Here is a 65,681-nt window from a genome sequence, read left to right on the forward strand (position 1 = left end):
AACACAAAATCAGTCAGATGAGATGGAGGGAAGAGGAAAGGAGGGAGGAACAGAGACGGGGGGATGGAAAGAGGGGGAGGGGGTAGTGGGAGGACGGGGGGGGGGGGGTGGGAGCTAGAGGGAGAAGGAAAGAGAAGAGGGGCAGTCAGCCAGCCAGCAGCCTCAGCATGCTTTAACGGAAGCTTGTCTGTCTCTCCTAACAAACTAGCCCTATCCCTCCCCCCTCTCAACAATCAGGCTAGCCCTATCCCTCCCCCCTCTCAACAATCAGGCTAGCCCTATCCCTCCCCCCTCTCAACAATCAGGCTAGCCCTATCCCTCCCCCCTCTCAACAATCAGGCTAGCCCTATCCCTCCCCCCTCTCAACAATCAGGCTAGCCCTATCCCTCCCCCCTCTCAACAATCAGGCTAGCCCTATCCCTCCCCCCTCTCAACAATCAGGCTAGCCCTATCCCTCCCCCCTCTCAACAATCAGGCTAGCCCTATCCCTCCCTCTCTACACAGAGAGGTGCGGGGGGGGACCAGTGAAGGGGAAAAGATTTTTTGAAAAGGAGCCCGAGTCATTGTTTTGGACTGGATGACTACGGCCCTGAAATAACGTGGCAGAGCCCTGCGTCGTTGCCTGAGCAATACGGTGACTGAGACGTAGCGAGACAGGGACTTAGCGAGACAGAGACGTAGGGAGACAGGGACGTAGGGAGACAGGGACGTAGGGAGACAGGGACGTAGGGAGACAGGGACGTAGCGAGACAGGGACGTAGGGAGACAGGGACGTAGCGAGACAGGGACGTAGGGAGACAGGGACGTAGCGAGACAGGGACGTAGGGAGACAGGGACGTAGGGAGACAGGGACGTAGGGAGACAGGGACGTAGCGAGACAGGGACGTAGCGAGACAGGGACGTAGCGAGACAGGGACTTAGCGAGACAGAGACGTAGGGAGACAGGGACGTAGGGAGACAGGGACGTAGGGAGACAGGGACGTAGCGAGACAGGGACGTAGGGAGACAGGGACGTAGCGAGACAGGGACGTAGCGAGACAGGGACGTAGGGAGACAGGGACGTAGCGAGACAGGGACGTAGGGAGACAGGGACGTAGGGAGACAGGGACGTAGGGAGACAGGGACGTAGCGAGACAGGGACGTAGCGAGACAGGGACGTAGCGAGACAGGGACGTAGCGAGACAGGGACGTAGGGAGACAGGGACGTAGGGAGACAGGGACGTAGGGAGACAGGGACGTAGCGAGACAGGGACGTAGCGAGACAGGGACGTAGCGAGACAGGGACGTAGGGAGACAGGGACGTAGCGAGACAGGGACGTAGCTAGACAGGGACGTAGGGAGACAGGGACGTAGCGAGACAGGGACAGTAAAGAGAAGGAATGTAGACAAGACACCTTTAGGTGACATATGGTTTGGCATCAATCGTTCATTCTGGATACAAGTAGAATAAATACAATCTGAGCAGCACCACAGAACAGGTTGTTGCCGCTGTCCAATCAGATTTGCATGTACCATGCGATCATAGGCTGTATCCCAAACGGCACCCTATTCCCTATGGGCTCTGGTCAAAAGTAGTGCACTATACAGGGAACAGGGTGCCATTCACAACGCAACCATAGTCATGTATGATGAACAGAGAGAAAGGCATGAGATGAGATTGAAGGTTGGAGGATAGCTATGAAGAACCCCCTAGGTCGCTTCCCTCTTCCCTGGTGAGAGACGGACAATAAGTGATACGCTTCACTACGGCTGGTCCCATTACAGACACGAGGACCATTCAGGAGCACCACTTAGAAGGTAATACGGAGCCATCACACATCACGCAGTGCACATTGATTCAATCAGTCAAGCCTCGTGAAGGGTAATATCTATGGTGATCCAGTTGACAGTAGCTAGCACTGGGGTACAGGAGGCAACAGGAGCTCTGGGGTACAGGAGGCAACAGGAGCTCTGGGGTACAGGAGGCAACAGGAGCACTGGGGTACAGGAGGCAACAGGAGCTCTGGGGTACAGGAGGCAACAGGAGCTCTGGGGTACAGGAGGCAACAGGAGCTCTGGGGTACAGGAGGCAACAGGAGCTCTGGGGTACAGGAGGCAACAGGAGCTCTGGGGTACAGGAGGCAACAGGAGCTCTGGGGTACAGGAGGCAACAGGAGCACTGGGGTACAGGAGGCAACAGGAGCACTGGGGTACAGGAGGCAACAGGAGCTCTGGGGTACAGGAGGGCAGTGGCTCTAGTTCTTTCATTATTCTGCCTTCATCACCATCATATTTCTTACTCTCTTGCCATGTAGCTTATCAATTGAATGGAAATCCATAAAATTCATAGGTTGATCCAGTGACAGCCTAGCTAGCACCAAGGAACAGGAGGCGTGGGAGGACGGTGGCTAACTGTTGCTGTGGATGCAGAGCCAGACCCGTGGGAGGACTGGTGGCTAACTGTTGCTGTGGATGCAGAGCCAGACGCAGGACTGAGTGACGTAGACTCCAGCCAAACATTAGGCTTCACTACACAGTGACTGCAGCAAGCATAAAGGCTACCATGGAAACTAAAAACTAAATATCCCAAACTGGGGGTGAGATTGGCTGATTTCTATCAGGAAGTAAAGAGGAAGCAAACCATCGACGTGTCCAAGACATGATCTGTCTGGTTGGAGCAGTGAGGAGGGGGCCCACACCAGTCATCGAACTCCATTTGTAACAGCGAAAGGAGGACTGTTATCCAAGGCCAATTTGTAACTAAGGATCTTTTTGCCATTGTAATCCTTGAACGGGCCACCTAAGCGTTTTATTTTTTGTCGGGTCACCCGTCCAAAAAGTATAAAACATTTTACATTAAATTGTTGGGTTGGAAAAACGCTTTAAGTGTAAACATAAACGACTAAATCCAGATAAATTATGTAGAGAAGATAATGGACCTATATATATATATATATATATATATATATATATATATATATATATATATAAATACATATACATACTGCTCAAAAAAATAAAGTGAACACTAAAATAACACATCCAAGATCTGAATGAATGAAATAATCTTATTAAATACTTTTTTCTTTACATAGTTGAATGTGCTGACAACAAAAGCACACAAAAATTATCAATGGAAATCAAATTTATCAACCCATGGAGGTCTGGATTTGGAGTCACCCTCAAAATTAAAGTGGAAAACCACACTACAGGCTGATCCAACTTTGATGTAATGTCCTTAAAACTAGTCAAAATGAGGCTCAGTAGTGTGTGTGGCCTCCACGTAACTGTTTGACCTCCCTACAACGCCTGGGCATGCTCCTGATGAGGTGGCGGATGGTCTCCTGAGGGATCTCCTCCCAGACCTGGACTAAAGCATCCGCCAACTCCTGGACAGTCTGTGGTGCGTTGGTGGATGGAGCGAGACATGATGTCCCAGATGTGCTCAACTGGATTCAGGTCTGGGGAACGGGCAGGCCAGTCCATAGCATCAATGCCTTCCTCTTGCAGGAACTGCTGACACACTCCAGCCACATGAGGTCTAGCATTGTCTTGCATTAGGAGGAACACAGGGCCAACCGCACCAGCATATGGTCTCACAAGGGGTCTGAGGATCTCACCTCGGTACCTAATGGCAGTCAGGCTACCTCTGGCGAGCACATGGAGGGCTGTGCGGCCCCCCAAAGAAATGCCACCCCACACCATGACTTCATGCTGGAGGATGTTGCAGGCAGCAGAATGTTCTCCACGGCGTCTCCAGACTCTGTCACGTCTGTCACATGTGCTCAGTGTGAACCTGCTTTCATCTGTGAAGAGCACAGGGTGCCAGTAGCGAATTTGCCAATCTTGGCGAATTTGGAATCTTGGTGTTCTCTGGCAAATGCCAAAACGTCCTGCACGGTGTTGGGCTGTAAGCACAACCCCCACCTGTGGACGTCGGGCCCTCATACCACCCTCATGGAGTCTGTTTCTGACCGTTTGAGCAGACACATGCACATTTGTGGCCTGCTGGAGGTCATTTTGCAGGGCTCTGGCAGTGCTCCTCCTGCTCTTCCTTGCACAAAGGCGGAGGTAGCAGTCCTGCTGCTGGGTTGTTGCCCTCCTACGGCCTCCTCCACGTCTCCTGATGTACTGGCCTGTCTCCTGGTAGCGCCTCCATGCTCTGGACACTACGCTGACAGACACAGCAAACCTTCTTGCCACAGCTCGCATTGATGTGCCATCCTGGATGAGCTGCACTACCTGAGCCACTTGTGTGGGTTGTAGACTCCGTCTCATGCTACCACTAGAGTGAAAGCACCGCCAGCATTCAAAAGTGACCAAAACATCAGCCAGGAAGCATAGGAACTGAGAAGTGGTCTGTAGTCACCACATGCAAAACCACTCCTTTATTGGGGGTGTCTTGCTAATTGCCTATAATTTCCACCTGTTGTCTATTCCATTTGCACAACAGCATGTGAAATGTATTGTCAATCAGTGTTGCTTCCTAAGTGGACAGTTTGATTTCAAGGAAGTGTGATTGACTTGGAGTTACATTGTGTTGTTTAAGTGTTCCCTTAATTTTTTTGAGCAGTGTATATATACAGAGGGGAGAACAAGTATTTGATACACTGCTGATTTTGCAGATTTTCCTACGTACAAAGCATGTAGAGGTCTGTAATTTTTATCATAGGTACACTTCAACTGTGAGAAAAGGAATCTAAAACAAAAATCCAGAAAATCACATTGTATGATTTAAGTAATTAATTTGCATTTTATTGCATGACATAAGTATTTGATCACCTACCAACCAGTAAGAATTCCGGCTCTCACAGACCTGTTAGTTTTTCTTTAAGAAGCCATCCTGTTCTCCACTCATTACCTGTATTAACTGCACCTGTTTGAACTCGTTACCTGTATAAAAGACCTGTCCACACACTCAATCAAACAGACTCCAACCTCTCCACAATGGCCAAGACCAGAGAGCTGTGTAAGGACATCAGGGATAAAATTGTAGACCTGCACAAGGCTGGGATGGGCTACAGGACAATAGGCAAGCAGCTTGGTGAGAAGGCAACAACTGTTGGCGCAATTATTAGAAAATGGAAGAAGTTCAAGATGACGGTCAATCACCCTCGGTCTGGGGCTCCATGCAAGATCTCACCTCGTGGGGCATCAATGATCATGAGGAAGGTGATGGATCAGCCTAGAACTACACGGCAGGACCTGGTCAATGACCGGAAGAGAGCTGGGACCACAGTCTCAAAGAAAACCATTAGTAACACGCTACGCCGTCATGGATTAAAATCCTGCAGCGCACGCAAGGTCCCCCTGCTCAAGCCAGCGCATGTCCAGGCCCATCTGAAGTTTGCCAATGACCATCTGGATGATCCAGAGGAGGAATGGGAGAAGGTCATGTGGTCTGATGAGACAATAATATAGCTTTTTGGTCTAAACTCCACTTGCCGTGTTTGGAGGAAGAAGGATGAGTACAACCCCAAGAACACCATCCCAACCGTGAAGCATGGAGGTGGAAACATAATTCTTTGGGGATGCTTTTCTGCAAAGGGGACAGGACGACTGCACCGTATTGAGGGGAGGATGGATGGGGCCAAGTATCGCGAGATCTTGGCCAACAACCTCCTTCCCTCAGTAAGAGCATTGAAGATGGGTCGTGGCTGGGTCTTCCAGCATGACAACGACCCGAAACACACAGCCAGGGCAACTAAGGAGTGGCTCCGTAAGAAGCATCTCAAGGTCCTGGAGTGGCCTAGCCAGTCTCCAGACCTGAACCCAATAGAACATCTTTGGAGGGAGCTGAAAGTCCGTATTGCCCAGCGACAGCCCCGAAACCTGAAGGATCTGGAGAAGGTCTGAATGGAGGAGTGGGCCAAAATCCCTGCTGCAGTGTGTGCAAACCTGATCAAGACCTACAGGAAACATATGATCTCTGTAATTGCAAACAAAGGTTTCTGTACCAAATATTAAGTTCTGCTTTTCTGATGTATCAAATACTTATGTCATGCAATAAAATGCAAATTAATTACTTAAAAATCATACAATGTGATTTTCTGGATTTTTGTTTTAGATTCCGTCTCTCACAGTTGAAGTGTACCTATGATAAAAAATTACAGACCTCTACATGCTTTGTAAGTAGGAAAACCTGCAAAATCGGCAGTGTATCAAATACTTGTTCTCCCCACTGTATGTATGTATGTATATATATATATATATATATATATATATATATATATATATATATATATATATATATATATATATATGTATATGTATATGTATATGTATATATGTATATATATATATATATATATATATATATATATATATATAGACTGAACAATGGTGATGGTGGCGCCTGAATGGCACAACAATGGGCCTCAGCATCTCGTCACGGTATCTCTGTGCATTCAAAATGCCATCGATAAAATTAAATTGTGTTCAATGTCCGTAACTTATGCCTGTCCATTCCATAACCCCACCGCCACCATGGGGCACTCTGTTCACAACGTTGACATCAGCAAACCGCTCGCCCACACGACGCCGTACACGCTGTCTGCGGTTGTGAACACGGTTGGACTTCCTGCCACATTCTCTAAAACGACATTGGAGCCGGCTTCATACAATTCTCTGGCAACAGTTCTGGTGGACATTCCTGCAGTCTGCGGCATTGTGTTGTGTGACAAAACTGCACATTTTAGAGTGGCCTTTTATTGTCCCCAGCACAATGTGCACCTGTGTAACGATCATGCCGTTAAATCAGCTTCCAATTGCATGCTCCTTCAAAACTGGAACATTTCTGGGATCTTTAATTTCAGCTCATGAAACATGGGACAAACACTTTACATGTTGCGTTTATTTGTGTTCAGTGTATTTTTTAAATAATATAAATCAGAACTAACAATCACTTAAATAAAAGCAGTCAGGGAGAATAAAACATGTAATTTGTTATGTCTGAGAAAAAAGAACACTGCATTGTCGATGGCAAAATGCAAAGAATTGCAGGTAATTGGCTTTAAAACTGCAACATCCGCGCTCATTGCCACAACCCCTGCCACGCCCCCTACAACACCCCCCTGCCACGCCCCCCTGCCACGCCCACCTGCCACCTAAGCCCCTTTTTGAGCCAGGAAAAACCCTGGTAACAAGGAGGGAAAATGGTTCAGATGTTAAAACGCTCCAAAGCCGGAGCAGCAACAAACACCAGAGAAATAGGACAAGTTGAAGATGGTAGATCGCTGATTAGAAATAAGACATTACTGCAGCAATACAACCGCTGGCAGATGGTAAGAAATAAGACATTACTGCAGCAATACAACCTATGGCTGATGGTAAGAAATAAGACATTACTGCAGCAATACAACCGCTGGCAGATGGTAAGAAATAAGACATTACTGCAGCAATACAACCGCTGGCAGATGGTAAGAAATAAGACATTACTGCAGCAATACAACCGCTGGCAGATGGTAAGAAATAAGACATTACTGCAGCAATACAACCGCTGGCAGATGGTAAGAAATAAGACATTACTGCAGCAATACAACCGCTGGCAGATGGTAAGAAATAAGACATTACTGCAGCAATACAACCTATGGCTGATGGTAATAAATAAGACATTACTGCAGCATAGGACAAAAACATCTATTCCACTGTTCAATTACAGGGAGGAGGAGGGGAGAGGGAGAGAGAAGGAGGGGGGAGAAAGTGAATGGAAATAGAACAGATTAAGAGAGAGGCCGTGTCAGAGCGAGACCGAGACATAGCCTGAATCTCAAACCAAACACTTGGCCCCTAAAGAGCTCTCCACAGTGATTTCACAGTCACTGTGTAGAGTCTTTAAGCCCTTTATCGAGTGGCCACTTTCTGTTGTGTTCGATAGTGATCACTCAAGCCTGCAAGTGTTTTAGCCACAATTTATATTGAGACTATGCACACTTAACATCCCAACTGCCACTTACCAATATTCCAAAATACATTCACGTGCGTTGTCTCCCGCGACAACTCTTATAGAATGACACGCTCGCTACGAAGCACGGGCAACGGGGGCAGACACATACTCCGATAGACAGTGATAAAGCTGTAAAAACGACTACTCCTGCACAAAATATGTGGAAGTACACTGAGTACACTAATGTTTGGACATTTAAAAGTGAATGTGAACAAGAGAGAGATTGTGCAAATGAACAGTACTGGCTTTGGAGCAGCATGGTTACACACCGTCTGTGTGGAGTCTGGAGTCACTAGGGCAACGGGCCTGGCTGCTCTGCTCAGAGAAGAGGAGGGAGGAGAAGACGGGCCGAGAACGGAGAGAAGAGGAGGGAGGAGCAGACGGGCCTGGCTGCTCTGCTCGGAGAAGAGGAGGGAGGAGAAGACGGGCCTGGCTGCTCTGCTCGGAGAAGAGGAGGGAGGAGAAGACGGGCCTGGCTGCTCTGCTCGGAGAAGAGGAGGGAGGAGAAGACGGGCCTGGCTGCTCTGCTCGGAGAAGAGGAGGGAGGAGAAGACGGGCCTGGCTGCTCTGCTCGGAGAAGAGGAGGGAGGAGAAGACGGGCCTGGCTGCTCTGCTCGGAGAAGAGGAGGGAGGAGAAGACGGGCCTGGCTGCTCTGCTCGGAGAAGAGGAGGGAGGAGAAGACGGGCCTGGCTGCTCTGCTCGGAGAAGAGGGGCCTGGCTGCTCTGCTCGGAGAAGAGGAGGGAGGAGAAGACGGGCCTGGCTGCTCTGCTCGGAGAAGAGGAGGGAGGAGAAGACGGGCCTGGCTGCTCTGCTCGGAGAAGAGGAGGGAGGAGAAGACGGGCCTGGCTGCTCTGCTCGGAGAAGAGGAGGGAGGAGAAGACGGGCCTGGCTGCTCTGCTCGGAGAAGAGGAGGGAGGAGCAGACGGGCCGAGAACGGAGAAAAGGGCGGCAGGTAGCTTAGTGGGTAAGAGCGTTGTGCCAGTAACCGAAAGGTCGCTGGTTCTAATCTCCGAGCCGACTAGGTGAAATATCTGTCAATGTGCCCTTAAGCAAGGCACTTAACCCTAATTGCTCCTGTAAGTCGCTCTGGATAAGAGCTTCTGCTAAATGACTAAAATGAAAATGTAAAAAAGCGCAAGGAAATCAAAAGACGGCAGAGGTACAGATAACTCATCCAAAGGGCTTTGACTTCTTAGTGTAGCCAGCCTACTTTGCGCTTCTTAGTCACCTTTTCATGTTGTTTAATAAAATACTTTTCATTCAATACTTCAAAACATTTACATTACATTTACGTCATTTAGCAGACGCTCTTATCCAGAGCGACTTACAAATAGCCAGTGGGACAACCACTTTACAATGTTTTTTTTTGGGGGGGGGGGGGGGTAGAAGGATTACTTTATCCTATCCCAGGTATTCCTTAAAGAAAACCAAAAATGGTAGGTCCAAGTAGTGACTAAACTAGATGTGTGCTGGTTAAATGGTGATTTTAATGAATGGAGCCAATTAGGAGCCTTTTTATTTTTTTGGTGAGCGAGGAGCATTTTTTTTCGGTGCAGTTGGAGAACACGTGGCGGACCGCTCGTGAGCGAGGAGTGGGCTTTCCCGACCGCTCAACACGTGGCGGACCGCTAGTGAGCGAGGAGTGGGCTTTCCGACCGCTCAACACGTGGCGGACCGCTCGTGAGCGAGGAGTGGGCTTTCCCGACCGCTCAACACGTGGCGGACCGCTCGTGAGCGAGGAGTGGGCTTTCCGACCGCTCAACACGTGGCGGACCGCTCGTGAGCGAGGAGTGGGCTTTCCCGACCGCTCAACACGTGGCGGACCGCTCGTGAGCGAGGAGTGGGCTTTCCCGACCGCTCAACACGTGGCGGACCGCTAGTGAGCGAGGAGTGGGCTTTCCCGACCGCTCAACTCCGCTCACTTACTCTGGTCTAGACAACGCTGTTTTGTTAGACTTCAGTGCAGATTTTTACATTATCAATCAGTCTGCTTCTGGAAAAACTTGTGTTATGGCTTGACACTTTATGGCTTTGTTCTTTAATGGAAGCCTCTCCAACAAAATCCAGGTAGAATCAGGAATTCCCCAGGGCAGCTACTTTTTTCAATCTTTACTAATGACATGCCACTGGCTTTGAGTAAAGCCAGAGTGTCTATGTGTGCGGATGACTCAACACTATACACGTCACCTACTACAGCGACTGAAATGACTGTAACACTTAAAGAGCTGCAGTTAGTTTCCAAGTGGGTGGCAAGGAATAAGTTAGTCCTAAATATTTCTAAAACTAAAAGCATTGTATTTGGGACAAATCATTCACTAAACCTCAACTAAATCTTGTAATTAATAATGTGGAGACTAAACTGCTTGGAGTAACCCTGGATTGTAAACTGTCATGGTCAAAACATATTGATACAACAGTAGCTAAGATGGGGAGAAGTCTGTCCATAATAAAGCGTTGCTCTGCCTTAACAGCACTATCAACAAGGCAGGTCCTACAGGCCCTAGTTGTCACACCTGGACTACTGTTCAGTCGTGTGGTCAGGTGCCACAACGTTTCTCTCCCCCTCTGTTCTGACTCATCACACCTCTCCATATCTTCTCCTCTTCATGGACATGGCAGGTAGGTGTGTTATCTTGCTCAGACTGAGTTTGAACCCAGGTCTCCTCCCCATCCCCCTCTAACCCAGGTCTCCTCCCCATCCCCCTCTATCCCAGGTCTCCTCCCCATCCCCCTCTATCCCAGGTCTCCTCCCCCTCTATCCCAGGTCTCCTCCCCATCCCCCTCTAACCCAGGTCTCCTCCCCCTCTATCCCAGGTCTCCTCCCCATCCCCCTCTAACCCAGGTCTCCTCCCCCTCTATCCCAGGTCTCCTCCCCATCCCCCTCTAACCCAGGTCTCCTCCCCATCCCCCTCTAACCCAGGTCTCCTCCCCCTCTATCCCAGGTCTCCTCCCCATCCCCCTCTATCCCAGGTCTCCTCCCCATCCCCCTCTATCCCAGGTCTCCTCCCCATCCCCCTCTAACCCAGGTCTCCTCCCCCTCTATCCCAGGTCTCCTCCCCATCCCCCTCTAACCCAGGTCTCCTCCCCATCCCCCTCTATCCCAGGTCTCCTCCCCATCCCCCTCTATCCCAGGTCTCCTCCCCATCCCCCTCTATCCCAGGTCTCCTCCCCATCCCCCTCTATCCCAGGTCTCCTCCCCATCCCCCTCTAACCCAGGTCTCCTCCCCATCCCCCTCTATCCCAGGTCTCCTCCCCATCCCCCTCCTCCCCATCCCCCTCTAACCCAGGTCTCCTCCCCATCCCCCTCTATCCCAGGTCTCCTCCCCATCCCCCTCTAACCCAGGTCTCCTCCCCGTCCCCCTCTAACCCAGGTCTCCTCCCCGTCCCCCTCTATCCCAGGTCTCCTCCCCGTCCCCCTCTATCCCAGGTCTCCTCCCCATCCCCCTCTATCCCAGGTCTCCTCCCCATCCCCCTCTATCCCAGGTCTCCTCCCCATCCCCCTCTATCCCAGGTCTCCTCCCCATCCCCCTCTAACCCAGGTCTCCTCCCCATCCCCCTCTAACCCAGGTCTCCTCCCCCTCTATCCCAGGTCTCCTCCCCATCCCCCTCTAACCCAGGTCTCCTCCCCATCCCCCTCTAACCCAGGTCTCCTCCCCATCCCCCTCTATCCCAGGTCTCCTCCCCCTCTATCCCAGGTCTCCTCCCCATCCCCCTCTAACCCAGGTCTCCTCCCCCTCTATCCCAGGTCTCCTCCCCATCCCCCTCTAACCCAGGTCTCCTCCCCCTCTATCCCAGGTCTCCTCCCCATCCCCCTCTAACCCAGGTCTCCTCCCCATCCCTCTCTAACCCAGGTCTCCTCCCCCTCTATCCCAGGTCTCCTCCCCATCCCCCTCTAACCCAGGTCTCCTCCCCATCCCCCTCTAACCCAGGTCTCCTCCCCATCCCCCTCTAACCCAGGTCTCCTCCCCCTCTATCCCAGGTCTCCTCCCCATCCCCCTCTAACCCAGGTCTCCTCCCCATCCCCCTCTAACCCAGGTCTCCTCCCCATCCCCCTCTATCCCAGGTCTCCTCCCCATCCCCCTCTATCCCAGGTCTCCTCCCCCTCTATCCCAGGTCTCCTCCCCATCCCCCTCTATCCCAGGTCTCCTCCCCATCCCCCTCTAACCCAGGTCTCCTCCCCATCCCCCTCTATCCCAGGTCTCCTCCCCATCCCCCTCTATCCCAGGTCTCCTCCCCATCCCCCTCTAACCCAGGTCTCCTCCCCATCCCCCTCTATCCCAGGTCTCCTCCCCATCCCCCTCTATCCCAGGTCTCCTCCCCCTCTAACCCAGGTCTCCTCCCCATCCCCCTCTAACCCAGGTCTCCTCCCCTCCCCCCGCCCCCCTCTATCCCAGGTCTCCTCCCCATCCCCCTCTAACCCAGGTCTCCTCCCCCCGCCCCCCTCTATCCCAGGTCTCCTCCCCATCCCCCTCTATCCCAGGTCTCCTCCCCATCCCCCTCTAATCCAGGTCTCCTCCCCATCCCCCTCTATCCCAGGTCTCCTCCCCATCCCCCTCTAACCCAGGTCTCCTCCCCATCCCCCTCTAACCCAGGTCTCCTCCCCATCCCCCTCTAATCCAGGTCTCCTCCCCATCCCCCTCTATCCCAGGTCTCCTCCCCATCCCCCTCTAACACGGGTCTCCTCCCCATCCCCCTCTAACCCAGGTCTCCTCCCCGTCCCCCTCTATCCCAGGTCTCCTCCCCATCCCCCTCTAACACGGGTCTCCTCCCCATCCCCCTCTATCAAACTCTCCCTCTTCACAGAAAATGTCATTTTTTACACTCCTCCCCCTGTTACTCAGGCCAGTCACAGACAGACTCCTTTCCTCATCCTCCTACACAAATGCATAGAAGCATTTATCAAGCGATTAGTGAACAATAGTTTCTTAGTCTCACAATAATTTGCCTCCTGAAATCTATTAATCATTCAATAGACCTCATTATTCTCCCAGAACGATAAATCCACAATTTGTCCTAGCCTTGTAATCAATCTAGATTGGGTTAACTTAGTGGTTGCTTAGAGAAAAAACATGTCTCTGTGAAATCAACATTGTTTAGTGGATATATGCTGGCTTGCGTCTTTAGCCGGTTAGGGGGTAGAAGAGTTGAGAAAGGACTGGCTGGTAATCCAAGGGTTCTGGAAGGATGGGTCCCAGAATGCTGGTGGAGGTTGTCTGTCTAAAAAATGAGAATTGATTCCGATTCCATGGTTTTTCAGCTCACCTGTCTGCGTCAGGTATAGCATTTGTATTTATTAGAGATCCCTCAACATGTTTTGACCATGACAGTTTACAATCCAGGGTTACTGCGCACAACGTAAAACACCAAATAATGCATGCAGAGCAGAATTAGGCCGATACCCGCTAATTATCAAAATCCAGAAAATAGCCATTCAATTTTACAACCACCTAAAAGGAAGCAATTCCCAAACCTTCCATAACAAAGCCATCACCTACAGAGAGATGAACCTGGAGAAGAGTCCCCTAAGCAAGCTGGTCCTGGGGCTCTGTTCACAAACACAAACAGACACCACAGAGCCCCAGGACAGCAACACAATTAGACCCAACACAATCATTAGAAAACAAAAAGATAATGACTTGACATATTGGAAAGAATTAACAAATAAACAGAGCAAACTAGAATGATATTTGGCCCTAAACAGAGAGTACACAGTGGCAGAATACCTGACCACTGGGACTGACTTAAGGAAAGCTTTGACTATGTACAGACTCAGTGCTCAAATACCTCAGTGTGCCATCACAGCAGCAAGATGTGTGACCTGTTGCCACAAGAAAAGGGCAACCAGTGAAGAACCCATATGTTTCTTTATTTTCCCTTTTGTACTTTAACTACTGCCACATAATTATAACACTGTATATAGACATAATTACATTTGAATTGTCTATTCCTTTGGAACTTCTGAGTGTAATGTTTACTGTAAAACATTTATTTTGCTTATTTCACTTTTTTTTTAATGATCTATTTCACTTGCTTTGGCAATGTAAACATACGTTTCCCATGTCAATAAAGACCTTAAATTAAATTGAGAGATAGCGGAGAGGCAAAAGAGCAACTGTGTGTGAATGTGATGAGACTTACATTGCCTCGAGGGGAGAGATGGGTAGACGACTGGAGAGGGATAGAGAAGATGGAGAGAGAGAGAGAGAGATGAGGCACCTACCTGTCCATATAGTGGGTTAGTAGCAGAAAGGAGAGAGAGAGAGAGAGAGAGAGATGAGGCACCTACCTGTCCATATAGTGGGTTAGTAGCAGAAAGGAGAGAGAGAGAGAGAGAGAGAGAGAGAGGGGTGTGAAGAGACTTACATTGCCCATGTACTCAGACAGCAGGTCCTGCAGAGCCTGACGGACAGAGTTGCACTCGGCCACGATGCGCTCGCGCCGGTCATCACGGGTACAGGACGAGTCGGCCATGAGGGCAGCGCCACTGATGATGCTCTCCAAGCGCTCCTCCAGAGACGGGCGGAAACGCTCCTCGCTAAACGCCAGGGGGTCCACGATGATCTGCTTCTGTTGGAGGGTGGGAGAGAGTTAGAAAACAGAGAGTGCGAGGGGGCGCGAGATGGAGGGGGAGAGATATGTTTACATGTTAGGTCTTTAAGCAGACGCTCTTATCCAGAGCGACTTACAGGAGCAATTAGGGTTAAGTGCCTTGCTCAAGGGCACCGACAGATTTTTCACCTAGTTGGCTCTGGGATCAGAACCAGCGACCTTTCGGGTACTGGCACAATGCTCTTAACCACTAAGCTACCTGCCGCACGAGGGGGAGAGAGATCGATAGAGTGAGGTAGAGGAGAGACAGAGATGGATATATATAGTCAGGCAGGAGAGAGACAGAGATGGATATATATAGTCAGACAGGAGAGAGACAGAGATGGATATACAGTCAGACAGGAGAGAGACAGAGATGGATATATAGTCAGGCAGGAGAGAGACAGATTTGACAGACTGACAGGCCCTCTGTTAAACCTGCAGGGAAGTTTGACGTCTAAACTGTCATTATTTTCAAAAGACCCAGAGGCCTCACAGACCAAGACGATGGATACCTTATATAGTTAGTTAGACAGCGTCCCAAATGGCACCCTAGTCCCTAGATAGTACACTCCTTTGGACCAGGGCACATAGGGCTCTGGTCAAAAGTGGGTGCCATTTGGGACGCCATCTTAGTTTGAGGCCCAGAGGTGCAGGGTGGTAGATAGAGGAGATCAGTCTGAGCCCTGATGTGAAGCAGACAACAACAGAAAACAACTACTGTGGTGAATGAGTTGAGTTTGGTGTCCTGTCCTACCCTACCCTGGGAGGTCAGAAGCACTGCTTATTTCCTGTTCTACCTGTTAACTGCATCCACTGGGTGTCCCATGTCTAAACCCATCCCTGGTTAGAGGGGGGCTGTTGAACTGGCTTAGAGGTCCAGATTTGAATTTGAGGGATAACGTTCACATGGTGCCATTTAGGACTGTGTCTGAGGGGTTTATGGTTTGTTTCAAATCAGGGAACTGCTTTAGCTAGAAAGAGTGTTTCTGATGGGGTTTATATCTGACTGCTTTAGCTAGTGACTGATGGGATTTATATCTGACTGCTTTAGCTAGTGACTGATGGGATTTACATCTGACTGCTTTAGCTAGTGACTGATGGGATTTATATCTGACTGCTTTAGCTAGTGACTGATGGGATTTACATCTGACTGCTTTAGCTAGTGACTGATGGGATTTACATCTGACTGCTTTAGCTAGTGACTGATGGGATTTATATCTGACTGCTTTAGCTAGTGACTGATGGGATTTACATCTGACTGCTTTAGCTAGTGACTGATGGGATTTACATCTGACTGCTTTAGCTAGTGACTGATGGGATTTACATCTGACTGCTTTAGCTAGTGACTGATGGGATTTACATCTGACTGCTTTAGCTAGTGACTGATGGGATTTACATCTGACTGCTTTAGCTAGTGACTGATGGGATTTACATCTGACTGCTTTAGCTAGTGACTCAGTGACTGATGGGGTTCATCACTGGTTAAAACATTCAACTAGTCAGAAGTTAGAATTCCGGGTTTATTAGCTAGCCCACCCCCCCGCCACCCCCCCCTCCGTCACGTCTGACCTCCTCCGTTTTTGAGTGTCAATTCATCATGTCAACAAGGCTCTCTCTGGGTGTGTGTTTCGGCGGTGCTTGAAATTAGGCACCTTGGCACAGAGAGGGGGATCTGGCCTGGAATTAATGCAGAGGCGCTGTGAGCTAAAATAGAAAAAAAAAAAACTAAAACCGCATGGTCCCCAGGAAATTACTGATGAACAAGATCTGAGGTGCTGCTGCTATGATGATGCTAATAACCTGCTGGTCTTCCATCAGCGCCTCTCCTCCTCTCCATCTCACGTGTCCTCTTCATCTTTCTGTCTCTTTTTTTTTTTATACACATCCCATCTGGCTGTGCTGTGGAGAGTAATCAAGCCACTTAATCAAGCCACTGTACTTCCTAAGCCTGAGCCGTTCTGTTCTGACTGAGCTCAAACACAGCACCTCCGCACCTCCCAGCTCACCCCTCCCCCCCAGGAAGTAATCTGTTACTATAAATTATTGACTTCATGAACCTTGTTTCTTAAGCTACATATGTTAACGGGGGCTATTTTAGCACTTTTCTGGGATGCTTGACTGTTTTTATTGCTTTACTGGGAAGCTTAGCAGCAGTAGATGTGCTCATGTTATTTATGTTAGTGCAGGGTGAGCTGCACACAGTGGACTTCCTGCTAGGGCACACCGCCTCAGTGCTAACAGTATAACTCTGGTTCATAGGCACATGATTACTGCATCCAACAGCTGTGGGATCAGCAGAGGCATTCAGGGCAGTAAGAGGGACATAAATTAGGTTACTTACATTGTGTCTTCCAACGCCCCTGATGTAATGTACATTTGCTGAAGCATTATGACAACTCAGCGACACAATGGTAGGGATTAAATGAGCTGGGCTTGGGTCATTGATAAATTATTGTCTCAACACTGCCTTATCATGCTGTGAAAGGATCCAGGAACCCAAATTATTTGGGTGGATCCCATCCTCCTTATAATACGAGCTTTGTTTCCAGAAGGTATCAAAATTGTCAATGAATGTTACACCCACAGAGCTGCAATAGTCTCGTAGCCAGTTATGGAGGGCTAAAAGTCTGCTGAAACGTTCAATGCCACGATTTAGGGAGGGCAGAGGGCCAGATATTATGGGGTGTTTGTTGGTGTCAAGTAGAGACCCAATCAGTTCTTTAAAGTCATTCTTCAGCTGTTCTGAGCTGCCCTTCATAATGTCATTGAATCCCACATGAACTATGATAGACTCGATTTCCTGATGCTGGGTTTAAAATGTTTGGGAGCAGCTTATTGATGTCCTGTAGTCGTGCTCCTGGATAGCACCGTTTTTGCTCCAGGGACTGAGACATTTCTCACCATTGAACTGCCCAATACAACGGCTGGAGAAGGGAACGGCGATCTCCACCCACTCCCACCCCTCACACAATTAGTTGAGTCTGTCACAGGCCCACGAGAAACAGGATAGCGTACGCCCGCTGCTACCTGGCGATAGGTCTGGACATCCCACAGCAGGCAGTGCCTTCGGTCCACGACTTGTAAAATGGGACCAGTGCTGATTGGAACCTTCTACTTCACTACAGGATTGAGGAGGAGACACAAAGGAGACGTTTTCCTTGGCAGAACCAGAGACAGGAAAAGGAGAGGGAAAGGAGAGGGAAAGGAGAGGGGCAGGTGAATACCAAGCAGCACAGGCCATTCGGACAGATGACAAGGCGGGGAAACATCCATCAGGCCCAAACGGCATCCAGAATGAGAAAAGTTCAAATTTGCGTAGAAAGCCTTCCCAGTGGCTGAATGGAGGCCAGTCCCAGCAGCAATGTTCATCTAGTGGAAAGCCTTCCCAGAAGAGTGGAGGCTGTTATAGCAGCAAAGGGGGGGGGGGGGGACAAACTCCATATTAATGCCCATGATTTTGGAATGAGATGTTGGACGAGCAGGTGTCCAGATACTTTTGGTCATGTGGTGTACATAGCTCTGGCACTCTCTATTTTAACTCTTCTCTACATAGCGTCAGACCCAAGAGAAAAGCCTGCACCTGCTGTACGGTCTGTCCTAAATGGGACCCTTAACTTATAATGCACTACTTTAGACCGGAGCCTATAGGGATTTCCTCTCTGCATTTTAGGACAACAGTAAAATTCCTCTAGATTAAAATCCAAAATATTTAATAATCTATTGGCAAAAGGATAGGGTCGAAGCTGAGGCTTTGCCCTGTTCACGACCAAATGAACAATCTGGGATTTTGCCACCATCTGTGAAACCCTGAGATCAAATCTTACAGGTTTGTTTTGGGGGTCAGCAGCAGTAAAGGCAGCATTAATCTGATCCAATCCTGGATTACAAGGCTTCCTGGACTGAGTTCAATCAAACACACATGTCAACGGCTTTAAAGCTTTACAGGCATATTTACAAAGGGAGAGAGGGGACGAAAGAGAGCGAGGTGAAGAGAGCGAGGGGAAGAAAGTAGGGGATATGTTTTATTTTAACCCATCCCAACACCCCACTATAGTAGGGGACTAGACTTACGTCAAAGTTGTTGAGCGCGTAGGCCAGCTCCCCTCCCCCGGCAGGGTGGTTGAAGGCAGCATCATCTGAGGCGGTGGCCTGGGCAGCGTTAGAGATGCCGGAGACAGCTTGCTGAAGCTGCTTGTAGATCAGGTCCCGGTTCGCCTGGAGAACGGAATTAAACTCAATGTTATTTACAACTAAAGATAATAAATACATCAACAAGATGTGGCTTTGAAGTGCTTTGAGATTCTGTATGTAATGAAATGTGCTATTGAAGTTAACGTATTATCATTTCATCCCAAACGATAGTTCTTGAAAGCATTACATTAAAACAGTTTCAAGGACCACTTACGGGGCCATAATGGTAAAACAAACATCTAAAAGGACAAAGTTACAAAACATTACAGACCTTGTATGCGGCCACGTCCGGGTGTTGGAGGCAGGCGCGTGAGGCGGTGTAGAGCATGGGAATGTTCCTCTGGAGAACACCGCGGGCAGCCGCCATCTGATCCTTATGGTGAACATCCTTCAACTCCTACAGAGAGGGAGAGACAATGTGTATTATTACACTATCTGAAAACATTAAATTACGACAGACAGACAGGACCAGACAGGACCGGACCAGACCAGACCAGACCAGACCGGACCAGACCAGACAGGACCAGACCAGACAGGACCAGACCAGACAGGGCCAGACAGGACCAGACCAGACAGGGCCAGACAGGACCAGACCAGACAGGACCAGACCAGACAGGACCAGACCAGACAGGACCAGACCGGACCAGACAGGACCAGACCAGACAGGACCAGACCAGACCGGACCAGACAGGACCAGACCAGACAGGACCAGACCTGACCAGACCAGACAGGGCCGGACCGGACCAGACAGGACCAGACAGGACCAGACAGGACCAGACAGGACCAGACAGGACCAGACAGGACCAGACAGGACCAGACAGGACCAGACAGGACCAGACAGGACCAGACCAGACAGGACCAGACCAGACAGGGCCAGACCAGACAGGGCCAGACCAGACAGGACCAGACCAGACAGGGCCAGACCAGACAGGGCCAGACCAGACAGGGCCAGACCAGACAGGGCCAGACCAGACAGGGCCAGACCAGACAGGGCCAGACAGGACCAGACCGGACCAGACAGGACCAGACAGGACCAGAAAGAAAAGGAGCTCAGAGAGAAGAGAAGACTGAGTTGATCATTCAGATTCAAGAAAGTCACGTTACGCCCTCATGACAGAGAGCCGCTTGGCCTGAGCGACCTAGATTCTCCTCTCCGCCCGTCTGTCATTCCCCTGTGGTGATACAGCACACAGTCATAATCATACCATTCCAATAGGCCCTGCCGTACAGCTCTAAACGCACAGCTCTGTACTACTGGCTCCCAGCGTTATGGTTTTTATAGAAGAGCCAGGGAGACAGCACAGCACCGCTGCCTCCCCAATGACACCCTATTCCCCATACAGTGCACTATAGGCCCTAGTCAAAAGTGCACTATATAAGAAATAGGGTGCCGTTTAAAATGCAGCCAAGAACTAGGCAGAATAAACTTGTGGTCCTCTGTAGCTCAGCTGGTAGAGCACGGCGCTTGTTACGCCAAGGTAGTGGGTTCAATCCCCGGGACCACCCATACACAAAAAAAATTATGCACGCATGACTGTAAGTCGCTTTGGATAAAAGCGTCTGCTAAATGGCATATTATTATTATTATTATTATTATTAAACTGATGGCATAAATGAAATCAACATTGGCCCCTGCCTCACGCACAAGTGTATGGATGTACCTTCACACTGCAGGAGGAATTGAATCGCACACAGATTGGTGTATCTCAAGTTTATATTAGTCTACTAACAAAAGAAAGGTACACATTTATTTACAACAACCTGGTTGGTTTGGTGCTAAACCAACACGAGACTGGAAAGACAAAATAGGAAAATTAACATTCATGATGAATTCCCCAGGTGATATAGCGGCATCACCAGGCTGTTCGGATAGGACAAAGTGAAATATAATAATGAAGACTATGGAGATTATTCTGTAATCTGTGTGTGTGAATCCTATCCGAACAGCCTGGTGATGCCGCTATATCACCTGGGGAATTCATCATGAAACTGCACTGACGGAGACCCGTTCCCATCTCTACATAATGGATCTGGTCACCCTGTGCTGCCTGCATCCAGCCTGTATACATCCTCTGTTCTCTCACTCCCTCATCTCTGTTGAGCACCAACTAACAAGATCCTATTGAGGCATTCTAGCATGGCATTTCCATATTTCCTACTCTGAAGTGCGCGTGTGCAATAACTCAATTCGCCTTTTTTTCCACTCCTAAAACAGCACCATTTTTTAAATAACTTTGGCAAAGGGCAAAGTCTACAAAACTTAGTCCACTCTGTTCGTAACAGATTCCTATTTTTGGGGAAAATAAAACTGTATTGAGATCAAAAATGTTTCATCGATGAGAACATTTGCAGAACGTCGGCCAAAATCCACCTTGTTCCATCTTCTCCCACTGCCGGCCACCGGGCTTCCTCTCACTACCATATTTGGTAGCGAGTAGAAAGGACAAGCGGATGCTTCACATTTATACTGGAGGTGAAATATCCGTCTCATTGTTCTGTGACGTTTACGTGAGGATGCAGAAATTATTTTGTTTAGCTAGCTTGCTAGTAGCCTGTTATAATATGAATGACACTATGATAGCGTTACTGTACTTTTATAATAGCATGGGAGGGGTAAAAGTTCATTATTGATATGCTAACATTGCTTGATCATGAAGCATGTTAGCTAGCCAACAGGAGTTAGCTGTGCATCGTCACCTCATTTAATGTTGCACGGCAAGAAAATAAACCCTTTGTCTGCTTGTGGATTGTAGCATTATTCAAGAGTGTAATATGGTTTGGTTGCATTATTCAATATTGTAAAAATGTTTTAGAAGAAAAGTTGCTTGGATTGTTAAATAGCATGTGCTTAGAGGCTAGTGGGTACTGTGATATTTACGGTCAATCTGAGCTGCGGACCCAGAATGTCGCGTTGCCAGCCACACAACGAAAGGTAAGACCGTAATGTGAATTGAAAAGTAGAAATCTCTTTCGTCACTCAGGCTCTCCATCTCCCGTAGTGGAAATAGGGCCTCAGTAGCTAAGCAACCTACTAACATCCATCTCCCATGTTTCTCTCAGTCCCTCGCTACATCTCTCCACCCTCTATCTCTGTCACACCATCGCCTACCCTTCATAGCACTTCACCCCACCCCGACTGTCATCTCCCACTCCAGCCCAGACACCTCCCTTAGTACAGACATGACTGCTGTCTCCTGACAGCACCCCCCCCCCCCCCCAATCAGACAGTCCAGTACATACCTGCTGTCTCTTGGCAGCCATCATGTTGAGTTTGTCCACCTCTGGTTTCAAGGCCTTGTACTGGATGCCCAGGTCCTGCTCTGTTCCAGCGTTACGCACCTTCACCAGGTTCTCCTCCACCTGGAGGGGTTACAGAGGAACACACCTGGTTTAGATTGGAACACAGGCAGGGCTCTCCCCAAAGAATGGAAGCGGGACGCTGCGCCACCTTGTGGGTCATTTGAGAAGTTCTGAGAGACGCTGGAAAGATCAGAGGAGAAAAATCATGATCTCCTTATTTGATCATGTCAGCGGTGGGTTTTGAATGGCACAATGGGAATGTACTCCGGAGAACACTAGGTTCAATGCTCACACACGCTCAAACAGCTCCTTATATTCAGATCCTAGCTTGCATTTCACATGAAAGGGTCCGTCCCAAATGGCACCCTATCCCCTACACAGTGCACTACTTTGACCAGGGCCCACAGGTTTGTGCTCTCTAGGGCATAGGGCTCTGGTCAAATGTATTGCACTATGTACAGTATGAAAAATGTATGCACTCACTAACTGTAAGTCGCTCTGGATAAGAGCGTCTGCTAAAATGACTAAAATGTAAATGTAAATATGGAAAAAGGGTGCCATTAGGGATTAAAACTAAATCTGTGCTGGGAAGGCTGTTCTTTCCGTGAGCTGTCACAGTCAACATGCCTCCCTCCACTCAACAGTCCATTAAAAAGACCCAGTGCCTAGACTGCAGTAATATGGTAAATGATTCAATAGCTGCTAGCCCTCAATCTTTACCATAAAAAATACACTAGCTATATATCAGCATGAAATGCACATGCACACAGTACTATACCTAGTTGACCTTTGTTAATATTGGAAAGAAGGAAAAAAGGCCTCCCATGTAGAGCGGATGAACTACAGGTTAAATCAAAAATAAGAAAGTGTGGTCCTGTGTAGCTCAGCTGGTAGAGCACGGCGCTTGTAACGCCTAGGTAGTGGGTTCGATCCCCGGGACCACCCATACACAAAAATGTATGCACGCATGACTGTAAGTCGCTTTGGATAAAAGCGTCTGCTAAATGGCATATTATTATTATTATTATTATAATAAAGAGACACCTTCCTGAAATACACCACATGACCAAAAGTATGTGGACACCTGCTCATCCAATATCTCATTCCAAAATCATGGGCATTAATATGAAGTTGGTCCCCCCTTTGCTGCTATAACAGCCTCCACTCTTCTGGGAAGGCTTTCCACTAGATGTTTGAACATTGCTGCTGGGACTGGCCTCCATTCAGCCACAAGAGCATTAGTGAGGTCGGGCGCTGATTTTGGGCGATTAGGCCTGGCTCGCAGTCGGTGTTCCAATTCCTCCCAAAAGGTGTTCGATGGGGTTGAGGTCAGGGCTCTGTGCAGGCCAGTCAAGTTCTTCCACACCGATCGACAAACCATTTCTGTATGGACCTCGCTTTGTGCACGGGGGCAGGTAGCGTTTTCCTGGCATCCGCCAAATCCAGATTAGTCCGTTGGACTGCCAGATGGTGAAGCGTGATTCATCACTCCAGAGAACGTGTTTCCACTGCTCCAGAGTCCAATGGCGGCGAGCTTTACACCACTCCAGCCGACGCTTGGCATTACGCATGGTGATCTTACACCTCGATCACACCGACAGCGTCATTGCATTTTGGTACACCAAAAGTACATTCATTCCCAATGGAACGCTGTGTTTGACTTGCAGCATTGCGTTGCAGAGGCAGCTGCAGTGCGTTCAGTGTGGCTGTACACTGTATGAGTAGACGGCTTGACAGAAATGGTAGCAGAGGGTGAATGTTGAACTTTTGTTGCACACATATCCAGATGATGCGGTGTACCATTTTGCGCAATGACGCTGTAGGTGTGGGTGTGATCGTGGCATTAGGCTTGTGTGCGGCTGCTCGGCCATGGAAACCCATTTCATGAAGCTCCCGACGAACAGTTCTTATGCTGACGTTGCTTCCAGAGGCATTTTTGGAACTCGGTAGTAAGTGTTGCAACCGAGGACAGACGATCATTACGTGCTACGCGCTTCAGCACTCGGCAGACCCGTTTTGTGAGCTTGTGTGTCCTACCACCTCGCGGCTGAGCCGTTGTTGATCCTAGACGTTTCCACTTCACAATAACAGCACTTAAAGTTGACCGGGGCAGCTCTATCAGGACAGACATTTTACAAACTGACTTGTTGGAAAGGTGGCATCCTATGATGGTGCCATGTTGAAAGTCACTGAGCTCTTCAGTAAGGCCATTCTACTGCCAATGTTTGTCTATGGAGATTGCATGGCTGTGTGCTCGATTTTAAATACCTGTCAGCAACGGGTGTGGCTGAAATAGCCGAATCCACTAATTTGAAGGGGTGTCCACATACTTTTGTATATATAGTGTACCTTTAGTAATATGAAGTTACATAAACTTCCTCCTCCTGTACAGTAAATATTATAAGTCTCAAATGGCACCCTATTCCCTATATAGTGCACTACATAAACAATAGGGTGCCGTCTGGGATGCCGCCTATGAGTCTTTACTTTAGACGTGTTTGACAGGAACAACATTTATAAACATCTCTGAATGTGCAAGGTCATGTAGCTGGGTAGCAGTCAGTGTTCCTCTGCCTAGAGAGCACAGCTTGTCTGCCCTACTGCAGCGAGTATAGGCCACATGTTAACACGATGTGACAGCTAGCTTACCGACTAGACTTTCCTTTTCACAGACAGAGGGGGAGAGAGAAGGGCTGTGGTCTGTCCTAATACAGTAGCTCTAGGTAGGGCCCCTCTCATATGGGCTCTGGTCAAAAGTAGTGCACTATATAGGGAATAGGGTGCCATTTGGGGCTATTTTCTCCAGTAGCATCTCCTACAGAGCTAGTTTAGCTGCATGCTGTAGATTAGCCAGGCCTCAGGGCTAAAGGGCTGGCTGTAGATTAGCCAGGCCTCAGGGCTAAAGGGCTGGCTGTAGATTAGCCAGGTAGCTGTAGATTAGCCAGGCCTCAGGGCTAAAGGGCTGGCTGTAGATTAGCCAGGTAGCTGTAGATTAGCCAGGCCTCAGGGCTAAAGGGCTGGCTGTAGATTAGCCAGGTAGCTGTAGATTAGCCAGGCCTCAGGGCTAAAGGGCTAGCTGTAGATTAGCCAGGCCTCAGGGCTAAAGGGCTGGCTGTAGATTAGCCAGGTAGCTGTAGATTAGCCAGGCCTCAGGGCTAAAGGGCTGGCTGTAGATTAGCCAGGCCTCAGGGCTAAAGGGCTGGCTGTAGATTAGCCAGGTAGCTGTAGATTAGCCAGGCCTCAGGGCTAAAGGGCGAGCTGTAGATTAGCCAGGTAGCTGTAGATTAGCCAGGCCTCAAGGCTAAAGGGCTAGCTGTAGATTAGCCAGGCTAAAGGGCTAAAGGGCTAGCTGTAGATTAGCCAGGTAGCTGTAGATTAGCCAGGCCTCGGGGCTAAAGGGCTAGCTGTAGATTAGCCAGGCCTCAGGGCTAAAGGGCTGGCTGTAGATTAGCCAGGCCTCAGGGCTAAAGGGCTGGCTGTAGATTAGCCAGGTAGCTGTAGATTAGCCAGGCCTCAGGGCTAAAGGGCGAGCTGTAGATTAGCCAGGCCTGAGGGCTAAAGGGCGAGCTGTAGATTAGCCAGGCCTCAGGGCTAAAGGGCTGGCTGTAGATTAGCCAGGCCTGAGGCTGAGGGAGGCAGTTATGCTCTAGCTATAACTGAGGATGCCAATTTATATTACTTTTAACCACGGTTACTAGGTGTAGGTTTGCACAGTTCCCTCTCCCCAATGAAAAAAAAAAAAAAAGACCAAATAAGATTGAACTACAATGCCTGGAGTAAATGTTTAACGTCTCAGGATTCAGGAACACTGTCAATATGATATGATTCTATAATCCACCCAGAGCATGCAGGTACAGTCTCTGTACGTGCGTCCTAAATCACACCCTATTCACTATGGGCCCCTTGTCAAAAAAGTAGTGCACTGCATAGGGAATAGGGTGCCATTTGGGACTCAGCCTCTGTGTATCTGGAATGCGGAAAGATAAATAATTTCAGTCTCCTGCAGTTGGCTGGCGGGCTGGCAACACCAACATGTTGCTACAGGGTGGCCAGAGCGTGCCAGGGCTTCTCCGACTCAGGGCCTCAGATATAGCTACAGCACTGCCTCAGTCTGGATGTGTCTTAAAAACAGCACCTCATACCCTACATAGCGCACTTATTTTCAACAGGGCCCTACATAGGGAATAGGGTGCCATTCGAGATATTGGACCCTGGTCAAAAGTAGTGCACTACATTAGGGAACAGGTTGCCATTAGGGACATACACCCAGGTATCTGGAAGGCACTAACCCAGTGAAGTGGTTGGCTATAAACAGAGCCATGATAAGGTAAAGTGGAAGAACTCAATGTTAAGAGCCAGTATGGCAACGTTTTTAAAAAGAACCCCAACTAGATCACAGGGTGGGGCCGGGCCGAGCCCACGTGGCAATCCCACGGGATTGTGGAGGCTTTCTAACCTCAAGAGTAGAACGTAGTGCTTTTCTATCAAATCTCTCTTTCTGCTTAGTTTCACAGTTAATCATAGCATGTCTGTAGTGGCCTGGGCCCGTATTCCTAAAGCATCTCAGAGTAAGAGTGATGATCTAGCGGTCCATATCATCTATGATCTTAATAGGCCAAACTGATCCTAGATCTGCACCCGGCAATCCGAGACACTAAACACACAGTCATTTTCCTTTTCAACCTGCTGTCCCTGTCTGAGCTTGAAGAATGACAGATGTCGGCCATTTTAGAACCTGGCTGTAAAAAAAAAAAAAAGTGACTCCGCTTCATTGTTGACGTTGTTTGACACAATGACCTCACCGTCTGGCTGTGTCGGTGTAATTATAAAAATCAGAACAGGTTACATTAGGTAGTGATCGAAAAGGAAAAAAATATATGTCCGCGTCCCAAATGGCACCCTATTCCCCCTATAGGCCCCGGTCAAAAGCAGTGTACTACATAGAGAATAGGAAGCCATTTGGGACGAAGCCTATGATAGATAATAAACAGCAAGGTCGTCTCTGTTGTGTGTGTGTCCTCCTTGTTTAAGGTCAGGATTTAGGTTTCCTTTTACACAGCGATAAACAGCTGAAGTACCGGTGAAGAGATCAACAAACACAGAAGACCTTGTTTGAAATGTAGGCCTTTAGCGAAGACACCAGAACGGAAGTTGGAGTCAAGCAAACTATTTACCTACAAAAATTGCTGAATAAGTAGACTTGTGTTGCTTTCTTTTAAGGTTATTTATTTGTTTTTATTTTCTTCGATGCAATAAAGAATATCTAAGTTATTCATAAGCTAGTTAAATAGTTTTCCTTCAGCTAAATGGGAGTTCAGTCATATCCACAAGAGCCCCCTTGAGTCATCACTACATGACTAGCTACCTCAGAATGTGACTCAAAGCCAGAGAGATGGCGCCGAGATGCAAGTTTAGAATGATTTAGTAATTCATGACGAGTTTGCTTGTGTGTCTCACCGCCAGCGCGTGTTTCTCCCTGTGTGTCTCACCGCCAGCGCGTGTTTCTCCCTGTGTGTGTCTCACCGCCAGCGCGTGTTTCTCCCTGTGTGTCTCACCGCCAGCGCGTGTTTCTCCCTGTGTGTGTCTCACCGCCAGCGCGTGTTTCTCCCTGTGTGTGTGTCTCACCGCCAGCGCGTGTTTCTCCCTGTGTGTGTGTCTCACCGCCAGCGCGTGTTTCTCCCTGTGTGTGTCTCACCGCCAGCGCGTGTTTCTCCCTGTGTGTGTCTCACCGCCAGCGCGTGTTTCTCCCTGTGTGTCTCACCGCCAGCGCGTGTTTCTCCCTGTGTGTGTCTCACCGCCAGCGCGTGTTTCTCCCTGTGTGTGTCTCACCGCCAGCGCGTGTTTCTCCCTGTGTGTGTCTCACCGCCAGCGCGTGTTTCTCCCTGTGTGTGTCTCACCGCCAGCGCGTGTTTCTCCCTGTGTGTGTCTCACCGCCAGCGCGTGTTTCTCCCTGTGTGTGTGTCTCACCGCCAGCGCGTGTTTCTCCCTGTGTGTGTGTCTCACCGCCAGCGCGTGTTTCTCCCTGTGTGTGTGTCTCACCGCCAGCGCGTGTTTCTCCCTGTGTGTGTCTCACCGCCAGCGCGTATTTCTCCCTGTGTGTGTGTCTCACCGCCAGCGCGTGTTTCTCCCTGTGTGTGTGTCTCACCGCCAGCGCGTGTTTCTCCCTGTGTGTGTGTCTCACCGCCAGCGCGTGTTTCTCCCTGTGTGTGTGTCTCACCGCCAGCGCGTGTTTCTCCCTGTGTGTGTGTCTCACCGCCAGCGCGTGTTTCTCCCTGTGTGTGTGTCTCACCGCCAGCGCGTGTTTCTCCCTGTGTGTGTGTCTCACCGCCAGCGCGTGTTTCTCCCTGTGTGTGTCTCACCGCCAGCGCGTGTTTCTCCCTGTGTGTGTCTCACCGCCAGCGCGTGTTTCTCCCTGTGTGTGTCTCACCGCCAGCGTGTGTTTCTCCCTGTGTGTGTCTCACCGCCAGCGCGTGTTTCTCCCTGTGTGTGTGTCTCACCGCCAGCGCGTGTTTCTCCCTGTGTGTGTCTCACCGCCAGCGCGTGTTTCTCCCTGTGTGTGTCTCACCGCCAGCGCGTGTTTCTCCCTGTGTGTGTCTCACCGCCAGCGCGTGTTTCTCCCTGTGTGTGTCTCACCGCCAGCGCGTGTTTCTCCCTGTGTGTGTCTCACCGCCAGCGCGTGTTCCTCCCTGTGTGTGTCTCACCGCCAGCGCGTGTTTCTCCCTGTGTGTGTGTGTCTCACCGCCAGCGCGTGTTTCTCCCTGTGTGTGTCTCACCGCCAGCGCGTGTTCCTCCCTGTGTGTGTCTCACCGCCAGCGCGTGTTCCTCCCTGTGTGTGTCTCACCGCCAGCGCGTGTTCCTCCCTGTGTGTGTCTCACCGCCAGCGCGTGTTTCTCCCTGTGTGTGTGTGTCTCACCGCCAGCGCGTGTTCCTCCCTGTGTGTGTCTCACCGCCAGCGCGTGTTCCTCCCTGTGTGTGTCTCACCGCCAGCGCGTGTTTCTCCCTGTGTGTGTCTCACCGCCAGCGCGTGTTTCTCCCTGTGTGTGTCTCACCGCCAGCGCGTGTTTCTCCCTGTGTGTGTCTCACCGCCAGCGCGTGTTTCTCCCTGTGTGTGTGTCTCACCGCCAGCGCGTGTTTCTCCCTGTGTGTGTGTCTCACCGCCAGCGCGTGTTTCTCCCTGTGTGTGTCTCACCGCCAGCGCGTATTTCTCCCTGTGTGTGTGTCTCACCGCCAGCGCGTGTTTCTCCCTGTGTGTCTCACCACCAGCGCGTGTTTCTCCCTGTGTGTGTGTCTCACCGCCAGCGCGTGTTTCTCCCTGTGTGTGTGTCTCACCGCCAGCGCGTGTTTCTCCCTGTGTGTGTGTCTCACCGCCAGCGCGTGTTTCTCCCTGTGTGTGTGTCTCACCGCCAGCGCGTGTTTCTCCCTGTGTGTGTGTCTCACCGCCAGCGCGTGTTTCTCCCTGTGTGTGTCTCACCGCCAGCGCGTGTTTCTCCCTGTGTGTGTCTCACCGCCAGCGCGTGTTTCTCCCTGTGTGTGTCTCACCGCCAGCGCGTGTTTCTCCCTGTGTGTGTCTCACCGCCAGCGCGTGTTTCTCCCTGTGTGTGTCTCACCGCCAGCGCGTGTTTCTCCCTGTGTGTGTGTCTCACCGCCAGCGCGTGTTTCTCCCTGTGTGTGTGTCTCACCGCCAGCGCGTGTTTCTCCCTGTGTGTGTCTCACCGCCAGCGCGTGTTTCTCCCTGTGTGTGTCTCACCGCCAGCGCGTGTTTCTCCCTGTGTGTGTCTCACCGCCAGCGCGTGTTCCTCCCTGTGTGTGTCTCACCGCCAGCGCGTGTTTCTCCCTGTGTGTGTGTGTCTCACCGCCAGCGCGTGTTTCTCCCTGTGTGTGTCTCACCGCCAGCGCGTGTTCCTCCCTGTGTGTGTCTCACCGCCAGCGCGTGTTCCTCCCTGTGTGTGTCTCACCGCCAGCGCGTGTTCCTCCCTGTGTGTGTCTCACCGCCAGCGCGTGTTTCTCCCTGTGTGTGTCTCACCGCCAGCGCGTGTTTCTCCCTGTGTGTGTCTCACCGCCAGCGCGTGTTTCTCCCTGTGTGTGTCTCACCGCCAGCGCGTGTTTCTCCCTGTGTGTGTCTCACCGCCAGCGCGTGTTTCTCCCTGTGTGTGTCTCACCGCCAGCGCGTGTTTCTCCCTGTGTGTGTCTCACCGCCAGCGCGTGTTTCTCCCTGTGTGTGTCTCACCGCCAGCGCGTGTTTCTCCCTGTGTGTGTCTCACCGCCAGCGCGTGTTTCTCCCTGTGTGTGTCTCACCGCCAGCGCGTGTTCCTCCCTGTGTGTGTCTCACCGCCAGCGCGTGTTTCTCCCTGTGTGTGTGTGTCTCACCGCCAGCGCGTGTTTCTCCCTGTGTGTGTGTGTCTCACCGCCAGCGCGTGTTTCTCCCTGTGTGTGTGTGTCTCACCGCCAGCGCGTGTTTCTCCCTGTGTGTGTCTCACCGCCAGCGCGTGTTCCTCCCTGTGTGTGTCTCACCGCCAGCGCGTGTTCCTCCCTGTGTGTGTCTCACCGCCAGCGCGTGTTTCTCCCTGTGTGTGTGTGTCTCACCGCCAGCGCGTGTTTCTCCCTGTGTGTGTGTGTCTCACCGCCAGCGCGTGTTCCTCCCTGTGTGTGTCTCACCGCCAGCGCGTGTTTCTCCCTGTGTGTGTCTCACCGCCAGCGCGTGTTCCTCCCTGTGTGTGTCTCACCGCCAGCGCGTGTTTCTCCCTGTGTCTCACCGCCAGCGCGTGTTCCTCCCTGTGTGTGTGTGTGTGTGTGTGTGTGTGTGTGTGTGTGTGTGTGTGTGTGTGTGTGTGTGTGTGTGTGTGTGTCTCACCAGTTTGAGTTGCAGCAGCAGCTTGTAGACGTCAGACATGTCGGCCAGCACCAGCAGGTGAGTGACAGCAGAGAGGAGGGCCCTGGCGGCACGGACCATGTTACCCCTCTTGACCGAGGAACACGGGTCCTCCGCAAACTCTCCTGATGCCTGCTTCATGGATTCACCTGAGAGAGACAGAGGGAAAGACAGGATATTACAGTTAAGACATGTTAAAGTTCCAAATGACACCCTATATAAGGAAGCATTGTCCGAGCCAGAACAGCCCATAGGTCCTGGTGAAAAGTAGTGCACTTTAAAGGGAATAGGGTACCTACATGTTTAAGTGAAGGAGACCAGAGAGAGAGAGAGGCCATTCATTAACATGTCAACTGCAGAGAGCCTCTCAGGGCAGAGTGAAGTGAGGAAGATATTATATTGGCTCAGTGGGTTGGAGCTCAGTGTTACACAAAATACAAAACGCCACAAAGTGCTGGTCCATGTTTCTTGAACTGAATAAAAAGTTCCCCGAAATTTTCCATACGCACAAACGGCTTATTTCTCTCAAATGTTGTGCACAAAGTTACAGTTACATATTATTACCTAGCAACCTGTTCTGAAATATAACCATTTTCATAAGTTTCATATATTTTTATTGTAGAGGATGGGGCTGGGGAAGAATGAAGGATGCAGACTGTCGGGTTGATGGCCAAAGCTCTGAATGCCAGGGCTGATATCCTATAGCATTAATGTTTCATATCTATAGATCTCTGCTATCTTTATGTTTAAATGTTGCATTTGTTTACAATAACAAACAATGGAATTAAATGCCCCTATATTTTTGGGATATCATTAAGTAAAATAGTTAGTGCTAAACTCATGAGATATAAGTTATATGAGAATGAATGTGTTTTATTATAGGTCTTTAAAACACAAAGAAAGCATGCTGAAACTCTAAATTGTATCTGTAAATAACTAATTGTGTAATAATTTGCAAAACAGTTTTATGAGCTATTTATTTTTATAAATCATTTATTAAAAGTAAATGTATTAAATGTGTATAATAATAATAATAATAATAATAATAATAATAAGTACTTTATTTTGTTTTTAGTTTTTTCCCTTAGAAAATGCAGTGAAAACGGATGGAAGCATTGACCGGTGCTGCAGGTGTCTGCAAGAAGCTGGTGGGTCACTTGTCTCACAGCTACCTTCACATCAGAATGCCAAACAAGATGGGGGTCCAGCCAGAAGGTGATCTAACAGGATACCAGAGCAGCAGAAGGCTATAACTCAGGTCCTGTCTGAGGACAGGAAGACTGAGGCAGCAGGATACCAGAGCAGCAGAAGGCTATAACTCAGGTCCTGTCCGAGGACAGGAAGACTGAGGCAGCAGGATACCAGAGCAGCAGAAGGCTATAACTCAGGTCCTGTCTGAGGACAGGAAGACTGAGGCAGCAGGATACCAGAGCAGCAGAAGGCTATAACTCAGGTCCTGTCTGAGGACAGGAAGACTGAGGCAGCAGGATACCAGAGCAGCAGAAGGCTATAACTCAGGTCCTGTCTGAGGACAGGAAGACTGAGGCAGCAGGATACCAGAGCAGCAGAAGGCTAAAACTCAGGTCCTGTCCGAGGACAGGAAGACTGAGGCAGCAGGATACTAGAGCAGCAGAAGGCTATAACTCAGGTCCTGTCTGAGGACAGGAAGACTGAGGCAGCAGGATACCAGAGCAGCAGAAGGCTAAAACTCAGGTCCTGTCCGAGGACAGGAAGACTGAGGCAGCAGGATACCAGAGCAGCAGAAGGCTATAACTCAGGTCCTGTCTGAGGACAGGAAGACTGAGGCAGCAGGATACCAGAGCAGCAGAAGGCTATAATTCAGGTCCTGTCCGAGGACAGGAAGACTGAGGCAGCAGGATACCAGAGCAGCAGAAGGCTATAACTCAGGTCCTGTCCGAGGACAGGAAGACTGAGGCAGCAGGATACCAGAGCAGCAGAAGGCTATAACTCAGGTCCTGTCTGAGGACAGGAAGACTGAGGCAGCAGGATACCAGAGCAGCAGAAGGCTATAACTCAGGTCCTGTCCGAGGACAGGAAGACTGAGGCAGCAGGATACCAGAGCAGCAGAAGGCTATAACTCAGGTCCTGTCTGAGGACAGGAAGACTGAGGCAGCAGGATACCAGAGCAGCAGAAGGCTATAACTCAGGTCCTGTCTGAGGACAGGAAGACTGAGGCAGCAGGATACCAGAGCAGCAGAAGGCTATAACTCAGGTCCTGTCTGAGGACAGGAAGACTGAGGCAGCAGGATACTAGAGCAGCAGAAGGCTATAACTCAGGTCCTGTCTGAGGACAGGAAGACTGAGGCAGCAGGATACCAGAGCAGCAGAAGGCTATAACTCAGGTCCTGTCCGAGGACAGGAAGACTGAGGCAGCAGGATACCAGAGCAGCAGAAGGCTATAACTCAGGTCCTGTCTTAGGACAGGAAGACTGAGGCAGCAGGATACCAGAGCAGCAGAAGGCTATAACTCAGGTCCTGTCCGAGGACAGGAAGACTGAGGCAGCAGGATACCAGAGCAGCAGAAGGCTATAACTCAGGTCCTGTCCGAGGACAGGAAGACTGAGGCAGCAGGATACCAGAGCAGCAGAAGGCTATAACTCAGGTCCTGTCTGAGGACAGGAAGACTGAGGCAGCAGGATACCAGAGCAGCAGAAGGCTATAACTCAGGTCCTGTCTGAGGACAGGAAGACTGAGGCAGCAGGATACCAGAGCAGCAGAAGGCTATAACTCAGGTCCTGTCCGAGGACAGGAAGACTGAGGCAGCAGGATACCAGAGCAGCAGAAGGCTATAACTCAGGTCCTGTCCGAGGACAGGAAGACTGAGGCAGCAGGATACCAGAGCAGCAGAAGGCTATAACTCAGGTCCTGTCCGAGGACAGGAAGACTGAGGCAGCAGGATACTAGAGCAGCAGAAGGCTATAACTCAGGTCCTGTCTGAGGACAGGAAGACTGAGGCAGCAGGATACCAGAGCAGCAGAAGGCTATAACTCAGGTCCTGTCCGAGGACAGGAAGACTGAGGCAGCAGGATACTAGAGCAGCAGAAGGCTAAAACTCAGGTCCTGTCTGAGGACAGGAAGACTGAGGCAGCAGGATACTAGAGCAGCAGAAGGCTATAACTCAGGTCCTGTCTGAGGACAGGAAGACTGAGGCAGCAGGATACCAGAGCAGCAGAAGGCTATAACTCAGGTCCTGTCTGAGGACAGGAAGACTGAGGCAGCAGGATACCAGAGCAGCAGAAGGCTATAACTCAGGTCCTGTCCGAGGACAGGAAGACTGAGGCAGCAGGATACCAGAGCAGCAGAAGGCTATAACTCAGGTCCTGTCCGAGGACAGGAAGACTGAGGCAGCAGGATACCAGAGCAGCAGAAGGCTATAACTCAGGTCCTGTCTGAGGACAGGAAGACTGAGGCAGCAGGATACCAGAGCAGCAGAAGGCTATAACTCAGGTCCTGTCTGAGGACAGGAAGACTGAGGCAGCAGGATACCAGAGCAGCAGAAGGCTATAACTCAGGTCCTGTCTGAGGACAGGAAGACTGAGGCAGCAGGATACCAGAGCAGCAGAAGGCTATAACTCAGGTCCTGTCCGAGGACAGGAAGACTGAGGCAGCAGGATACCAGAGCAGCAGAAGGCTATAACTCAGGTCCTGTCTGAGGACAGGAAGACTGAGGCAGCAGGATACCAGAGCAGCAGAAGGCTATAACTCAGGTCCTGTCCGAGGACAGGAAGACTGAGGCAGCAGGATACCAGAGCAGCAGAAGGCTATAACTCAGGTCCTGTCTGAGGACAGGAAGACTGAGGCAGCAGGATACCAGAGCAGCAGAAGGCTATAAAACTCAGGTCCTGTCTGAGGACAGGAAGACTGAGGCAGCAGGATACCAGAGCAGCAGAAGGCTATAACTCAGGTCCTGTCCGAGGACAGGAAGACTGAGGCAGCAGGATACCAGAGCAGCAGAAGGCTATAACTCAGGTCCTGTCTGAGGACAGGAAGACTGAGGCAGCAGGATACCAGAGCAGCAGAAGGCTATAACTCAGGTCCTGTCCGAGGACAGGAAGACTGAGGCAGCAGGATACCAGAGCAGCAGAAGGCTATAACTCAGGTCCTGTCTGAGGACAGGAAGACTGAGGCAGCAGGATACCAGAGCAGCAGAAGGCTATAACTCAGGTCCTGTCTGAGGACAGGAAGACTGAGGCAGCAGGATACTAGAGCAGCAGAAGGCTATAACTCAGGTCCTGTCTGAGGACAGGAAGACTGAGGCAGCAGGATACCAGAGCAGCAGAAGGCTATAACTCAGGTCCTGTCCGAGGACAGGAAGACTGAGGCAGCAGGATACCAGAGCAGCAGAAGGCTATAACTCAGGTCCTGTCTGAGGACAGGAAGACTGAGGCAGCAGGATACCAGAGCAGCAGAAGGCTATAACTCAGGTCCTGTCTGAGGACAGGAAGACTGAGGCAGCAGGATACCAGAGCAGCAGAAGGCTATAACTCAGGTCCTGTCTTAGGACAGGAAGACTGAGGCAGCAGGATACCAGAGCAGCAGAAGGCTATAACTCAGGTCCTGTCTGAGGACAGGAAGACTGAGGCAGCAGGATACCAGAGCAGCAGAAGGCTATAACTCAGGTCCTGTCTGAGGACAGGAAGACTGAGGCAGCAGGATACCAGAGCAGCAGAAGGCTATAACTCAGGTCCTGTCCGAGGACAGGAAGACTGAGGCAGCAGGATACCAGAGCAGCAGAAGGCTATAACTCAGGTCCTGTCTGAGGACAGGAAGACTGAGGCAGCAGGATACTAGAGCAGCAGAAGGCTATAACTCAGGTCCTGTCTGAGGACAGGAAGACTGAGGCAGCAGGATACCAGAGCAGCAGAAGGCTATAACTCAGGTCCTGTCTGAGGACAGGAAGACTGAGGCAGCAGGATACCAGAGCAGCAGAAGGCTATAACTCAGGTCCTGTCCGAGGACAGGAAGACTGAGGCAGCAGGATACCAGAGCAGCAGAAGGCTATAACTCAGGTCCTGTCCGAGGACAGGAAGACTGAGGCAGCAGGATACCAGAGCAGCAGAAGGCTATAACTCAGGTCCTGTCCGAGGACAGGAAGACTGAGGCAGCAGGATACCAGAGCAGCAGAAGGCTCTAACTCAGGTCCTGTCCGAGGACAGGAAGACTGAGGCAGCAGGATACCAGAGCAGCAGAAGGCTATAACTCAGGTCCTGTCCGAGGACAGGAAGACTGAGGCAGCAGGATACCAGAGCAGCAGAAGGCTAAAACTCAGGTCCTGTCCGAGGACAGGAAGACTGAGGCAGCAGGATACCAGAGCAGCAGAAGGCTATAACTCAGGTCCTGTCTGAGGACAGGAAGACTGAGGCAGCAGGATACCAGAGCAGCAGAAGGCTATAACTCAGGTCCTGTCCGAGGACAGGAAGACTGAGGCAGCAGGATACCAGAGCAGCAGAAGGCTATAACTCAGGTCCTGTCTGAGGACAGGAAGACTGAGGCAGCAGGATACCAGAGCAGCAGAAGGCTATAACTCAGGTCCTGTCCGAGGACAGGAAGACTGAGGCAGCAGGATACTAGAGCAGCAGAAGGCTATAACTCAGGTCCTGTCTGAGGACAGGAAGACTGAGGCAGCAGGATACCAGAGCAGCAGAAGGCTATAACTCAGGTCCTGTCTGAGGACAGGAAGACACAGCATCTAATTCTAACCAGGATGTCCTGGAATCTGTCAGTTGAGTCACTGGGCCCACTGCTGGACTTCACAGATGCACTCTCAGGAGAAGACTGTGTGTCTCATATGTGAAGCCAGTTCTTCACCTCTTCAACACTTCAATGCTGCTAATAGACCACTGCGCCACTCTGGAGTAAGGCGCTGCATCGCAGTGCTAGCTGTGCCACTAGAGATCCTGGTTCGAGTCCAGGCTCTGTCGCAGCCGGCCGCGACCGGGAGACCCATGGGCGGCGCACAATTGGTCCAGAGTCGTCCAAGGTAGGGGAGGGTTTGGCCGGCAGGGATGTGGGTTCGTTTCCCACGGTGGGCCAGTATGAAAAAAATATATATATATACATGTATTCATTCACTAACTATGTCGCTCTGGATAAGAGCGTCTGCTAAATGACTAAAATGTAAAATGTAATACAAGAGGGAGACACAGACTTGACTAGCGGAGTCACTCACCACCTTCCGGAGACACAGACTTCACTAAGACCTTGAAAAACTCAGATGTTAGACTACATCAACGAGAAATATAGAGACGAAGCTACTCAGGAGCCGCTAGATGCTAGCTTCTTGTTTGGACCCCCGGTTCAAGATGGACTTGATCAGTGAAGACAACAAGCCCCAAGTCAATGGCAGAGTGGCGTCAGAAATGATGGAACGCCAGGAGGAGACGTCAAGCAGCAGCACTGAAGTGGAGCCTGAAGTTGATTTAAAACAGAGTTGCAGCAAAGGGTGATTCCTCTCTGAGCCACAAGGATGCTGTGGAAGCAGAATTAAACAACTACCTGCTAACACCTTCCTTAGACAAAGAGGAAGATCCACTTGCATGGCGGAAAACGCAGAGTAAAGCTTTCCACATCTCGCCAAGCTTGCCCGCAAGTATCTATCCATTCCCGCTACAATTTCCCCCTCAGAGAGGCTTTTCAGTACAAGTGGCAACATTGTCACTTGCCAACGGTTATGTCTCAAGCCTGTAATGGTGAATAGACTGGTATTCTTTAATTTACTGGTAGAATTTAGATTTACTATTTTATTCTATGGTTGTGAGAAAGAAATGTATTTATTTTACTAGGTAAACTCTGTTTAGAAGAAACCAGATTTTATACAGTTGAAAAGTTATCTAAAAAAATATATATATATTTTTTAATAATAATCGGCATTTGTCTAGCCATGATGATCAACACTGTTGCTAAGAAAAGTTTATTTTAAAAACAGAAGTGTGTTAAATACAAATGGTTCTGTGTTGATATTTGTCATTCATGTTAAGTTCATTGGTATTTATTAGTTAGGTTTTGTTTTTATTATTACAAATGTAAAAATGTGCTTTATAAAAACACTGTGTTTTGTTTTTGTAAACCAACTCAGGAGTATAGCTATATGTGTATAGCTGCTCTTTTTCATGTGTCTAATGGTTTAAATTAAAATATATCCGTTTCTATTTTCAAAAAGGAGGTTTGTAATTTAATTTGTAATGTAATAAAATGTTAAATGACTTTTTGATTTGATTTTGTCATTCACATGAATTCCCTATTGTGATAAAACTTCCTCCGTGGAGAATGCTCTGTTTTAACCTGGTTGGAGGGCTGAGATACAGCCTCCTGTAATCTCCTGGATCCCCTTATAGACACCACACCTCTTAATTCACAAAGGAGCCCCTATATTTTAGGGTCAGCAACATGCATTATTAATATCATAACGTGTTTAGAATCATTGACTTTAGCCTGAATTGATAGAAAAGTATTACATGAATACAATGGAACCGTGGTGAATTAAACAGTGTATTAATTCATATAATAAATTAAAACTACCCAAAATAAGTTAAGGTAAAAAGTATTTTTCAGTTTCATTTTTATTTTCCATGAAGATGCAGTTCCCTACAAAATCACCCCGATCATTCTAGAATAATTAATTATTCTCAAATAGAGCTTTTCAAGTCATCTGGTGATTTTTTTTTTTTTTTTCTCATATCGCAATATATAAAATCGCAGAAAAAAAAAATATCGCAATGTCAGTTATTTCCAATATCGTGCAACCCTAATACATATACACACACATACATATATACTTGAATCAGTGAGCTGTTTAAATCAGACCATTGGCATCAGATGTGTGCCTGCCTGCATACTTCACAACATCTTTTATAAGCAGCCAGTCACTAACTACTGCTCACTTGGGTTGTATCTGTCTGTGTCTGTTTATTCATCCATGGATAAACTGATGCGTGGCTGGCGGGCAGCGTTTCAACCATATCTACCTTTGCACAGGCGGAACATGGTACGAAGACTGAAAACTATGCTAGATTTGTTTCAGTGCATCATTTTGATACGGACACCCTAGAATGGAATTTGGCGAAGGCTTTGCGCCCTACCAATGAAGAAATATCTAGAGCAGGCGTCTGGGACAGCCTAATCTTAACTAAACCATTTAATCTAAACTATTTACCAATTGGCTTAGCTAGTCTTTGTTGGTTTTTACAGCTTTTGCTGGTATTTGGCCTTCTCCCTCTGTCCACCCTCTCAAAACTGAAATAATTACCCATGAACCTCTGCTCCTCCGCAGGCAGTGGCACACAAATGTAAGTATGCTGCAGCTAATGTCAGCCCCAGAAAAAAAAAAAATCTCACTCTCTCCCCCTGCCAGCCCAGAAGTACATTAAGAGAGAAAATGTAACTTCCTTTTAATCATCATATTCCACTCCCCTAGCCCAGGCTACTGAGTGAGTCCCAAATGGCATCCTATTCCCTATATAATGCATTACTATAGGCCCTGGTCTAAAGTAGTACACAATATAGGGTGTAGGGTGTCATTTGGGGCGTATCCACTGCAGCCCACTGCTGTACTGCAGGGCCTGATACCAGCCAAGGCCTCAGAGCAGAGCACAGTAGAGGCTGGTTGGGATCCAGGCTAAGAGTTAATTGCATTAGAAAGTCATTTCAGATGAGAAGGGCATGAGGGGGGGAGACGAGAAGAGAGGGGGGGGAGGAGAGAAGAGAGGGGGGGGAGGAGAGAAGAGAGGGGGGGGGAGGAGGAGAGAAGAGAGGGGGGGAGAAGAGAGGGAGGAGGAGAGAAGAGAGGGAGAGGAGAGGGAGAGGAGAGAAGAGAGGGAGAGGAGAGGGAGAGGAGAGGAGAGAAGAGAGGGGGGAAGAGAGGGGGGAAGAGAGGGAGAGGAGAGGGGGGAGGAGAGGAGAGAGGGGGGGAGAAGAGAGGGAGAGGAGAGAAGAGAGGGGGGAAGAGAGGGGGGAGGAGGAGAGAAGGGGGGGAGAAGAGAGGGGGGAGGAGGAGAGAAGGGGGGGAGAAGAGAGGGGGGAGGAGGAGAGAAGGGGGGGAGAAGAGAGGGGGGAGGAGGAGAGAAGGGGGGGAGAAGAGAGGGGGGAGGAGGAGAGAAGGGGGGAAGAGAGGGGGGGAGAGAAGAGGAGAGAGGGGGGGGAGAAGAGGAGAGAGGGGGGGAGAAGAGAGGGAGAGGAGAGAAGCGAGGGGGGAAGAGAGGGGGGGAAGAGAGGGGGGAGGAGGAGAGAAGGGGGGAGGAGAAGAGAAGGGGGGAGAAGAGAGGGGGGGAGAGAAGAGAGGGAGAGGAGAGGGGGGGAGAAGAGAGGGAGAGGAGAGAAGAGAGGGGGGAAGAGAGGGGGGGAGGGGAAGAGAGGGGGGGAGGAGGAGAGAAGGGGGGAGAAGAGGGGGGGGAGAAGAGAGGGGGGGAGAGAGAAGGGGGGGGGGGGGGTGGAAGAGCAGTCTGATGCAGGGTAAGTCCAAACAGACCAAGACCTAACCATACAGGCAGTGACCTCAGACACACTGCGAGCAACGTAACACAGATTCTGCCAGCGACCCAACACGCAACAGTTAAAAGGAGGTCAAATCCATGACAAAGGCTGGCTGTCTGATTCATCCAGCACAATGTTTTGTCCCACCACTAGAAAACACAGTCAACTGGGAACACAAATGAGGTTCCTAGCCTCACACTACCATCTAGACTACACAAGCAGACACTCCGTTTGCTAAATGTGCCAGGCATGTCCTGTGTGTTACAGCTGAATTAGCCTGGCCTACTATGCCCTTCATGCCAGAAAACACTGCTTTCCACACCATCAAACACTGCTTGTCAGTGGAGAGACACACAATTACATCTTAAAATCAAAGTAAACCAAAAGGGGGAGAAGACCAGTTTGTGAAATCATTCTAGTGTAATAGTCTACGTGTGTTAACGTCATCTGGTATAATATGCCATTTAATATGCCATTTAGCAGACGCTTTTATCCAAAGCGACTTACAGTCATGTGTGCATAACTTTTTACGTATGGGTGGTCCCGGGGATCGAACCCACAACCCTGGCGTTACAAGCGCCATGCTCTACTTTAATAATAGTGTGTTACGTCATCTGGTATAATAATAATAAAGCAGTGTGTTACGTCATCTGGTATAATAATAATAATAAAGCAGTGTGTTAAGTCATCTGGTATAATAATAAAAGTAGTGTGTTACGTCATCTGGTATAATAATAAAAGTAGTGTGTTACGTCATCTGGTATAATAATAAAGCAGTGTGTCGTCATCTGGTATAATGATAAAGCAGTGTGTTACGTCATCTGGTATAATAATAATAATAATAAAGCAGTGTGTTAAGTCATCTGGTATAATAATAAAGCAGTGTGTTACGTCATCTGGTATAATAATAAAGTAGTGTGTTACGTCATCTGGTATAATAATAAAGTAGTGTGTTACGTCATCTGGTATAATAATAAAGTAGTGTGTTACGTCATCTGGTATAATAATAAAGCGGTGTGTTACGTCACCTGGTATAATAATAAAGTAGTGTGTTACGTCACCTGGTATAATAATAAAGCAGTGCGTTACGTCATCTGGTATAATAATAAAGTAGTGTGTTACGTCATCTGGTATAATAATAAAGTACTGTGTTACGTCATCTGGTATAATAATAAAGTAGTGTGTTACGTCATCTGGTATAATAATAAAGTAGTGTGTTACGTCATCTGGTATAATAATAAAGTAGTGTGTTACGTCATCTGGTATAATAATAAAGTGGTGTGTTACGTCATCTGGTATAATAATAAAGTGGTGTGTTACGTCATCTGGTATAATAATAAAGTGGTGTGTTACGTCACCTGGTATAATAATAAAGCAGTGTGTTACGTCATCTGGTATAATAATAAAGTAGTGTGTTACGTCATCTGGTATAATAATAAAGCAGTGCGTTACGTCACCTGGTATAATAATAAAGCAGTGCGTTACGTCACCTGGTATAATAATAAAGTAGTGTGTTACGTCACCTGGTATAATAATAAAGCAGTGTGTTACGTCATCTGGTATAATAATAAAGTAGTGTGTTACGTCATCTGGTATAATAATAAAGCAGTGCGTTACGTCACCTGGTATAATAATAAAGCAGTGCGTTACGTCACCTGGTATAATAATAAAGCAGTGCGTTACGTCACCTGGTATAATAATAAAGCAGTGTGTGTTACGTCATCTGGTATAATAATAAAGCAGTGTGTTACGTCACCTGGTATAATGATAAAGCGGTGTGTTACGTCACCTGGTATAATAATAAAGCAGTGTGTGTTACGTCATCTGGTATAATAATAAAGCAGTGTGTTACTTCACCTGGTATAATAATAAAGCAGTGTGTTACGTCACCTGGTATAATAATAAAGCAGTGTGTTACGTCACCTGGTATAATAATAAAGCGGTGTGTTACGTCACCTGGTATAATAATAAAGCAGTGTGTGTTACGTCATCTGGTATAATAATAAAGCAGTGTGTTACGTCATCTGGTATAATAATAAAGTAGTGTGTTACGTCATCTGGTATAATAATAAAGCAGTGTGTTAGGTCACCTGGTATAATAATAAAGCAGTGTGTTACGTCACCTGGTATAATAATAAAGTAGTGTGTTACGTCATCTGGTATAATAATAAAGCAGTGTGTTACGTCACCTGGTATAATAATAAAGTAGTGTGTGTGTCAGACTTGTTTGTGCTGCTGGGCCATAACTTATGCCAGAGGGAATGTACCAACTCTTCCAGTGGTGCTTTGTCTTGTTATATAATACAGACCTCGGTCATAATATCAGTTCATATTTGATTTTATATCGTGTATGTTTTTGCTTACGTCTTTGTCGAGCAACACTTTTTCTGCAAGGTACTACTACGCAGTGCACAGATCCCCTCGCGCACTCAACTTCATCAAGATACGTCGAGTTTCCCCTTAGGCAAGCCAGCTGTATAGCCTATTGCCTGTTTCAGTTTAGGAGTCTTTAAAACAATGTCTGTTTGCAGCTTTTCATTAAATCACGCATAGCTGTTCTTTATATGGCCTAAAATAAATGTGTTCCTATGGGCAGAATATTATCTATAGGCAATAGCATACCGAATTTTGATGTTTTAATGAAAATATTACGGGCGGGGTGGGTGTGGAGCCAGAGGTCAAACTGTAGAACCCAGTTCCTACATTTGAACATAATTTTTTTCAAACAAAACTACATTTATGTACAATATTCTGCCCATAAATATTTATTTCACGTCATAACTGAATCAATTTATGTAGGCTATATACTAAATATTCTGCCCATATGAACAAATACAGTACTTGTAGCCATACAGGATTTAATGAAAATCAGTAAACACACATTTAATAAAAGACTCATGAACCCAATCACACAATATTAAAGAATGTGTATGTTTACTAACAGACTCAAACATACCGGCTACAGCTCGCTTCCCCGGTGCTTCACAGCTTTCCAGGGAAACTCGACATATTGTAGACTCACACGGACAAGAGAGATTAGTGGAGGAAGGAATGTGTGTCGGCTGCAGTGTTCGTGGTAAAATATTACGCGTTGTGGCGGTGCTTCAACGTTTTTTATAGATTGTATGGATGTCAGGGCTCCCTGGAAAACAGTGGTAATTGTTAAATGAGTGGACTATCCTGGCTAAAGACAAAAATACAGCCTGTCTCAGTTCCACACACATACAGACCCTACTTATAATATAATACAATTTAACATGCCATTTAGCAGACGCTTTTATCCAAAGCGACTTACAGTCATGCGTGCATAAATTTTTTTTTTGTGTATGGGTGGTCCCGGGGATCGAACCCACTACCCTGGCGTTACAAGCGCCGTGCTCTACCAGCTGAGCTACAGAGGACCACTTCCTACTTTGTAGGAACCGGCCCCAGACTGTGTCTCCTCAATTCCCCTCAGGACCAGCCCATAACACTAAATCTTATAAATTCATAATCTGTCTGCGAGAGCAAAGACACCAAAATGTTAGTGGCGAGGAAATTATTTATATAGGATTCTGTAAAAAATTTCACCACCTAACTGCAATAACGGCAGCTAAAAACCCAATGTTTCCCTTCTCGTTGCCCTCGTCTAGTCGTGGTCAAAAGTTTTGAGAATGACACAAGTATTGGTCTTCACAAAGTTTGCTGCTTCAGTGTTTAGATATTTTTGTCAGATGTTAATATGGTATACTGAAGTATAATTACAAGCATTCCATAAGTGTCAAAGGCTTTTATTGACAATTACATTACGTTTATGCAAAGAGTCAATATTTGCAGTGTTGACCCTTCTTTTACCAAGACCACTGCAATCCGCCCTGGCATGCTGTCAATTAACTTCTGGGCCACATCTTGACTGATGGCAGCCCATTCTTGCATAATCAATGCTTGGAGTTTGTCCGAATTTGTGGGGTTTTGTTTGTCCACCCGCCTCTTGAGGATCGACCACAAGTTCTCAAATGGGATTAAGGTCTGGGGAGTTTCCTTGCCATGGACCCAAAATGTCGAGGTTTTGTTCCCTGAGCCACTTAGTTATCACTTTTGCCTTATGGCAAGGTGCTCCATCATGCTGGAAAACGCATTGTTCGTCACCAAACTGTTCTTGGATGGTTGGGAGAAGTTGCTCTCGGAGGATGTGTTGGTACCATTCTTTATTCATGGTTGTGTTCTTAGGCAAAATTGTGAGTGAGCCCACTCCCTTGGCTGAGAAGCAACCCCACACATGAATGGTCTCAGGATGCTTTGCTGTTGGCATGACATAGGGCTGACGGTAGCGCTCACCTTGTCTTCTCCGGACAAGGTGTTTTCCGGATGCCCCAAACAATCGGAAAGGGGATTCATCAGAGAGAATGACTTTACCCCAGTCCTCAGCAGTCCAATCCCTGTACTTTTTGCAGAATATCAGTCTGTCCCTGATGTTTTTCCTGGAGAGAAGTGGCTTCCTTGCTGCCCTTCTTGACACCAGGCCATCCTCCAAAAGTCTTCGCCTCACTGTGCATGCAGATGCACTCACACCTGCCTGCTGCCATTCCTGAGCAAGCCCTGCACTGGTGGTGCCCCGATCACGCAGCTGAATCAACTTTAGGAGACGGTCCTGACGCTTGCTGGACTTTCTTGGGCGCCCTGAAGCCTTCTTCACAACAATTGAACCTCTCTCCTTGAAGTTCTTGATGATCCGATAAATGATTGATTTAGGTGCAATCTTACTAGCAGCAATATCCTTGCCTGTGAAGCCCTTTTTGTGCAAAGCAATGATGACGGCACGTGTTTGCTTGCAGGTAACCATGGTTAACAGAGGAAGAACAATGATTTCAAGCACCACCCTCCTTTTAAAGCTTCCAGTCTGTTATTCTAAATCAGCATGACAGAGTGATCTCCAGCCTTGTCCTCGTCAACACTCACCTGTGTTAACGAGAGAATCACTGACATGATGTCAGCTGGTCCTTTTGTGGCAGGACTGAAATGCAGTGGATATGTTTTTGGGCGATTCAGTTCTTTTTCATGGCAAAGAGGGACTTTGCAATTCATTGCAATTCATCTGATCACTCTTCATAACATTCTGGAGTATATGCAAATTGCCATCATCAAAACTGAGGCAGCAGACTTTGTGAAAATTTATATTTGTGTCATTCTCAAAACTTTTGACCACGACTGTACACGGTACACTACTTGCTGCCTAAAAATGTTTTTTGCTCTCAAAGGGTTTTGAAAATGTGACTCCGCAGCCCTGGATGCTGTTCCAGGAATCTGTTCATCCCCAATGGCAGCACATAACCAATCTAGTGACCAGAGCCCAGGTAAAGGTAGTGCACTATGTACTGAATGTGGTGCCATTTGGGACAGACACGGGAGAGACGAAGGGAGCGATGAAGGGAATGAGAGATGAAGATCATTCCAGCTGTGATGTTGTGAAGCATCAGTCAGAAGGTATGAATGAAGAGTAGAGCAGTAGAGTAGAGCCAGGCAGGCAGACAGTAGAGCCAGGCAGGCAGGCAGTAGAGCCAGGCAGGCAGGCAGTAGAGCCAGGCAGGCAGGCAGTAGAGCCAGGCAGGCAGGCAGTAGAGCCAGGCAGGCAGGCAGGCAGTAGAGCCAGGCAGGCAGGCAGGCAGTAGAGCCAGCCAGGCAGGCAGTAGAGCCAGGCAGGCAGGCAGTAGAGCCAGGCAGGCAGGCAGTAGAGGCAGGCAGGCAGTAGAGCCAGGCAGGCAGTAGAGCCAGGCAGGCAGCAGAGCCAGGCAGGCAGCAGAGCCAGGCAGGCAGCAGAGCCAGGCAGGCAGGCAGTAGAGCCAGGCAGGCAGGCTGAGATTGTTGTGAGATGAGAGCTGAGATGTTGTGAATGACTGAAGAACAAACAAGATGGAACCCCCCACCAAACTCTTCTAAAGCTAAAACCCACAACCGGAAAAAAAGTAGTTAACACGTGTGCAAAAACACATTTGAAATGCAAGCCTTTAACATGCATGGCATAGCAGCCCCCCCTCCCCTTCCCTCCCTCCCTCCCCCCAAACCAAACAATTATATATGCCTTTATTTTCCCCCATTTAAAAACAGCTGGTAAGCCACAGCTGGGTACAAAATGCCTTTTACATGCACGGCATGGATGGTGAAGAGAGAGGGAAGAGAGTGGCGGGGACGGCCCAGTCAATGGCAGCATTATCAGTCTGCCCACGCTCGGCAGAACAGCGTGGCATAGTCCTGACAGGCCAGCCCTGCCACCAGCTTAATTCCTGTCCAATGACAGGGTGCGTCTCAAATGGCACCCTATTCCCTATTTAGTGCACTACTTTTGACCAGAGCCCAGGTTTCTGGTCAAAAGTAGCTCACTATAAAAGGGAATAGGGTGTTATTTGGGACGTAGATAGAATCGATGGCAGGCTGAGATTCCCAGAGTCTGACAACACTGCTGGCACTACTGTCTACTGAGCAGACACCTCAGAGCACAACATCTCGCCCATGACCCGCTGAACTATACCAGTAACACACAGAGTGAGTGACGGAGTGTGTTTGTCAGAGACATTGGCTGTAGAACTCAGACAACATGTGATAAGTGCCAGCAACCTAGGGCTGTCCCCGACTAAAAACGACTCTTGGTCAAACGAGAGTAGTCTGGTTTTTCGCCCACATTTTTTACATTGTATTTTTCCATATAGACACACCATGTGTTTTTATAAAATCAACTATATGCACTGAGCTTGTCTGATGCTTCAAGCGCACTGTTTGATGAAATAATTGAGACAACAGAATTTCTTTAAATCATATGTTCTTTCAATAGCATTCGTCTCTACTCCACCGGTCTGCAAATAACTTGAAACATTGTATCAAATACCTACTGGGTCCGGCCTGAAGCTCCTGCAAGCAAACTATTAACTATTCTGGACCTTCAGTGTCCTGTGAGCTCCGGACAGACAGCTGTATTTGCACAACGGATAAGTAACCAGGTATTTTATGATGTTTTTCCGCTGGATCAGAGAATTACATTTTTACCTTTCACGCCAAGGACTGGTGGTTATCGAAAGGGAGAGAATTTGAAATATTTTTCAAATACATTGGGGAACTATTGTCATTCTCAACTGATGTAAAAACAGACTTTACTTGCTGTTTGAGGTGAAGAAAAAAAATACTTTAATAAGCTCCACAGCTCATTGGTGGTGGTGGTGCGTTAAGCCAATCAGAAATACTATCAGACATCCCCAACTGGGCACATTAATACATTTACAGGCAGGCCATGTAGCCTAGGCCTACTTCTATGTGTAATCAGGTGCGCGTCCTTACTCAAACAAAAGACAATGAATAAATTAACAAAACTCGTGAAATAAAACCAAAACCATGTTTCTCACAAGTGTAGCATAGGTTGAGAGCTCTGCAAACAACGTGTCCAATCCAACAATGAAAACGGTAAACGACAAAAAATTATATGACCGTAACCAAACATACATTGTAGATTAGAAATGCGGATTAAAAGGGTATTTAGCATAAACATAAACCACATGTAACATATGGATTTGCATTAAAATACGCATCAAAAGTCCCAATGCAAAGTTACCTCACTTGCCTATTTTTGAAGTTACTACATAAAAATGTATTCAGAATTCTGAAAAATGCCATAATCATGCCGGAAAAAACATTTGCGGGGTGTGACTTAAAATGGAGGACCTGACAAGCCAGCCTATTCCCTAGAATGTAAACTCAGACAGAAATAACTTCAATTTAAACCAAATATCTTGCAAAGTTTTGGAAATCAATAACGCCATCTAACCAATTATCAAATAATGTTAATCGTATATGCTGTTATCTTTGCCAGCCAGCTAAAGTTGGTTATTTTAGCCTGCTAGATAGCCTAGCCAGCTAACTAGCCAACTACCACAGTCAACATACACTATACTTAAAAAAAGTATGTGGACAGTCAGCTATTTTAGCCCCACCCGTTCCTGACAGGTGTATAAAATTGATAACGCAGCCATGCAATCTCCATAGACAAACATTGGCAGTAGAATGGCCTTACCGAAGAGCTCAGTGAGTTAACGTTGCACCATCATAGGATGCCACCTTTCCAACAAGTCAGTTCGTCAAATTTCTGTCCTGATAGAGCTGCCCCGGTCAACTGTAAGTGCTGTTATTGTGAAGTGGAAACGTCTAGGACAGGGGTGTCAAACTCATTTTAGCTCAGGGGCCACATGGAGGAAAATCTATTCCCAAGTGGGCCGGACCGGTAAAATAATGATATATATATATATATATATATATATAACTTAAAAACAACAACTTCAGATTGTTTTCTTTGTTTTAGTACGATCAACATAAAACAAAGCTGGAGCCTGAGGACAGTGTGTCCAAAATAGTACAAGCACAACATCACTATTAATCATAAAACCCCTCAAGTTTCTTTGAAAATTCTAAAGAAAAAGAACACAAACACACAATGCCTCAGTGATTCACAGAACTGTTTCACAGATCACAGAACTATATCAGGGGGTCATTTCTCAGGCAGAAATTTAGATAAAAAATAATGAAATCCTGTTCCCCAAACAAGTGCAAGAACCACAGAGTCAAGAATAGGTTAAATATACAAATAAAATCAATTAAAAACAATAGCACATCAACATAAAAACAAAGCTGGAGCCTGAGGACAGTGTGTCCAAAAGCACATCACTATTAATCATAAAACACCAAGTTATTTGAAAATTCTGAGGACAAAGAACACAAACACACAATGCCTCAGTGATTCACAGAAGCATATCACAGTGTCTCATGCAGCACTTTAAGTGGGGTTGCATAGTTGGACTCCTGATACCTGGCATCTTTTAGCTTTCACCAGCGCCAATATCAGGCGTCACATCCTGAGTGGCAGCCAACTTCAGGATGTGATTCAAGTGCTTGTGCGTGAGCCTTGAGTGCAGCTTTGTTTTATTTATGCTCATTACAGAGAAAACTTGCTCACAAAGATATGTGGTTCCAAACATGCACAACAGTTTTGCAGCGAGGGCTGTCAAGTTGGGGTAACCTGGCAAGAGATTCTGATAAAATGTGTCCAAGCCAGCTGCTGCAAATTTGCCCTTCAAATCCGAGTCACACCGCAAGTCTATTATTTCAAGTTGGATGCTGACGGGCAGATCAGAGGGATTCACGGTGAATGGCGAGCAAAAAACGTTGTAGTCTTTCTCCAGTTCACCAAAAATCTGAAAGCGTTGCTCAAACTCCCGTAACAGTCCTGTTATTTTATCTTTGAACCGCTTCATGTCTGCCACATGTTGGGTCGCGCACACGTTTTTCAGACAGGGGAAGTGAGCTGCATCACCACCGGCGAGTTGCGTCTCCCACAATGACAGCTTCAACTTGAAAGAACGTATGCTGTCATAATACTGCGTGACAAATTTGTTGCGACCTTGCAGCTGTTTGTTCAAGTTATTCAGGTGCTCTGTAACATCCACCATAAATGCAAGGTCCTGCATCCATTCTGCGGAATGAAATTCTAACACTGGTTTGCCCTTTTCTTCCATGAACTGTTCAATTTCTTCTCGTAAATCAAAGAAACGCCTCAGCACAGCACCTCGGCTTAACCATCTTACCTCAGTGTGGTATGGCAGGCCATAGATGTGGTCTTTCTCTCTGAGAAGGCTGTCAAACTGACGGTGATTCAGGCTTCTGGATCGGATGAAATTAACAGTTTGGATGACCACCTTCATGACGTTATCCATCTTTAATGACTTGCAACACAAAGCCTCCTGGTGCAAAATACAGTGAAAAGTCCAAAAATCACATCCTCCATTTGCAGATTGCACTCTCTATAAACTTTGTCACAACGCCTGCTTTTTTCCCGATCATTGAGGGCCCACCATCTGTAGCCAGGCTGACAGCGTGGGACCAGTCCACTCCGACCCTGTCCAGCGCGCCGACGAGTGCGGTGAAAATATCAGCTGCTGTCGTTGTATCTGTCATCGGCACCAACTCCAAACTCCTCGGTGACGGTCAATGTGTCATCAACTCCGCTGATGAAAATGGCCAGTTGTGCAACATCTGTAATGTCCGTGCTTTCATCAATTGCAACCGAAAACGCAATAAATGACTTTACTTTTTGCTTCAACTGGCTGTCCAAATCCACTGAAAGACCGGAAAACCTGTCTGCAACTGTGTTTCTTGTCAGGCTGATATTTACAAAAGCCTGGCGCTTTTCAGGGCACACAATCTCCGCTGCCTTCATCATGCATGCTTTTACAAATTCACCCTCACTAAATGGTTTTGAAGCCTCTGCGATTTCATTAGCAATGAGGTAGCTAGCTTTCACTGCAGCGTCACTGATGTCTCGGCTGTGAGTAAACACAGACTGCTGTTTCTTCAGACCCGCCAACAGTTCATTCACCTTCTCTCATCTCCGCTGTCCTTGAAAGTTGTCATATTTGTCGGCATGAAGACTCACATAGTGGCGACAAAAGGTTATATTCTTTCAGCACTGCAACATGCTGTTAACACACCAAACATACAGCTTTCCCATTCAATTCCATGAATAAATAGAAGGATGACAATTTTTCTTGGAACACTCTGCGTCCACTTTTCTCTTTTTTGACAGAGACATATTGGGGCAATGAGGGTGCCAAAGCAAAGCACATCATGTTAAAAGTAGAAGCCGTAACAAATATCGCGGGCAAAACAAAGTAGCTCATACGGACTGGCTGCACTTGCTTGACCTACTTGCTCTGCCCCGGCATAAACAGTTTGCTTGCTTAACACAATTGCTATTGCGCCATCCAGTGGACGCAATTGGAACAGCAGTTTATTTTATTGAAAAACTGCAGCACATTTTTATACTTTACAAAATCATCTCGCGGGCCGGATTAAACCCGTTTTTGCGGGCCTGATCCGGGCCGGACATTTGACACCCCTGGTCTAGGAGCTACAATGGTTCAGCAGCAAAGTGGTAGGTCACACAAGCTCACAGAACGGGATCGCCGAGTGCTGAAGCGCGCAAAGATGTTCTGTCCACGGCTGCAACACTCACTACCGAGTTCCAAACTGCCTCTGGAAGCAACGTCAGCACAAGAACTGTTCGTCGGGAGCTTCATGAAATTGATTTCCTTGGCCGAGCAGCCGCACACAAGCCTAAGATCACCATGTGCAATGCCAAGGGTCGGCTGGAGTGGTGTAAAGCTCGCCGCCATTGGGCTCTGGAAAAACGTTCTCAGGAGTGATGAATAACGCTTCACCATCTGGCAGTCCGACGGACGTATCTGTGTTTGGCGGATGCCAAGAGGACGCTACCTGCCCGAATGCAGTGCCAACTAAAGTTTGGTGGAGGAGGAATAATGGTCTGGGGCTGTTTTTCAAGGTTCGGGCTAGCCCCTTAGTTGCAAGTGAAGGGAAATCTTAACGCTACAGCATACAATGACATTCTAGACGATACTGTGCTTCCAACTTTTGGAGAAGGCCCTTTCCTGTTTCAGTATGACAAACCACAGCAGCAGAGAGAGACTAGCTATAGTTCCAGCAGCAGAGAGAGACTAGCTATAGTTCCAGCAGCAGAGAGAGACTAGCTATAGTTCCAGCAGCAGAGAGAGAGACTAGCTATAGTTCCAGCAGCAGAGAGACTGGCTATAGTTCCAGCAGCAGAGAGAGAGACTAGCTATAGTTCCAGCAGCAGAGAGAGACTAGCTATAGTTCCAGCAGCAGAGAGAGAGACTAGCTATAGTTCCAGCAGCAGAGAGAGACTAGCTATAGTTCCAGCAGCAGAGAGACTGGCTATAGTTCCAGCAGCAGAGAGAGAGACTAGCTATAGTTCCAGCAGCAGAGAGAGAAACTAGCTATAGTTCCAGCAGCAGAGAGAGATAGCTATAGTTACAGCAGCAGAGAGAGAGACTAGCTATAGTTCCAGCAGCAGAGAGAGATAGCTATAGTTACAGCAGCAGAGAGAGAGACTAGCTATAGTTCCAGCAGCAGAGAGAGACTAGCTATAGTTACAGCAGCAGAGAGGTAGACTAGCTATAGTTCCAGCAGCAGGGAGAGACTAGCTATAGTTACAGCAGCAGAGAGAGAGACTAGCTATAGTTACAGCAGCAGAGAGAGAGACTAGCTATAGTTCCAGCAGCAGAGAGAGAGACTAGCTATAGTTCCAGCAGCAGAGAGAGAGACTAGCTATAGTTACAGCAGCAGAGAGAGACTAGCTATAGTTCCAGCAGCAGAGAGGGAGACTAGCTATAGTTCCAGCAGCAGAGAGAGACTAGCTATAGTTACAGCAGCAGAGAGAGACTAGCTATAGTTACAGCAGCAGAGAGAGAGACTAGCTATAGTTCCAGCAGCAGAGAGAGACTAGCTATAGTTCCAGCAGCAGAGAGAGAGACTAGCTATAGTTCCAGCAGCAGAGAGAGACTAGCTATAGTTACAGCAGCAGAGAGGGAGACTAGCTATAGTTCCAGCAGCAGGGAGAGACTAGCTATAGTTACAGCAGCAGAGAGAGAGACTAGCTATAGTTACAGCAGCAGAGAGAGAGACTAGCTATAGTTCCAGCAGCAGAGAGAGAGACTAGCTATAGTTCCAGCAGCAGAGAGAGAGACTAGCTATAGTTACAGCAGCAGAGAGAGACTAGCTGTAGTTCCAGCAGCAGAGAGATCCACTAGCTATAGTTCCAGCAGCAGAGAGAGACTAGCTATAGTTACAGCAGCAGAGAGAGAGACTAGCTATAGTTCCAGCAGCAGAGAGAGACTAGCTATAGTTACAGCAGCAGAGAGAGACTAGCTATAGTTACAGCAGCAGAGAGAGAGACTAGCTATAGTTCCAGCAGCAGAGAGAGAGACTAGCTATAGTTCCAGCAGCAGAGAGAGAGACTAGCTATAGTTCCAGCAGCAGAGAGAGAGACTAGCTATAGTTACAGCAGCAGAGAGAGACTAGCTATAGTTCCAGCAGCAGAGAGAGACTAGCTATAGTTACAGCAGCAGAGAGAGACTAGCTATAGTTACAGCAGCAGAGAGACTAGCTATAGTTACAGCAGCAGAGAGAGAGACTAGCTATAGTTCCAGCAGCAGAGAGAGAGACTAGCTATAGTTCCAGCAGCAGAGAGAGAGACTAGCTATAGTTCCAGCAGCAGAGAGAGACTAGCTATAGTTCCAGCAGCAGAGAGACTGGCTATAGTTCCAGCAGCAGAGAGAGAGACTAGCTATAGTTCCAGCAGCAGAGAGAGAAACTAGCTATAGTTCCAGCAGCAGAGAGAGAAACTAGCTATAGTTCCAGCAGCAGAGAGAGCCACTAGCTATAGTTCCAGCAGCAGAGAGAGAGACTAGCTATAGTTACAGCAGCAGAGAGAGAGACTAGCTGTAGTTCCAGCAGCAGAGAGATCCACTAGCTATAGTTCCAGCAGCAGAGAGAGACTAGCTATAGTTCCAGCAGCAGAGAGGGAGACTAGCTATAGTTCCAGCAGCAGAGAGAGACTAGCTATAGTTCCAGCAGCAGAGAGACTAGCTATAGTTCCAGCAGCAGAGAGAGACTAGCTATAGTTCCAGCAGCAGAGAGAGACTAGCTATAGTTACAGCAGCAGAGAGAGACTAGCTATAGTTACAGCAGCAGAGAGAGAGACTAGCTATAGTTACAGCAGCAGAGAGAGACTAGCTATAGTTACAGCAGCAGAGAGAGAGACTAGCTATAGTTACAGCAGCAGAGAGAGAGACTAGCTATAGTTACAGCAGCAGAGAGAGAGACTAGCTATAGTTACAGCAGCAGAGAGAGAGACTAGCTATAGTTACAGCAGCAGAGAGAGAGACTAGCTATAGTTACAGCAGCAGAGAGAGAGACTAGCTATAGTTACAGCAGCAGAGAGAGACTAGCTATAGTTACAGCAGCAGAGAGAGAGACTAGCTATAGTTACAGCAGCAGAGAGAGACTAGCTATAGTTCCAGCAGCAGAGAGACTAGCTATAGTTCCAGCAGCAGAGAGAGACTAGCTATAGTTCCAGCAGCAGAGAGAGACTAGCTATAGTTCCAGCAGCAGAGAGAGGCTAGCTATAGTTACAGCAGCAGAGAGAGACTAGCTATAGTTCCAGCAGCAGAGAGAGAGACTAGCTATAGTTCCAGCAGCAGAGAGAGAGACTAGCTATAGTTACAGCAGCAGAGAGAGAGACTAGCTATAGTTACAGCAGCAGAGAGAGACTAGCTATAGTTACAGCAGAGAGAGACTAGCTATAGTTACAGCAGCAGAGAGAGACTAGCTATAGTTCCAGCAGCAGAGAGAGACTAGCTATAGTTCCAGCAGCAGAGAGAGACTAGCTATAGTTCCAGCAGCAGAGAGAGACTAGCTATAGTTCCAGCAGCAGAGAGAGACTAGCTATAGTTCCAGCAGCAGAGAGAGACTAGCTATAGTTCCAGCAGCAGAGAGAGACTAGCTATAGTTCCAGCAGCAGAGGCACTAGCTATAGTTCCAGCAGCAGAGAGAGACTAGCTATAGTTCCAGCAGCAGAGAGAGACTAGCTATAGTTCCAGCAGCAGAGAGAGACTAGCTATAGTTCCAGCAGCAGAGAGAGACTAGCTATAGTTCCAGCAGCAGAGAGAGACTGGCTATAGTTCCAGCAGCAGAGAGAGAGACTAGCTATAGTTCCAGCAGCAGAGAGAGACTAGCTATAGTTCCAGCAGCAGAGAGAGAGACTAGCTATAGTTACAGCAGCAGAGAGACTAGCTAGAGTTCCAGCAGCAGAGAGAGACTAGCTATAGTTACAGCAGAGAGAGACTAGCTATAGTTCCAGCAGCAGAGAGAGACTAGCTATAGTTACAGCAGCCGAGAGAGACTAGCTATAGTTACAGCAGAGAGAGACTAGCTATAGTTACAGCAGAGAGAGACTAGCTATAGTTACAGCAGCAGAGAGACTAGCTATAGTTACAGCAGCAGAGAGAGACTAGCTATAGTTACAGCAGGGGGGAGCAGATGGACTTGCTACAGTTATAGCGTGGGAGAGGGGGGTAGTAGTGGGAGGGGGAGTCAGGATTGGAAGAGAAGCGCTGAAGAGCTGCTGTCACAAGACAAATTATGATTTCATTTGATGGTAGCTTTCTGACACTGTCATCTTGGCAGGCATTACATTTAATTTTAAACAGAATCTGAGTCAGTTAGGTCCCACCAGGCAGGTGAAGAATACAGACATTTAAATACGTATGAGATCATCAGACATCTGCAGTGCTCTTCTCCTCCCTCTTTCCCTCCCTCCATCCATCCATCCATCTCTCCTTCAATGCATGAGTTCTGCTATGCTCTTTCGTCATTTCCTTGGTAACAGTCAGTGTGGGCAAACTAGAAAATAGAAACATCCCAGATAGCGGAACAGAGACTAGAAACATCCCATATAGCGGAACAGAGACTAGAAAATAGAAACATCCCAGATAGCGGAACAGAGACTAGAAACATCCCAGATAGTGGAACAGAGACTAGAAACATCCCAGATAGTGGAACAGAGACTAGAAACATCCCAGATAGCGGAACAGAGACTAGAAAATAGAAACATCCCAGATAGCGGAACAGAGACTAGAAAATAGAAACATCCCAGATAGCGGAACAGAGACTAGAAAATAGAAACATCCCAGATAGTGGAACAGAGACTAGAAACATCCCAGATAGTGGAACAGAGACTAGAAACATCCCAGATAGCGGAACAGAGACTAGAAAATAGAAACATCCCAGATAGCGGAACAGAGACTAGAAAATAGAAACATCCCAGATAGCGGAACAGAGACTAGAAAATAGAAACATCCCAGATAGCGGAACAGAGTGGAGAACAGTCACTACAAGCTGTTCACTAACAGCCGTGCCAATCCCCATTTAGCCCTGTAGTGAGCTCACTACATACCTAGGATTAGGAACCAAACCCCACCCCACTAATGATTCATCCTGAATGTTGTGCCATGCTAATCCCCATGCCTCCACAAAGACCCTGCTCTCTCTGCATATGTACACCACATGACCAACAGTATGTGGACGCCTGCTCGTCCAACATCTCATTCCAAAATCATGGCCATTAATATGAAGTTGGTCCCCTCTTTGCTGCTATAACAGCCTCCACTCTTCTGGGAAGGCTTTCCACTAGATGTAGGGAGAACGCTTATTTTATGGCTTATAAAAGTGTTGACATTGCTGAATAACAATTTAAACATGAACTTACTCAAAAACAGCAGCGCTTCGCCGTATTCGTTGAGTCTCTCTCTAGTCATGATTTCTTTTTAATTTTAATTTTTTGAAATCTCACAGTATCGACTTTCCTGTTCGTTCTAGGCTTGCTTTTACAGTCTATGGCTCAAGGAAACTGTGGAGGCATTCAAACCTTTAGCCACATATAATGGTTCCAAATGGGAACACTGCCTTCCCAGCGCTAGGGCTGCTGATAATAATAGCAAGGCGTTGGGTTTTTTACAGAAATGTTTGGTGATCGACTACGAATGCCTTTTTTTACTAGCTATGAAACAAAAAACGGCAGAAATACTTTGAAAACAGCTACTGCGGAGCCCTGACCACCAGCCAACATGGCTGGTGAAATAGACATCTTAACCGCCAACATCTACCTGAATTTTGCTTCTATCCTGCACAGCTTAGCCAATGTTCGCAAACCATGACGAAAAAAAAAACATTCAAATCGCTAATTAGACCGCGTGTCTGTGTCTTGCTGCATTCCACCTCTGGGCAGCCGAGCATGTATCCGGACCGGTGAAAAGAGTGAAAATGGGCGAGATGGTTTTGCGTCGTCCCGGTGCCACAGTTATGCCGATATCATGGCAAGCGTAAATAGCTGCATGCAACTCAGCAGCTAAGAACATAAAATCACTAGACTGCCTGTTTGTGTGGTGCTTATGTTGGCAATAGTGACAAAGTAACGTATTTTGTGTAAAACATGTAGCCTACTCCTCCTGAAAAACATGAAATCAGGCTTATGCTTACGGAGGCATGGAATGCAATAGAACGGTTTTTGTGTACAACATGAAGTTTGTGGGCTACACCAGTGACCAGACAAAGGTGATCAAGGAGGGGGGAGCGGAGCACTCAGCACAGCAGCAAGGTAGTGGGAAAGTGGTTAAGAGCGTTGTGCCAGTAACCGAAAGGTCGCTGGTTCTAATCCCCGAGCCGACTAGGTGAAAATTCTGTCGATGTGCCCTTGAGCAAGGCACTTAACCCTAATTGCTCCTGTAAGTCGCTCTGGATAAGAGCGTCTGCTAAATGACTAAAATGTCAACGTAAAACAAGCCATCGAGAAATGAGGAGCATCTTGACAGGGTTAAAACCTCTCCATTAACCTGCCAGAGAGGAAAACCACTCTGTTGCTACTAGGGAGTACTGAGATTTAACAACAGGGTAAAAAGAATGGGGTGATGACGCACAAGGCCGCAGCCCTCTAGACTGAGATAACAGGGGTTTTCTGCCATTGAAAACTGAAAAAAATACCGTAATTTTCGGACTATAAGCCGCGCCTTTTTCCCCATTTTTCGACCCCTGCGGCTTATATAACGGTGCGGCTAATCTATGGATTTTTACAGCTAACGGCCACTAGAAGACCTCCTAAATCTATGGATTTTACAGGTTACAGTCCACCAACTTTAACTCTATGGGCTCTATGACCGGTCCAAGCCCCCCCACCTTTAAGCGGCGGGCTCCAGCAGGAAAAGCTGGAGGCCGGAAAAGAGTGAGACAGGTAGCGCGCAAAAGTAAAAGTGGAACCGAGAGTGGTACGAGAGACAGAACGAGAGACAGAACGAGAGCAAGACAGACAGACATTACGAGAGCGAGACAGTTTGTCTCTTTCCCGACAATCCCCTCTGTGCACGAACCCTTACATATGGTAATTAAACATTAAAACACCTGCGGCTTATAGTCCAGTGCGGCTTATATATGTACACATCATTCAATTTAGCTGCTGCGGCTTATACTCCGGTGCGCCTTATAGTGCGGAAAATACGGTAATAATATCTCAGCTCCAGAATATAGAATCACAGAAAATTTGATTTAAAACTGCAACATTTTCTCTCAGCTGAATGGCAAAATGTGTAGAATTGAAAGAAATTAGCTTTAAAGCTGCAAAAATATATCTCGGCTCCATGGAGAAATGTATAGAAAGCCCCTTTTTCATCCAGAAAAACCTTGACACTCTCCTCCTCCTCCCATACGGGGTACGAGAGAATGAAAGACAGCAGGGCAGAGTACAATGGAAGATCTGACAAAAAAGGAAAGCAGTGGTTCAATCCATGGAAGCAATTTGAATAAATTCAGAGGGGGCTTCATAGGGCACCAAACTGAATAAATGTTTCCTTGAAGTACAGGCAGAAATACAAGGCCAAATTATCCATTAGGCAAATCATATGATAATTTCAGAAATTCTGCATTTCCACTTGAACTAGACAAAGTGGGCCCTTCAAACAACAGGTTTTCAATTAATAGGTTTGCTAAAGGGGGGGTGGCAGCAAGTGTAGCCTAATAACAGATAGAGAAACTGAAAAGGGAAGGAAGGAACTTGAGAAAATGGCACAAAAACATCCACCGGTTTGTAGTTTTACCTATGCCAGTGGTCCCCAACCCTGGTCCTCCGGTGCACCCCAACAGTACACATCTTCATTGTAACCCTGGACAAGCACACCCGATTCAACTCGTCAACTAAAATCATCAAGCCCTAAAATTAGTTGAATGATATGCGTTTGTCAAGGGCTTCAACAAAACTGTACTTGTTGGGGGGGTACATCGAGGACCAGGGTTGGGAAACACTGGCCTATGCTTCTCATGAAAAGGGGTTTTTGCGTGAGTCAAGTCTATATAGCAACTGTACCTGACCTGTAGACATCCATGTGGATGACGTACAGGCCTACTCATCCATAAAAAAGTGAAAAGGGGTTTCAAGGCCTGCGGTAGGTTAACGGTACCTTGCTTGCGGACATCCTCCACGGCAGCAGTGAGCTCGTCCTTGAGGAACTGGCTCTCCTTGGCGATCTTCTCTCCTTTATCCAGGAAGTTCAAGGTGGCGGTCTCCACCGAGGCGGCCAATACATGGGCCTTCTTAGAGCGTCCCTTCTTCTTATTGGACGGCCCCTTGTTGCTGGAGTTCACCAGGGTCGTGACCTTTAGGAGCAGGACGAGAGGTCAAATGTCTTGAGGGGGTGAGACGCCTAACACTGCTTCTGAAAGTCACTGACTCTACAGCTAAAGATAAATAAAAATGTCTACAGCCACAGCTAGCCAACTCGTCTTTGAGTCCATACTAAAACAGTAGAAGTAGCTAGTGTCGTTCAAGCCTTTAGGGCTAGATAGATGTGCCCTTGAGCAAGGCACTTAACCCTAATTGCTCCTGTAAGTCGCTCTGGATAAGAAGCGTCTGCTAAAATGATTAAAATGTAATACCAATGTACCAATCAAAACCATCATGAATGCATGACCACCAGTTCTAAAATAAATCATATAGTCTACCAGTAGGCTTACAGCATTTATGACCGACGTCATCATTTATCAAATTGACGTATTCTATGAAAATGCATGCATTGCTCTCAAAATGTATGGTCGGGGATGCTAACTGGTGAGGGCCTTCATAGGAGACTGTTATTCACAATACCAACGTTTGACTAACGACGTGACACCAGGCCAAGTAGTATGGTGATACCACAGGGTTTAACGCGCAGCTGTCACGCGGGATATTCGACGAGGCACTCATTCTTATATGACATCACGATCTGAATTCTGATATTCTATTTGTACGATGCCCGTGGTAGGGACGCATTCTGTCTGCTCAGTCATTCATTTAGATCGTGATGTCATATTTTCAGATCGTAACAGTGAATATGGCCAAAGAATGACAAGTTTGCATCCCTGATATATTGTTTAAATGTGTGTATATATATATTCTGACCTGCGTGACCAAGGGCTCCAGCAGCCTCTCCACAGCCAGGGTGCGGATCTCCAGGCTCTTTGGGTCCCATTTGAAGTTGATGTTGGCCGTGTTTATGGTTGTCATGTTCACTCTGTATCTGAGGAGGAGGAGAGGAGAGAGGGATGGTTACTGAGGAGGAGAGGAGAGAGGGATGGTTACTGAGGAGGAGAGGAGAGAGGGATGGTTACTGAGGAGGAGAGGAGAGAGGGATGGTTACCGAGGAGGAGAGGAGAGAGGGATGGTTACCGAGGAGGAGAGGAGATAGGGATGGTTACTGAGGAGGAGAGGAGAGAGGGATGGTTACTGAGGAGGAGAGGAGAGAGGGATGGTTACTGAGGAGGAGAGGAGAGAGGGATGGTTACCGAGGAGGAGAGGAGAGAGGGATGGTTACCGAGGAGGAGAGGAGAGAGGGATGGTTACTGAGGAGGAGAGGAGAGAGGGATGGTTACTGAGGAGGAGAGGAGAGAGGGATGGTTACTGAGGAGGAGAGGAGAGAGGGATGGTTACCGAGGAGGAGAGGAGAGAGGGATGGTTACCGAGGAGGAGAGGAGAGAGGGATGGTTACCGAGGAGGAGAGGAGAGAGGGATGGTTACCGAGGAGGAGAGGAGAGAGGGATGGTTACCGAGGAGGAGAGGAGAGAGGGATGGTTACCGAGGAGGAGAGGAGAGAGGGATGGTTACTGAGGAGGAGAGGAGAGAGGGATGGTTACTGAGGAGGAGAGGAGAGAGGGATGGTTACTGAGGAGGAGAGGAGAGAGGGATGGTTACCGAGGAGGAGAGGAGAGAGGGATGGTTACTGAGGAGGAGAGGAGAGAGGGATGGTTACTGAGGAGGAGAGGAGAGAGGGATGGTTACTGAGGAGGAGAGGAGAGAGGGATGGTTACTGAGGAGGAGAGGAGAGAGGGATGGTTACTGAGGAGGAGAGGGATGGTTACTGAGGAGGAGAGGGATGGTTACTGAGGAGGAGAGGGATGGTTACTGAGGAGGAGAGGGATGGTTACTGAGGAGGAGAGGAGGAGAGGGATGGTTACTGAGGAGGAGAGGGATGGTTACCGAGGAGGAGAGGAGGAGAGGGATGGTTACCGAGGAGGAGAGGGATGGTTACTGAGGAGGAGAGGAGGAGAGGGATGGTTACTGAGGAGGAGAGGAGGAGAGGAGAGAGGGATGGTTACTGAGGAGGAGAGGAGGAGAGGGATGGTTACTGAGGAGGAGAGGAGGAGAGGGATGGTTACTGAGGAGGAGAGGAGGAGAGGGATGGTTACTGAGGAGGAGAGGAGAGAGGGATGGTTACTGAGGAGGAGAGGAGAGAGGGATGGTTACTGAGGAGGAGAGGAGAGAGGGATGGTGAGATTATGACAAAATGGATGCCTGGAGCTTGGCTGGGTCATTCATCATGACAACAACACAGCACACTTACCCCTGGAGGTACAACACATTTCAACTGACCTCTGACCTGTGTGCAGCATAGAACATTATTGGGCCATCTAGCCTAGATTAGGGCTACCTACCTACACACATCATCATGAAAACTATAAGGCCTTACACTGCATTTAATCAAAAAAAAGCTGTGAAACCCATTGAAAAACATGTTTATTGAACTCAAATCATGCTACACCGATCTGGGAAACCCTGCTGCAGCCCTGGCTAAACAAGAGCCACTGCAGCCCTGGGTGCTGCCCAAATGGCACCCTATTCCCTATGTAGTGCACTACTTTTGACCAAGGCCCACAGGAAGCTAGGCAAAAGTTGTGCACTATATAGGGAAAAGGGTGCTATTTGAGCAGTAACCATGGTGTTGTGACATTTGGTACAGTCCCCTTTATACATATGGATGCTCCCTCTTCAGAGGAGACAGGTCTCCCTCCATCACCGTTAGACAGACGGCCATAAGTGGAGCAGAGTAACATTGTGGCCCTTCTTCGATTTTCCTTTTCATGCAGCGACTGGCCTTGTATTGATTAGTCTTCACGCACTGAGTGGCAGGGACAATCAGGATGCCCCGAGGGCCGAGCAGGTCTGGACCCAGGACCCTGTCTGCCTGGCCGAGCAGGTCTGGACCCAGGACCCTGTCTGCCTGGCCTACACTTGGGGGGGGGGGGGGTCTGTGTCTCAAATGTAACCCCATTCCCTAAATAGTGTACTACTTTTTGACCAGGGTCCCATCTAGTAGGGTGTTCAATCAAGAACGCATTCTTTGACCAATGGGTAAAATAATATATGTTAATTAACCTCTTAAGGATCGTACCCTTTTTTTCAATTTTCGCCTAAAATGACACACCCAAATATAACTCTGTAGCTCGGGACCTGAAGCAAGGATATGCATATTCTTGATAACATTTGAAAGGAAACACTTTGAAGTTTGTGGAAATGTGAAATTCATGTTGGAGAATATAATACATTAGATCTGGTAAAAGATAATACAAACAAAAAACATGCGTTTTTTTTGTTCCATCATCTTTGAAATGCAAGAGAAAGTCCACAATATAATATTGCAGTTTAGGCGCAATTTAGATTTTGGCCACTAGATGGAAGCAGTGTGTGTGCAAAGTTTCAGATTGATCCAGTGAAGCGTTGCAATACTGGACTATTTTGTATCAAGTCTGCCCAAATGTGCCAAATTGGTATATTTTCAAGTATATAACTATAGAGAACATACAAAAATCATATGGTAATACAAAATGTAAGTTTACACACTCCAAGGAATGTCATACATGATGGATCATTAGCTTATACACTAACTTTCACACATCTAGATGGCCGGGCGGGGTGGGTGTGGAGCCAGAGACAGCAGGGGTTCAAACTGTAGAACCCAGTTCCTACATTTGAACATAAAAATTGATTTTATCAAACAAAACTATGCTACATTTTTATCTCTGGGACCCTTAGGATGACAAATCAGAGCAAGATAACTGAACGTACGTACATTATTTTCATTTTAGTCATTTAGCAGACGCTCTTATCCAGAGCGACTTTTTTGTTTTTGGAGGGGGGGGAAACTCATTCTGCTTGGCTGGGACTGGCTCCCCTGTGGGTCGGCCTGGCTCCCAAGTGGGTGGGCATATTCCCTCCCAGAACCAACCATGGCCCTGCCCAGTCATCTAAAATCCATAGATGAGGGCCTAATAAAATGTATTTCAATTGACTGATTTCCTTATATGAACAATAACTCATCAAAATCCTAGAAATGTTTGCATATTGCATTTATATTTTTGTTCAGTATAATTAGAGCGGTTAAAATACATTTGTCATACCCGTGGTATACGGTCTGATATACCACGGGTGTCAGCCAATCAGCATTCAGGGCTCGAACCACCCAGTTTATAATTAAGCAATAAGGCACGAGGGGGTGTGGTATATGGCCAATATACCACGACTAAGGGCTGTTCTTATGCACGACGCAACGCGGATTGCCTGGATACAGCCATTAGCCATGGTATATTGGCTATATACGACAAACCCCAGAGGTGTCTTATTGCTATTATAAACTGGTTACCAACATAATTAGAGCAGTAAAAATACATGTTTTGTCATACCCGTGGTATACGGTCTGATATACCACGGCTGTCAGCCAATCAGCATTCAGGGCTCGAACCACCCAATATATAATTGTGCATATAATCCTTCAAGAACACCAATGGTCCGAACCTCATGTCTCTATAATAATCAGTTCAAATGTTATTGGAGTTTTTATTACCCTTGTAGGGTGGCCAGCATTAGGGTGACTATATCAATGGAAGATATGAATGCATTTTATTTTATGGTATAAAAACGCTGAATTCTGCGTTCATGCGACCCGACGGATATGCATTGAGACAAGACATATATTTACATATTTTAGTAAATGCTTTTCATACTCATTCGAAATTCCTGTTTAAAAAAAAAAAGATTTCCTACAAAAACATGTGCATTTACATTGACATTTTAGTCATTTAGCAGACGCTCTTATCCAGAGCGACTTACAGTTAAGTGAGTGCATATATTTTCATACTGGCCCCCCGTGGGAAACGAACCCACAACCCTGGCGTTGCAAACGCCATGCTCTACCAACTGAGCTACATCCCTGCCAGCCATTCCCTCCCCTACCCTGGACGACGCTGGGCCAATTGTGCGCCGCCCCATGGGTCTCCTGGTCGCGGCCGACAGAGTCTGGATACGAACCAGGATCTCTAGTGGCACAGCTAGCACTGCGATGCAGTGCCTTAGACCACTGCGCATCTCTGAACTGTCAACAGAGCACTGCGCATATACCAAGCATTTTATTTTCCAAGCCTTTTACATTCAATTCAATTCAGTATGAAAATGTATGCACTCACTAACTGTAAGTCGCTCTGGATAAGAGTGTCTGCTAAATGACTAAAAAATTAAAAATAATTCAGCTCCTGTCATGCTAATTCTGCTTTTTGGGAAGGGGGGGGGGGGGGGGGGGGGGGCAGTTCAGCTGGGTTTAGAGGGTGGGGTAGGGGGTCATTGGTATGACAATGGCGAAATTTAGGCCAAACGCAGTCAAGAAAGAAAAATCTACAACCGAATCTATCCAAGTCAACTAGCTAGCTAGGCCTAAATAAATAACATGTAGATAGTGATAAATGGTAGGGTTATGATCATTTATTTCTGGTGGGCCTATTTATAGAAAACTGGCTATGTTTACAATATGATTGGAGAAGATGTCAGATTGAGATATCTAGTCGAGGATATGCGGACGGCAACAGTCAAGTGATTGAGCTGTAACTATTATTCCATTTAAAGAAATGGAAAATTACATTTTTTGTAAACTTTGGCAGTTCAGGCTAGGAGCATCATTAAGGCACTGATTACAACGGATGGGTGCACTCTCCCCACCCAGGCTGGATGCGTTTGAACTGAGACGTTGGAATTGTTAGTTAGTTAACTAACAAGTCTTCACTTAACTAACTTACAAAACTAATACTATTTCTAGTTTGTCCTTACATCTGAGCTGGGTTTGCGATAATGACAAACATTTGGTGGTTGGGCGACGAGTTAGTTGGCTGTGACTAATTTAGCTAACTGTGGCTAACTTAGTTAGCTAACGAACGACGTCGTGACAAGTGGCCACATCGCACATCCCACGCAACTTCAAAAAGTTACTCCTCCTATGACTGTTGAAGTTACCAACAACCATAACATAATTTAAAGTTGGTCAGTAAATGGACTAGTTAGTCAATAAACGTTAGTACAGTATTTTCAACACTGTTTACTAACTAGCCAGGTGTAACTAACGTTAGCTAGCACAATACTAGCGAGACTGACTGGAGAGACCCCGTACAATTGAGTTTCGTATTACGTTGAAACAATTAAAAAATAATAATTGTGACAAATAGTCAATGTAACGGACTAAAACGAGTAGACAACCAGCTACTTTTGTAACTAACGAAAAACAAACTTCAATCACGGTGAAAACTTACC

General features: G+C 47.7%; 1 protein-coding gene across 1 annotated transcript; it reads right to left on the bottom strand.

Annotated features, from left to right (window-relative positions):
- Positions 1-14,126: 14,126 nt before the first annotated feature.
- Positions 14,127-60,465, bottom strand: LOC311114292 (catenin alpha-1-like). The gene is made up of 7 exons (XM_084189548.1): positions 60,237-60,465; positions 59,260-59,455; positions 30,860-31,026; positions 21,949-22,068; positions 18,980-19,105; positions 18,589-18,732; positions 14,127-14,493 (listed from the first exon to the last, which is right to left on the bottom strand). Exons 1-7 carry the CDS (start codon positions 60,339-60,341, stop codon positions 14,209-14,211), a joined length of 1,143 nt encoding a protein of 380 aa, XP_084045674.1. The 5' UTR covers positions 60,342-60,465; the 3' UTR covers positions 14,127-14,208.
- Between the last annotated feature and the right edge of the window lie 5,216 nt (positions 60,466-65,681).

The sequence above is a fragment of the Coregonus lavaretus genome (genome assembly GCF_964263955.1).
Source record: "Coregonus lavaretus genome assembly, contig: HAP1_SCAFFOLD_3148, whole genome shotgun sequence".
NCBI lineage: Eukaryota > Metazoa > Chordata > Actinopteri > Salmoniformes > Salmonidae > Coregonus > Coregonus lavaretus.

Bases quoted from the DNA above. Each gene is read 5' to 3' on its own strand.
- LOC311114292 (XM_084189548.1), bottom strand. From the start codon at position 60,341: ATGACAACCATAAACACGGCCAACATCAACTTCAAATGGGACCCAAAG. The intron at 31,027-59,259 runs GTACCGTTAACC...TGTCTCTCTCAG, and splicing joins GGAGGATGTCCGCAAGCAAG to GTGAATCCATGAAGCAGGCA. The intron at 18,733-18,979 runs GTCTGTAATGTT...TCCGTTCTCCAG, and splicing joins CGGACGTGGCCGCATACAAG to GCGAACCGGGACCTGATCTA.